Source organism: Ranitomeya variabilis, chromosome 1 (genome assembly GCF_051348905.1).
Source record: "Ranitomeya variabilis isolate aRanVar5 chromosome 1, aRanVar5.hap1, whole genome shotgun sequence".
In the NCBI taxonomy this organism is placed as follows: Eukaryota; Metazoa; Chordata; class Amphibia; order Anura; family Dendrobatidae; genus Ranitomeya; species Ranitomeya variabilis.
In genome coordinates, this window is record NC_135232.1 from 523,240,509 (window position 1) to 523,312,597 (window position 72,089).

General features: G+C 46.6%; 1 protein-coding gene across 2 annotated transcripts; it reads left to right on the forward strand.

Moving 5' to 3' along the window:
• The first annotated feature begins 18,693 nt into the window (after positions 1-18,693).
• Positions 18,694-52,628, forward strand: CDC34 (cell division cycle 34, ubiquitin conjugating enzyme). Of its 2 annotated transcripts, none has more exons than XM_077254035.1 (5): positions 18,694-19,122; positions 29,730-29,816; positions 31,087-31,184; positions 44,420-44,554; positions 51,878-52,628. In XM_077254035.1, exons 1-5 carry the CDS (start codon positions 18,940-18,942, stop codon positions 52,086-52,088), a joined length of 714 nt encoding a protein of 237 aa, XP_077110150.1. In that variant the 5' UTR covers positions 18,694-18,939; the 3' UTR covers positions 52,089-52,628. The 2 variants fall into 2 exon arrangements, with proteins under 2 accessions (XP_077110150.1, XP_077110158.1); XM_077254043.1 differs by having other exon boundaries at positions 19,121-19,289.
• Positions 52,629-72,089: the final 19,461 nt, after the last annotated feature.

Sequence of the window (72,089 nt, forward strand, 5' to 3'; positions counted from 1 at the left end):
CTCCAATCTGTGTCTGTATCCATATCTATTTCTGGCTGCAGAAACAGACTGGGCTCTCTGGACTCCACTAGCAGCCATGTGAACTAAAGTGCAAGGTGATCCAAGCACCCAGAATGCACTGCTCTACAGTAATAAGAAGCCAGCGGAATTCTGAAGCTTTAAAGGGGTTGTCCACTTCCTGGACAAACCCTTTTTAAATAAAGTAGTCCCCCTTATAAAAACATTGCATACTCCCCTTTTGTACCAGCATTGCTGGGCCAAATGTGACAATGTTGTCCCATGTGAGCCCTGCAGCCAATCAGCGGCCAGTAATGGCCGCTCTCTCCTTTTGCCATTTGAGGTTGGGAAGTAGAGAGCGAGCAGCAGCTTAGTAGCGGCCCTGATTGGCTGCAGGGCACACGTGGCACAATGGTGTCATATAAGCCCCGGGGGACGCAGTTATGGCAGGTGAGTGTGAGCAGGGTCTACTTCACGTAAAAAGTGGTTGACCAGGTAGTAGAAAATCTCCTTGAATGTAATTGCAAAATAACCCCTTAAAACATTATGCGGTTAATTTGGTTACTGTTGTTTGAGCCTGGTTCAGACGGGTGTATGAAATATCGTCCCATTCTCGTCCCTAGTCCATCCATATGGCATCTGCATTTCTACATCAATGTTTTCAAGGCTAAATACAGTTCCCTATGCTAATAATTGCAAAGTGTCCATACAAGCTGGATGCCATACAGATGATCCATATGGGATCCGGAGTTTCTAGTCATAGACTTGTTCAGGCAAGTGTCATCCAGAAACTAGTGTCACTGGCTCGTCTGAGCCGCTGTGTGTGACAACCTTGGTCCTGGTGGGATCTCACTGTGACTGCACACCTACGCATTGTACACACGGCTGACCAAGTCTTCATGGTGACGGGGGATCCACGGGCAGCAGGGACGGACGCTGACTGCACTGTGCCAGCCGTATAAGCTTTACGTGGACACGCTGAGCCATTTCAAGAGCCATGAACTCAGATGACTAGTGTAAGAGTGGTCCCGGCAGCTTCTCCCCACCCCCGAGCTGCCAGGTCTGTTCCTGTGTGTATAGGAAGAACGTGCGGCAGGCAGACTATGGTGGCATCCCTCGTCAACATATTGCAGCCGCACATGGCAGGACTGGCAATGCTGATCAAAGATGCTTGTGTTCTTGAAGCATGTGTTTCTATTTTTTACGCATGTATATCTTTCGGCTGTTGATCAGGTAATTGCCAAACACTCCTTTCTTTTGTCAGGAAAATAGTATCACTATTGCTCCTGGCATAATCTGCTCTTAGGAAATGGCTTTGGCTATTAGTACTACTGTTGTCTGAGGACAAAGACTATCCTTCTGTGTGTGTGTTTTAAAGGGGTTGTCCGTAGTGATGAGCAAGCATGCCTGGGATAAGGTGTAGGCTGACCATGCTCGAGTGCTAATCACATATTTTGGTGTGTTTAAAACAAATATGCTTGAGTCCCAGAAGCTGCATGTCACCCGGCTGTACGACAACCACAACACATGCAGGGACTGTGTAACGAACGGGCCACCACTGCATGTGTTGTGGCTGTGGAACAGCGGCGGCCACTGGAGCATGCCGAAATGTGTAATTAGCACTCAAGCATTGTCAGATAACACCTTATCCTAGTGATTAGCACTCGAGCACGGTCAGATAACACCTTATCCTAGTGATTAGCACTCGAGCACGGTCAGATAACACCTTATCCTAGTGATTAGCACTCGAGCACGGTCAGATAAGACCTTATCCTAGTGATTAGCACTCGAGCACGGTCAGATAAGACCTTATCCTAGTGATTAGCACTCGAGCATGGTCAGATAAGGCCTTATCCTAGTGATTAGCACTCGAGCATGGTCAGATAAGACCTTATCCTAGTGATTAGCACTCGAGCATGGTCAGATAAGACCTTATCCTAGTGATTAGCACTCGAGCATGGTCAGATAAGGCCTTATCCTAGTGATTAGCACTCGAGCATGGTCAGATAAGACCTTATCCTAGTGATTAGCACTCGATGGTCAGATAAGACTTTATCCTAGTGATTAGCACTCGAGCATGGTCAGATAAGGCCTTATCCTAGTGATTAGCACTCGAGCATGGTCAGATAACACCTTATCCTAGTGATTAGCACTCGATGGTCAGATAAGACCTTATCCTAGTGATTAGCACTCGAGCACGGTCAGATAACACCTTATCCTAGTGATTAGCACTCGAGCACGGTCGGATAAGACCTTATCCTAGTGATTAGCACTCGAGCACGGTCAGATAAGACCTTATCCTAGTGATTAGCACTCGAGCACGGTCAGATAAGGCCTTATCCTAGTGATTAGCACTCGAGCATGGTCAGATAAGACCTTATCCTAGTGATTAGCACTCGAGCATGGTCAGATAAGGCCTTATCCTAGTGATTAGCGCTCGAGCATGGTCAGATAACACCTTATCCTAGTGATTAGCACTCGAGCACGGTCAGATAAGGCCTTATCCTAGTGATTAGCACTCGAGCATGGTCAGATAAGACCTTATCCTAGTGATTAGCACTCGAGCATGGTCAGATAAGGCCTTATCCTAGTGATTAGCGCTCGAGCATGGTCAGATAACACCTTATCCTAGTGATTAGCACTCGAGCACGGTCAGATAAGGCCTTATCCTAGTGATTAGCACTCGAGCATGGTCAGATAAGACCTTATCCTAGTGATTAGCACTCGAGCATGGTCAGATAAGGCCTTATCCTAGTGATTAGCGCTCGAGCATGGTCAGATAACACCTTATCCTAGTGATTAGCACTCGAGCACGGTCAGATAACACCTTATCCTAGCTTGCTCGCTCATCACTAGAACTTGTCCACTGCACAGACAACCCCTTCTGAATCCCTATGTTTCCCCCAGTAAAATAACACTTAAACTCGCCTCCGGGGCTGGCACTGACTCTCTTAGGCCAGCGTCACACTCGGCGTAAGACAATACGGTCGTAATACGGAGAAATGTTCCCAAAATAGTGATCCGTAGGCAGGGTGTGTCAGCTTATTTTGCGCATGGCATCCTCCGTATGTAATCCGTATGGCATCCGTACTGCGATATTTTCTCGCAGGCTTGCAAAACCGACATCTAATGGATTTATGTGCTCAAATGTTCGGGAAAACATATATACAGTATATATATATATATATATATAGTCTGTATTTATATTTACTACAGCGCGATATCTGTGAAAAGCCGGTAATTCAATTGCCGGCTTTTCATTTCTCCTTCCCAAACCCGACAGGATATGAGACATGGTTTACATACAGTAAACCATCTCATATCCCCATTTTTTTTGCATATTCCACACTACTAATGTTAGTAGTGTGTATGCAAAATTTGGGCGCTGTAGCTTGTAAAATAAAGGGTTAAATGGTGGAAAAAATTGGCGTGGGCTCCCACGCAATTTTCTCCGCCAGAGTGGTAAAGCCAGTGACTGAGGGCAGATATTAATAGCCTAGAGAGGGTCCATGGTTATTGGCCCCCCCTGGCTACAAACATCTGCCCCCAGCCACCCCAGAAAAGGCACATCTGGAAGATGCGCCTATTCTGGCACTTGGCCACTCTCTTCCCATTCCCGTGTAGCGGTGGGATATGGGGTAATGAAGGGTTAATGCCACCTTGCTATTGTAAGGTGACATTAAGCCAGATTAATAATCGAGAGGCGTCAATTATGACACCTATCCATTATTAATCCAATTGTTTGAAAGGGTTAAAAAACACACACACACACACACACATGATTTAAAAGTATTTTAATGAAATAAACAGCGGTTGTTTTAATATTTTATTGCTCTCTCAATCCATTTGCAGACCCTCGCTTGGCAAAACAATAAACCCACAATATACATACCTTCTGCTGACCCGTCACGTCCCACGAGGTAATCCATCTGAAGGGGTTAAAATAATTTACAAGCAGGAGCCCTGCAAATGCAGCTGTGCTCGTGCTTGTAATTCCCCGGCGAATGAAGGAAATGTAGGTCATTGACCTACATTTCCTTCAGTCGCGGTGATGCGCCCCCTGGTGGATGTCCTCATATGACCTGGAGCGTGGGAAAAAGTTCCCAGGCTGCAGTTCATGAGACAATCCAGCAGGGGTGCATCACCGCGACTGAAGGAAATGTAGGTCAATGACCTACATTTCCTTCATTCGCCGGGGAATTACAAGCACGAGCACAGCTGCATTTGCAGGGCTCCTGCTTGTAAATTATTTTAACCCCTTCAGATGGATTACCTCGTGGGACGTGACGGGTCAGCAGAAGGTATGTATATTGTGCGTTTATTATTTTGCCAAGCGAGGGTCTGCAAATGGATTGAGAGAGCAATAAAATATTAAAACAACCGCTGTGTTTATTTAATTAAAATACTTTTAAATCGTGTGTGTGTGTGTGTGTGTGTGTGTGTGTGTGTTTTTTAACCCTTTCAAACAATTGGATTAATAATGGATAGGTGTCATAATTGACGCCTCCCGATTATTAATCTGGCTTAATGTCACCTTACAATAGCAAGGTGGCATTAACCCTTCATTACCCCATATCCCACCGCTACACGGGAATGGGAAGAGAGTGGCCAAGTGCCAGAATAGGCGCATCTTCCAGATGTGCCTTTTCTGGGGTGGCTGGGGGCAGATGTTTTTAGCCACGGGGGGGTCCAATAACCATGGACCCTCTCCTGGCTATTAATATCTGCCCTCAGTCACTGGCTTTACCACTCTGGCGGAGAAAATTGCGCGGGAGCCCACGCCAATTTTTTCCGCCATTTAACCCTTTATTTTAGCAGCTACAGCGCTGAAATTTTGCACATACACACTACTAACATTAGTAGTGTGGAATATGCAAAAAAAAGGGGATATGAGATGGTTTACTGTATGTAAACCATGTCTCATATCCTGTCGGGTTTAGGCAGGAGAAATGAAAAGCCGGCAATTGAATTACCGACTTTTCACTAACACCGCTGCGTATTTCTCGCAAGTCACACTGCAGGTCCGTGTGGAATCCGTATTTTTCTCGCCCCCATAGACTTTCATTGGCGATTTTTTTGCGCAATACGGTGACAAACGCAGCATGCTGCGATTTTGTACGGCCGTAGAAAGCCGTATAATACTGAACCGTAATATACGGCTGATAGGAGCAGCCCCATTGAGAATAATTGTGCCGTTTATTTTGCGAGTTTTACGGACGTATTTTCTGCGCTCTTACGTCCGTAAAACTCGCCAGTGTGACGCCGGCCTTAGGGCTACTTGACATAACAATGTCACTGGCTTCACGCTCCCCTCCTTCAGACATAAGGATGAAATGAGAGAACAGCCACAACACTTCCTCTGACCTCCTTATGACCATAGGAGAGGAGAGAAAGTCAGCACTGATTGGCCACAGGCATCACATGACATAACAATGTCATACAAGCCCCAGGAGAACCAGTGCCGACACCGCTGGGATGGTGCTAGCACCAGAGGGGAGTATAAATGTTATTTTACTGGGGGAGAAACATAGTGATCCAATATGGGGTGTCCAAGTATTGGACAACCCCTTTCAGTGTGTACTTATTGGTTTGTTGTAACACATTTATCTAGTTATATTTTCTGCAGGATTGTACTGCATGTTGTAAAAAAAATAAATAAACTCACAACTAAAATAAATCTGAATCAAATGTTTTGAATTTTGCTGTATTTATTAAATGTGGTGCTTTTTATCTCCAGTCTTCTAAAGTCCATTCCTTAGTAGGCTCCTAAGTATTGTTAGCACTAATGCATGATTACAGAAAGTGAAGGTATGTGTGTTTGGCCTTCCCTGGACTTGTCTCTGTAGCTCCAACGGTCATCTCATCCCCAGGACACAATTCGGAGGGTGCGTTGTCAGAGCAGCAGTGCATTCTCTGAACTACATTAAGTAAAATTGCCACACAGCAATGTCTCCATACCATAAAGGGAATCTGTCACCAGGTTTTTGCCACCTGATCTGAGAGGAGTGTGATGTACGGGCTGAGACCCTGATTCCAGCAATGTCACTTAATGGGCTGCTTGCTGTAGTTTTGATACACATTTTTATCAGCAGGAGATTATCACTAGAAGACCAGTAACCCTGCTGCCAGATAGTCCAAGGGTATGTGCACACGTTGCAGATTTGGCTGCGGATCCACAGCAGTTTTCCATGCGTTGTACAGTACCATATAAACCTATGGAAAATCAAATCCGCAGTGCACATGCTGCAGAAAATACAGGGCGGAAACGCTGCGGATTATTTTCCGCAGCATGTCAATTCTTTGCGCGGATTTTGCTGCATTTTACACCTATTCCATAATTTGAATCTGCAGGTGTAAAAACACAGGTAAAATCCGCAGGTAAAACGCCGGGCGTTTTACCTGTGGATTTTTCAGAATCTGCGCAGAAAAATCCGCAATGGAATCCGCAATGTGTGCACATACCCCAAGAGTTCTCAGTTATTAACTGAGGTATTAAATAAAACAGAGCAAACGTTCCTGGTCTAAGCTTCACTTGGTAGCGGCTTTCTCAGATTCACTCCTCTTAATAAGAAGAAAAAGAAACATCAGAGGCCCATGATCAAACAGCTTGGAGATCAGGGGTAGGGGGTACTTATTTTTTACCGTGATTTGGTTAAGGCCCCTGTAGTCAATCCAGAGTCGCAGAGAGCAGTCCTTCTACTTCACAAATAAAAACTCAGCTCCGGCGGAGATGAGGATTTCCGGATAAATCCCCTAGCAAGGTTCTCTTCTATATACTCGGACATAGCGCAAGTCTCGGCCTGGGACAGGGGGTAGATTCGGCCTCGTGGTGGTGAGGTACCCAGCAGGAGTTCAATCGAGCGGTCATATGGCCTATGAGGTGGCAAGGTCTCAGCCTCCTTCTTGTCGAAGGCCTCCACATACGTCAATATGCCGCAGACAGACCAGGCAAATTAGCAGGAAAAGTAGGGGACTGGACAGGACGAACGGGAGCAAGGCACATTTCGTGACATCCTGAGCCCAACGGAGTACTTCTCCAGACCTCCAGTCCAGAACAGGTTCGTGTTTTTGCAGCCACGGGAGACCTAGAACTAGAAGATAAGAGAGACCAGACAGCACATGAAGAGAAATCTCCGAATGCAGCGCCCCCACCCGAAGATCCACAGGCTTCATGATGAACTGGATTGTCTCGGGAAGAGGCTTTCCATCTACTGAAGTAATCACCAACGGATCCAGAAGACGTAGGACTGGAATCTTTTACCGCTCGACTACAGCGTGTTGAACAAAGTTACCCGCAGTGTCGGAGTCCAGGGGGGCAATTCAACAAAAGTTTCTTTGCCGCAGAAGACAGATACAGTCAGGGTTAACGATGGAGAGAGAGAAGTCTTGCTCAGGGTAGCCTCTCCTACTGACCCTAGGCACTGGCGTTTCCTGGTTTCTCGGGGCAGGATCAAATAAGGTCTTCGGAGCTGCCGCAGTAGAAGCATGTCTCTTCAGCCCGATGAACCTCTTGGCGGCACTTGGATACCTCTTTTCGCCTGTGAGTGGCGCTATGCTGGCGGCTGAGTCCGGGTCATGTGATGCCCAGGCTGCAGCCGCCGCAAATTTCCGCCGACGTCATGTCAATTTCCAGACTCTGGAAATTGACGTGACGTCATGAGCAGGCGTGACCCAGCCTCCACAGACAGCGGTCACTCATCAAGAGTGACTGGGCTGTGGGCGGGGATGGGGGCTGCGGGGCTAGGTAGTAGGCAGGATTGTGAACGCTGTGCTGGGATGGGCGGGCGTGGGGGAGTCTGCGGGATGTGCCGTGGTGCTGCGCCGGGATGTGCCGTGGTGCTGCGCCGGGATGTGCCGTGGGGCTGCACCGGGCGGTGCGGTGGGTCCGCTGGCCGTGCTGGGGTCTGCGGCGGGCGGGCGTCATTGCTGTGTGTCTCTGTGTGCAGGCATTGTCCGATGGGACTACAAGTCCTATCGGGCTCTGCCTGCTACAGTGACAGTGAGTGACACATTAGCCAATGATGGGACAGTAGTAGTCCCATCAGCCGGCTAATGTGTTGAATGTAAAAAAAAAAACAAAACACATACACATATACAGTACATACAGACATACCACATACACCATGTGACAACCTGCGACATGCAGCATGTGACATCATGCAACATGTGACAGCATGCGACATGCAACATGTGACATGTGGCATCTCGACATGTGACAACATGCGACATGTGAAAACATGCAGCATGCGACATGTGACAACATGCAGCATGCGACATGTGGCGGCATGCATGTAGAATAGCTGCGGAGACACCATCACGTGTTTCTCAACGCAAGCAGTGAATAGCCAGGCCTTTCCCCGGGAAGGAGCAACCACGGGAAGGGCAGCATCCAATAAAGGAAAACATCCAATACAGGAAAACCACCTATTCCAAGCATGGTATCCATCCACAGACAGCTGTTTCGGGGTGTTTGCCCCTCATCAGTGTGGAATAGGAATCTGGCTATTAGGAGCAGTGCCTAGTAAAAAGGCTGTAAAGGCACAGATGATTGGCCTCGGGGAGACCAAAACATCCAACACCGCGGAGACACCATCACGTGTTTCTCAAAGCAGTGATCCAGAACACTGCCCCCATCCCTTATGGGAAATATGCACTGCATTGAGAAACACGTGATGGTGGATGGATACCATGCTTGGCATAGGTGGTTTTCCTGTATTGGATGTTTTCCTTTATTGGATGCTGCCCTTCCCGTGGTTGTTCCTTCCCGGGGAAAGGCCTGGCTATTCATTGCTTGCGTTGAGAAACACGTGATGGTGTCTCCGCAGCTATTCTACATGCATTTGCATATTTCCCATAAGGGATGGGGGCAGTGTTCTGGATCACTACGTTGAGAAACACGTGATGGTGTCTCCGCGGTGTTGGATGTTTTGGTCTCCCCGAGGCCAATCATCTGTGCCTTTACATGTGGCGGCATGCCGCATGCGACGGCATGCCGCATGCGACATGTGAAAACATGCAGCATGCAGCGACATGTGACATGTGAGTGACAACATGCGGCATGGGACAACATGCGACATGCAACATGGGACAACATGCGACACGCAACGTGACAACATGCGACATGCAACATGGGACATGCGACAACATGCTGCATGCGACTACATGCGACATGCGATGACGTGACAACATACAGCATGCAACATGTGACAACATGCGGCATGTGACATGCAACATGACAACATGTGACATGCAAAATGTGCGGCATGTGACAACATGCAACATACGACATGTGACATGCGACAACATGTAACATGCGACGTGGCAACATGCGACATGTGACAACATGCGACATGCAACGACATGTGACATGCAAGGACATGTGACAACATGCGACATGCAACGACATGTGACATGCAAGGACATGTGACAACATGCGACATGCAACGACATGTGACATGCAAGGACATGTGACAACATGCGACATGCAACGACATGTGACATGCAAGGACATGTGACAACATGCGACATGCAACGACATGTGACATGCAAGGACATGTGACAACATGCAACAAGCAACATGCGGCAACATGCGACGACATGTGACATACGACGGCATGCACCATGCGATATGCACCATGCTGTGTGTGGCATGCAACATGCGATATGCGACATGCACCATGCGGCATGCACCATGCGGCGTGCAACATGCACCATGTGACATATAACATTCCACATACAGTACATACATACAGTACATACATACAACATACATATAGACATACAGAACATATAACAGAGTACATACTCACCATCACTTGTCACCTTGATCCCCGAAGCCAGTGTCACCTGTAACAAAATATTAAAATACACAAACAATATACTCCCTGATCCGCAGAAATCCTAATAAAACGAGTGTCCCTCGACGATCTCCCGTGGAGAGCAACAGCATCAGCTGATGCGACCACTCTCCAGGGGCTCCAGGAATACAATGATGGAAGGTATCCTTCCACAATGTATTCCTCACAATGTATTCCTATGCCCCTGTGAGAAAATAGTCCCTAGTTTCACTTTTGGCATTGCTGTGTGAGAAAGTTCCCACGAAGCAAATGCCATAAAGTGAGACCAGTGAACTCTAGTAACCTCTCAGTGATGCACTGCAGGAGCCATTGTCTCCTGTCAGTGTGTCACTGAAGGTCCTATAGAGCAGTGACATCACCCGATGTCACTGTTCTATAGGGGAGATCGTCGTGGGACACTCGTTATTAATTGGACTATGGTGGACAGGTAGTATACGGTTTATTATTTTACATTTTTTGCAGGCGCTGAAGTATGGTTAAATGAAGAATATTAAAGTACTTTTTTCCTAATGTGTGTGTGTGTGTGTGTTTTATTAACCCCTTACTAGTATTGGATTAATAATGGATAGGCGTCTTATTGACCTGGCTTAATGTCACCTTACAATAGCAAGGTGACATTAACCCCTTATTACCCCATATCCCACTGCTACTCGGGAGTGGGAAGAGAGGGGTTAAGTGCTGGAATCGGCGCATCTCATAGATGCACCATTTCTGGGGCGGCTGCGGGCTGGTATTTGTAGCGGGGGGGGGGGGGACAATATCCATGGCCCCTCTCTAGGCTATGAATATCAGCCAGCTGTCTGCGTAGCCTTTCTGGCTATAAAATCATCATTTTTTGGGGGGTCCCCCTATTTTAATAGCCAGAAAAGGCTACGCAGACAGCTGCGGGCTGATATTCATAGCCTGGGAGGGGCCATGGGTATTAACCCCTTCCCAGGCTACAAATATTGGCCCCCGGCCGTCTGCTTTCCCCTCTGGTGCAAAAAATTGCGCGGGAGACCACGCCATTTTTTATTTTCATTTTTATTTGTAACTAAAACAGATTGTTCATTAACCCCTTTCGCCAGCTGACGTACTATTCCGTCAGCTGGCAGAATCCCCCGCTTTGAGGTGGGCTTCGGCGGTGAGCCCACTTCAAAGCCGCAACATGTCAGCTGTTTTCAATTAAAAAAAGAAATGTACATGATCACTAAACGGCGTAGCGAGAAAAAAAAAATCAAAAGCCAAAATTATGTTTTTTTGGTCGCCGCAACATTGCATTAAAATGCAATAACGGGCGATCAAAAGAACGTATCTGCACAAAAGTGGTATCATTAAAAACATCAGCTCGGCGCACAAAAAATTAGCCCCCACCCAACCCGATATCTCAGAAAATATAGACGCTATGGGTATCGGAAAATGGCGCAATTAATTTAATTCTTTTAAGCAAAGTTTGGAATTTTTTTTCACCACTTAGATAAAAAATAACCTAGACGTGTTTGGTGTCTGAACTCGTAATGACCTGGAGAATTATAATTGCAGGTCAGTTTTATGCTGTGTGCACATTTGCAGATTTGGGTGCACGGATTTGATGCAGGTTTTTTGTGCGGGTTTTGATGCAGTTCTTGGTGCGGTTTTCATGCAGTTTTCATGCGTTTTTTTTGGTATGTGCACACGATGCAGATTTTTGTGCAGATTTCTTCCTTTTTTTTACCCCTGCAGATTTCTATTATGGAATGGGTGCAGAAACGCAGATCTGCACAAAAGAATTGACATGGTCCTTTTTTGAATCCGCTGCGTTTTTCGTGCAGATTTTTCCGCACCATCAGTACAGCATTTTTTTTTGCCATTGATTTACATTGTACTGTAAATCACTTGCAGATCTGCAGCATTTCTGCGCGGAAAAAAAGCTGCAGATCTGCAGGAAATCCACAACGTATGCACATACCCAGTTTTGGTGAAGTTTTGATGGTTTTTGATGCAGTTTTTGCTGCTGTTTTTGGTGCGGTTTTGATGCAGTTTTGATGCAGTTTTTGGTGCGGTTTTAATGATTTTTTGATGCAGTTTTTGGTGCAATTTTGATGGTTTTGATGCAGTTTTTGGTGCAGTTTTTGGTGTGGTTTTGATGCAGTTTTCATGCGTTTTTTTATGCAGTTTTTGCTGCGGTTTTGATGCAGTTTTTGGTGCAGCTTTGATGCATTTTTGGTGCCTTTTTTGCGCGGTTTTGATGGTTTTTTTTAATTTTTTGGGTGCGGTTTTTGCATGCGTTTTTGAAAGCTAAATAAAAATGTATTATTGAACAAAAAAAAATTGTGATGTCATTATTGTCCAACCTCCTCTTTTACATTTGTCCAACCCACACTCAATTACACAAAGATAGACAGATAGATAATAGATAGATCTATAGATGCAAACATCTATCTATTCATATATCTATAGATATATCTGGATAGATATATCTATTGATACATGTATGGATAGTGTAGGGGTGTAGGGTGCGTGTCCACTGTCCGGATTACATCTGAATTAGCTGCAGATTGGATGCTGCGTACTTGTAGTCCCATCGGATGACCCCCCCCCCCCCCGCACAGCCCCACACACACCCGAACAGCCCGAAGACCCCGCCCGCGCACACATACACGCACACAGTTACCGCCCACACACTTCCCTCCTCCCGAACTGCAGCGTTTCTCGGACCCACATCTGCAGCAAAACTGCAGATCTTTTTTACATCTGCGGTTTTGCTGCGGATGTGCCAGACTCAATGCACGTCTATGGGTGCAGAAACGCTGCAGTTCGGCACAAAAGAAGTGACATGCTGCGGGAAAAAAAGCTGTGTTTCGGTGCAAATTTTTCCGCAGCATGTGCACAAGTCTGTGGCTCCCATAGACTTACATTGGTTGTGCACTACACTGCGGATTTGATGCAATTCCGTGCGGCAAAAAACCCTGCGGATCTGCAATCAAATCAGCAACGTGTGCACACAGCCTTAGCATTCAGTGAATCTAGAAAAAAAGCCAAGCAAAAAACAAGTGTGGGATGGCACTTTTTTTGCAATTTCATCGCATTTTGAATTTTTTTCACATTTTCTCTTAAACGACATCGTAAAACCAATGGTGTCGTTCAAAAGTAGAACTTATCCCACAAAAGACAAGCCCTCACATGGCCATATTGACAGAAAAATAAAAAAGTTATGGCTCTGGAAAGAAGGGGAGCGATAAATGAAAAAAGCTCCAGGGGTGAAGGGGTTATGAAACATGGATATGGACATATCTATGGACAGAGACAAAGATATATAGATACATATCTATCTATCTGTGTGTAATGGAGTGTGGGTTGGTCAAATGTGAAAGAGAGGGTTGGACAGAAATGACATCACAAATCTTTTTGGAGGCAGAGGAGGGAGGGGTTACTTTGGGTGTGTTTTGTAGCGGTTGTGGTAGTTTCGGGCTTAGATGCCAGTGCAATGCATCATGGAACTTGTATTATTAGAGCACAATAACTCAGGAGAAAGGAAGTTGTCGATTAACCCCATGAGAGCTGGATCCAGCACTGAAAATGTGGTGCTACAGCATGATAAAAGGTAATATTGCTAAAATAAACACAGTGGATGTTTTCAGTGGCACATAATAGCAAGATTTATGAAAAAAAAAAAATTATTGTACTGGACAACTTCTTTAATGATCGGTAGTTGGAAGGTGGGAGCCGCAAACGTTGGGTTGTCGGAATGTCAATCGTCTCTCGTAGTTCACCTCTTCGTTCCATTCATGAACCCTAATGTCAATTCTGTTTGTGAGAGACACCAGGTCATCCAGAGTGGTAGGTATTTCCCTGCCTGCCAGTTCGTCCTTGATTGGCCCGGAGATAGCTTCCCAGAAAGTTGCCACCAGAGCCTCATTGCTCCAAGCCAGTTCTGAAGACAAGGTATGGAAACGGACTGCATACTGGCCCACGGAGAAGTTACCTTGGCGTTAGTGGAGCAGAGAAGAGGCTGCAGAAGAAATGCGACCGGGCTCGTTGAAGACCATACGAAAGGCTTCCATTTTTTTTAGGGTACCCCATTTTAATAGCCAGTAAAGGCTAATTATGCAGCTGTGAGCTGATATTAACAGTCTGGGAAGCTCCATGGGTATTACCGGCTCCCAACCGTCGACTTTCCCTCTGCAGGTTACAAAAATTGTGCGGGAGCTCATGACATTTTTTTCTGAAAAATAATATTATATACCGTATATACTCGAGTATAAGCCGACCCGAGTATAAGCCGACCCCCCTAATTTTGCCACAAAAAACTGGGAAAACTTATTGACTCGAGTATAAGCCTAGGGTGGAAAATGCAACAGCTACCGGTGAATTTCAAAAATAAAAATAGATGCTCCATACTGTTCATTATGGCCCCATAGCTGTGCCATATAGTGCTCTGCACCATTATTGCCCCATAGCTGTGCCATATAGTGCTCTGCACCATTATTGCCCCATAGCTGTGCCATATAGTGCTCTGCACCATTACTGCCCCATAGCTGTGCCATATAGTGCTCTGGACCATTATTGCCCCATAGCTGTGCCATACAGTGCTCTGCACCATTACTGCCCCATAGCTGTGCCATATAGTGCTCTGCACCATTACTGCCCCATAGCTGTGCCATACAGTGCTCTGCACCATTACTGCCCCATAGCTGTGCCATACAGTGCTCTGCACCATTACTGCCCCATAGCTGTGCCATACAGTGCTCTGCACCATTACTGCCCCATAGCTGTGCCATACAGTGCTCTGCACCATTACTGCCCCATAGCTGTGCCATACAGTGCTCTGCACCATTACTGCCCCATAGCTGTGCCATATAGTGCTCTGCACCATTACTGCCCCATAGCTGTGCCATATAGTGCTCTGCACCATTACTGCCCCATAGCTGTGCCATACAGTGCTCTGCACCATTACTGCCCCATAGCTGTGCCATATAGTGCTCTGCACCATTACTGCCCCATAGCTGTGCCATATAGTGCTCTGCACCATTACTGCCCCATAGCTGTGCCATACAGTGCTCTGCACCATTACTGCCCCATAGCTGTGCCATACAGTGCTCTGCACCATTACTGCCCCATAGCTGTGCCATACAGTGCTCTGCACCATTATTGCCCCATAGCTCTGCCATATAGTGCTCTGCACCGTCCATTATTGCCCCATAGCTGTGCTGCTGCTGCTGCTGCAATAAAAATAATAAAACACATACTCACCTGTCTTGCTTGCAGCTTCTCGGCGCCATCTTCCCGGCGTCTCCCTGCACTGACTGATCAGGCAGAGGGCGGCGCGCACACTATATGCGTCATCGCGCCCTCTGCCTGCAGTCAGTGAGGAGAGAGAGACGCCGGGAAGATGGAGACAGCGCCCGGCGTGTGGAACCAGGACAGGTGAATATGCGATACTTACCTGCTCCCGGCGTCCCGCTCCTTCCCCCTGCCTGTGTTCGGTGCCGCAGCCTCTTCCTCTGTCAGCGGTCACCGGCACCGCTTCATTAGAGAAATGAATAGGCGGCTCCGCCCCTATGGGAGGTGGAGCAGCCTATTCATTTCTCTAATGAGCGGTCCCACGTGACCGCTCAGGGGAAGAGGCTGCTGCACCCGGAGACCGTGGGACGGGCAGGGGGAGTGACAGGATCGCCGGGACTAGGTAAGTATGCCTCAGCGCCCTCTCCCCCTCACCCGCCGACCCTGCCACAGACCGTGACTCGAGTATAAGCCGAGGGGGCACTTTCAGCCCAAAAATTTGGGCTGAAAATCTCGGCTTATACTCGAGTATATACGGTATATATATATATATATATATTATGGAAGCAACACTGATTGACAATCAATTTCACATGCTGTTGTGCAAATGGAATAGACAACAGATGGAAATTATTGGCAATTATCAAGACACAATAAAGGAGTGGTTCTGCAGGAACGACAGACCACATCCCAGTACCAATGCTTTCTGGCTGATGTTTTGGTCACTTTTGAATGTTGGTTGTGCTTTCACACTCGTGGTAGCATGAGACGGACTCTACAACCCACACAAGTGGCTCAGGTAGTGCAGCTCATCCAGGATGGCACATCAATGTGAGCTGTGGCAAGGTTTGCTGTGTCTGTCAGCGTAGTGTGCAGAGGCTGGAGGCTCTACCAGGAGACAGGCCAGTACACCAGGAGACGTGGAGGTGGCTGTAGGAGGGCAGCAACCCAGCAGCAGGACTGCTATCTCAGCCTTTGTGCAAGGAGGAACAGGAGGAGCACTGCCAGAGCCCTGCAAAATGACCTCTAGCAGGCCACAAATGTGCATGTGTCTGCACAAACGGTTAGAAACCGACTACATGAGGATGGTCTGAGTGCCCGACATCCACAGATGGGGGTTGTGCTCACAGCCCAACACCGTGCAGGACGCTTGGCATTTGCCACCAAACACCAGGATTGTTAAATTTAACACTGGCGCCCTGTGCTCTTCACAGATGAAAGCAGGGTCACACTGAGCACATGTGACAGACGTGACAGAGTCTGGAGACGCCATGGAGAGCGATCTGCTGCCTGCAACATCCTTCAGCATGATCGGTTTGGCAGTGGGTCAGTAATGGTGTGGGTTAGGTACCGAGATGAGATCCTCGGACCCCTTGTAAGACCATATGCTGGTGCAGTTGGCCCTGGGTTCTTCCTAATGCAGGACAATGCCAGACCTCATGTGGCTGGAGTGTGTCAGCCGTTCCTGCAAGATGAAAGCATTGAAGCTATAGACTGGCCCGCCCGTTCCCCAGACCTGAATCCGATTGAACACATCTGGGACATCATGTCTCGCACCATCCACCAACGTCACATTGCACCACAGACTGTCCAGGAGTTGGCGGATGCTTTAGTCCAGGTCTGGGAGTTCCCTCAGGATACCATCTGCCGCCCCATCTGCTTCAGCAGGAGCATGCCCAGGCATTGTAGGGAGGTCCTACAGGCACATGGAGGCCACACACATTACTGAGCATCATTTCCTTGTCTTGAGGCATTTCTGGTGAAGTTGGAGCAGCCTGTAACTTCATTTTCTACTTTGATTTTGAGCATCATTCCAACTCCAGACCTCTGTGGGATATTAGTTGTGATTTACATCGATCATTTTTATGTTTTATTGCTCTCAACACATTACACTATGCAATGAATAAAGATTTACAACTGGAATATTTCAGTGATATCTAGGATGTTGGATTTTAGTGTTCGCTTTATTTTTTTGAGCAGTGATATACATACATATATATATATATATTTGTGTATATATGTCATTGATATCTACATATCCTATATGTATATATCTATTCTAACCTGTCAGCATGATTTTACTGTATGTGGTGCATGAATTGCCGGCTTTTCAGAGAATCTAGAGGTATGGTTCTACGGGAAGTTTTTTTTTTTCCTTTGGGGGCACTCAACTTAATTAGCATGCACAAAGACACAAATTTGCCCCAAAAATGTATGAAAAAAATGCACCAAAACCACTAAGAACAACGCACCAATACATGTGTTTTTACCACAGCTTCTTTCCTGCCAAATCAGGTTTTGCTGCAGAAAAAAAACTCCGCAAAAACACCCAGTGTGAACTTTAATAGTCCCATCAGTCACCACCTGCTCTTAGGGTATGTGCAGACGCTGCGGATTTGCAGCAGTTTCCTATGGAAAACAAAATCCACAGTGCACATGCTGCAGAAAAAAATGCGCGGGAACGTTGCGTTGTTTATTCCACAGCATGTCAATTCTTTGTGCGGATTCCGCAGCGGTTAACACCTGCTCTAGAATAGGAATCTGCAGCTGTAAAACCGCAGGAGGAATCCGCACAAAATCCACAGTGCGGATTTATCAAAATCAGTGCGGAAAAATCAGCATACCTTTCTGCAACGTGTGCACATACCCTCACTGTTCTCACTTGAATATCATTCTCCCCGGTCGCGCTGACCACCAGCAGAGCAGAGAAGGAGTGGTCTTCAGCAGCCAGGGCCGTGTACCAGCTCTAAGGCTATGTGCACACGTAGGAAATGTGGTGCAGAATTTTCTGCACTAAATCCGCATCTGCAGATGCTATGCAGTTTCTGCGCAGATTCTATGCAGTTTCTGCGCAGATTCTATGCAGTTTCTGCGCAGATTCTATGCAGTTTCTGCGCAGATTCTATGCAGTTTCTGCGCAGATTCTATGCAGTTTCTGCGCAGATTCTGTGCAGTACAATGTAAATCAATGGGGAAAAAAAAAAAGCTGTGCACATGGTGCAGAAAAATCTGCAGCAGAAACGCTGCAGAACTGCACAAAAGAAGCGACGTGCACTTCTTTGAAATCTGCAGCATTTCTGCGCAGATTTTTCTGCACCATGTGCACAGCTTTTTTTTTTTCCCCATTGATTTACATTGTACTGTAAATCACAGTGCAGTTCTGCACCAAATCTGCATCGTGTGCACATCCCCTTACTGTACCGCTGCCGCTCAGGCACCACTGCATGTGCCATGGATGACTCCCCTGGGCGTCATCTGTGTGAACAGGTGCAGCGTGTTTTGCAGTCTGTGCTGCTGTAAAAAACGGACACGTCAGCAGGTTGTGCCCTCTGTCACACGGTCCGTGGAAACACTGCCATATGCACAGCCCCATTCACCACACACCAGACACACGGCCGTCTGATCCTTGGCCCCCACCGTGATGTGACTAATGAGTGTCGGTGCGTGAGGTAGGTGACACTGGGCAGGGACACTGCAGCCGGCCCACTAGCAGCAGGCTAGGTGACGAGGTCGCTGGCCCCTTCAGCAGTGTGTGGACCCCGGCGCCATTACTAGGTATGTGCTTATGCTTAACAGCTGCAGGGGCAGACGTCACCTCACAGCTCCGCCCGGCAGCCCCCTACTGGACACACCCCCTCCGTGACGTCACAGCGCCGCCTCCTGAGTGCTGGGAGTTGTAGTCCGCACCCCCGAGAGCCCCCTCACCCGCTCTGCAGCTCCTCACTCAGTGACATGTCCTGACCGAGCCCCCTCACACTCACCCAATCAGAACGAGCGATCCCAGCGTGCAGTGCGCGGAGGACACCGGAGGCCCCAAGAAGGAAGCTCGGGGAGCAAAGTCACTATGGCCCGGCCAACACTGCCGGTGCCCAGCTCCCAGAAGGCGCTGCTGTTGGAGCTGAAGGGGCTGCAGGAGGAGCCAGTGGAGGGGTTCCGGGTCACCCTGGTGGATGAGGCGGATTTGTACAACTGGGAGGTGGCGATATTCGGCCCCCCCAACACCTTCTATGAAGGGGGGTACTTCAAGGTGAGGAAGGGGGGATGGGGCAGGAGCCACAGGGCAGACCTGCTCCAGTTATTGGGGGCACACAGGGTGACATGGAGGGAGCTGACAACAAAGGAAGCACCATGTGTGGTACAGGGGCTCCGCTCTATTGTCTGCGCCCACAACCAAACCCCAGGGCCGTGGAAGGGGTCAGTATCACAGGGGTCCGTGATAGTAAGGCCGGCCTTCTATCCCTGCAGATCCCAAAGTTCAGACCCCAAATTCCAGATCCCTGTGTCCCTGGCATCAGTAGTCCAGGGACAGTCTGAGGCTCCGCAAACGTTGGGTTGTCGGAATGTCACAATCGTCTTCTGCCCATAAGGGACACGTATACATGCGTACATCGGGGGAACTTGTGTACGTCTACAGGGGACACGTATACATGCGTACATCGGGGGAACTTGTGTACGTCTACAGGGGACACGTATACATGCGTACATCGGGGGAACTTGTGTACGTCTACAGGGGACACGTATATGTGCGTACATCGGGGGAACTTGTGTACGTCTACAGGGGACACGTATATGTGCGTACATCAGGGGGATCTTGTGTACGTCTACAAGGGAGACGTATATGTGCGTACATCGGGGGAACTTGTGCACATGTACACTCTACAGGGGACACGTATATGTGCGTACATCAGGGGGAACTTGTGTACGTCTACAGGGGAGACGTATATGTGCGTACATCGGGGGAACTTGTGCACATCTACACTCTACAGGGGACACGTATATGTGCGTACATCAGGGGGAACTTGTGTACGTCTACAGGGGACACGTATATGTGCGTACATCGGGGGAACTTGTGTACGTCTACAGGGGAGACGTATATGTGCGTACATCGGGGGAACTTGTGCACATCTACACTCTACAGGGGACACGTATATGTGCGTACATCAGGGGGAACTTGTGTACGTCTACAGGGGACACGTATATGTGCGTACATCGGGGGAACTTGTGTACGTCTACAGGGGACACGTATATGTGCGTACATCAGGGGGATCTTGTGTACGTCTACAAGGGAGACGTATATGTGCGTACATCGGGGGAACTTGTGCACATGTACACTCTACAGGGGACACGTATATGTGCGTACATCAGGGGGAACTTGTGTACGTCTACAGGGGAGACGTATATGTGCGTACATCGGGGGAACTTGTGCACATCTACACTCTACAGGGGACACGTATATGTGCGTACATCAGGGGGAACTTGTGTACGTCTACAGGGGACACGTATATGTGCGTACATCAGGGGGAACTTGTGTACGTCTACAGGGGACACGTATATGTGCGTACATCGGGGGAACTTGTGCACATCTACACTCTACAGGGGACACGTATATGTGCGTACATCGGGGGAACTTGTGCACGTCTACAGGGGAGACGTTTATGTGCGTACATCAGGGGGAACTTGTGTACGTCTACAGGGGACACGTATATGTGCGTACATCGGGGGAACTTGTGTACGTCTACAGGGGACACGTATATGTGCGTACATCGGGGGAACTTGTGCACATCTACACTCTACAGGGGACACGTATATGTGCGTACATCAGGGGGAACTTGTGTACGTCTACAGGGGACACGTATATGTGCGTACATAGGGGGAACTTGTGTACGTCTACAGGGGAGACGTATATGTGCGTACATCAGGGGGAACTTGTGTACGTCTACAGGGGACACGTATATGTGCGTACATCGGGGGAACTTGTGCACATCTACACTCTACAGGGGACACGTATATGTGCGTACATCGGGGGAACTTGTGCACGTCTACAGGGGAGACGTATATGTGCGTACATCGGGGGAACTTGTGTACGTCTACAGGGGACACGTATATGTGCGTACATCGGGGGAACTTGTGCACATCTACACTCTACAGGGGACACGTATATGTGCGTACATCAGGGGGAACTTGTGTACGTCTACAGGGGACACGTATATGTGCGTACATCGGGGGAACTTGTGCACATCTACACTCTACAGGGGACACGTATATGTGCGTACATCGGGGGAACTTGTGCATGTCTACAGGGGAGACGTATATGCGTACATCAGGGGGAACTTGTGTACGTCTACAGGGGACACGTATATGTGCGTACATCGGGGGAACTTGTGTACGTCTACAGGGGAGACGTATATGTGCGTACATCGGGGGAACTTGTGCACATCTACACTCTACAGGGGACACGTATATGTGCGTACATCAGGGGGAACTTGTGTACGTCTACAGGGGACACGTATATGTGCGTACATCAGGGGGAACTTGTGTACGTCTACAGGGGACACGTATATGTGCGTACATCGGGGGAACTTGTGCACATCTACACTCTACAGGGGACACGTATATGTGCGTACATCGGGGGAACTTGTGCACGTCTACAGGGGAGACGTTTATGTGCGTACATCAGGGGGAACTTGTGTACGTCTACAGGGGACACGTATATGTGCGTACATCGGGGGAACTTGTGTACGTCTACAGGGGACACGTATATGTGCGTACATCGGGGGAACTTGTGCACATCTACACTCTACAGGGGACACGTATATGTGCGTACATCAGGGGGAACTTGTGTACGTCTACAGGGGACACGTATATGTGCGTACATAGGGGGAACTTGTGTACGTCTACAGGGGAGACGTATATGTGCGTACATCAGGGGGAACTTGTGTACGTCTACAGGGGACACGTATATGTGCGTACATCGGGGGAACTTGTGCACATCTACACTCTACAGGGGACACGTATATGTGCGTACATCGGGGGAACTTGTGCACGTCTACAGGGGAGACGTATATGTGCGTACATCGGGGGAACTTGTGTACGTCTACAGGGGACACGTATATGTGCGTACATCGGGGGAACTTGTGCACATCTACACTCTACAGGGGACACGTATATGTGCGTACATCAGGGGGAACTTGTGTACGTCTACAGGGGACACGTATATGTGCGTACATCGGGGGAACTTGTGCACATCTACACTCTACAGGGGACACGTATATGTGCGTACATCGGGGGAACTTGTGCATGTCTACAGGGGAGACGTATATGCGTACATCAGGGGGAACTTGTGTACGTCTACAGGGGACACGTATATGTGCGTACATCGGGGGAACTTGTGTACGTCTACAGGGGACACGTATATGTGCGTACATCGGGGGAACTTGTGCACATCTACACTCTACAGGGGACACGTATATGTGCGTACATCAGGGGGAACTTGTGTACGTCTACAGGGGACACGTATATGTGCGTACATCGGGGGAACTTGTGTACGTCTACAGGGGAGACGTATATGTGTACATCAGGGGGAACTTGTGTACGTCTACAGGGGACACGTATATGTGCGTACATCGGGGGAACTTGTGCACATCTACACTCTACAGGGGACACGTATATGTGCGTACATCAGGGGGAACTTGTGTACGTCTACAGGGGACACGTATATGTGCGTACATCGGGGGAACTTGTGCACATCTACACTCTACAGGGGACACGTATATGTGCGTACATCAGGGGGAACTTGTGTACGTCTACAGGGGACACGTATATGTGCGTACATCGGGGGAACTTGTGTACGTCTGCAGGGGACACGTATATGTGCGTACATCGGGGGAACTTGTGTACGTCTACAGGGGAGACGTATATGTGCGTACATCAGGGGGAACTTGTGTACGTCTACAGGGGACACGTATATGTGCGTACATCGGGGGAACTTGTGCACATCTACACTCTACAGGGGACACGTATATGTGCGTACATCGGGGGAACTTGTGTACGTCTACAGGGGACACGTATATGTGCGTACATCGGGGGAACTTGTGCACATCTACACTCTACAGGGGACACGTATATGTGCGTACATCGGGGGAACTTGTGTACGTCTACAGGGGACACGTATATGTGCGTACATCGGGGGAACTTGTGCACATCTACACTCTACAGGGGACATGTATATGTGCGTACATCAGGGGGAACTTGTGTACGTCTACAGGGGACACGTATATGTGCGTACATCGGGGGAACTTGTGCACATCTACACTCTACAGGGGACACGTATACATGCGTACATCGGGGGAACTTGTGTACGTCTACAGGGGAGACGTATATGTACATCAGGGGAACTTGTGTATGTCTACAGGGGAGAAGTATATGTGTGTACATCAGGGGGAACTTGTGTACATCTACACTCAACAGGGGACACACATACGTGCGTACATCAGGGGGAACTTGTGCACGTCTACACTCTACAGGCGACACGTATACGTGCATACATCAGGGGGAACTTGTGCAGGTGTACACATCCACAGGGGACAGGTATGCGTGCGTACATCAGGGGGAACTTGTGCAGGTGTACACATCCACAGGGGACACGTATACGTGCTTACATCAGGGGGAACTTGTGTACGTCTACACTCTACAGGGGACACGTATACGTGCGTACATCAGGGGGAACTTGTGCACGTCTACACTCTACAGGCGACACGTATACGTGCGTACATCAGGGGGAACTTGTGCAGGTGTACACATCCACAGGGGACAGGTATGCGTGCGTACATCAGGGGGAACTTGTGCAGGTGTACACATCCACAGGGGACACGTATACGTGCGTACATCAGGGGGAACTTGTGTACGTCTACACTCTACAGGGGACACGTATACGTGCGTACATCAGGGGGAACTTGTGCAGGTGTACACTCTACAGGGGACACGTATACGTGCGTACATCAGGGGGAACTTTTGCAGGTGTACACATCCACAGGGGACACGTATACGTGCGTACATCGGGGGAAGTGCACGTCTACACTCCAAAGGGGACACGTATTCATGCTTGCATCAGGAGGGAACTTGTGCACGTATATACATCCACAGGGGACACGTATACATGCGTACGTCGGGGGGGGTACTTGTGCACGTGTACACATCCACAGGGGACTCGTACCCTTGCGAGGAACTTGCACACAAATACATCCAAAGGGGACACGTATATGTATACACGTCCACAGAGGAAATGTCTACATACATGCGCGAGGAACCTGTACACATGCATACATCTACAGGGGACACATATACATATTTGAGTGGGGACTTGTACACGTACTACATATGTGTCCCCTGTGGACATATTATAAGTACATACATCCGCTTGGGATTTGGACACATAAAGACGGCCACAGGAGACACGTACATACATTCATCAGCGGGGGGAACTTATACACATACATCCGCAGGACACATGTACAGGGTGGGCCATTTATATGGCTGCACCTAAATAAAATGGGAATGGTTAGTGATATCAACTTTCTGTTTGTGGCACATTAGTATATGGGAGGGGAAAAACTTTTCAAGATGGGTGGTGACCATGGCGGCCATTTTGAAGTCAGCCATTTTGGATCCAACTTTTTTTTTTCCAATGTGAAGAGGGTCATGTGACATGTCAAACTTACTGAGAATTTCACAAGAAAAACAATGGTGTGCTTGGTTTTAACGTATCTTTATTCTTTCATGAGTTTTTTACAAGTTTATGACCACTTATAAAATGTGTTCATAGTGCTGCCCATTGTGTTGGATTGTCAATGCAACCCTCTTCTCCCACTCTTGACACACTGATAGCAACACCGCAGAATAAATGCTAGCACAGGCTTCCAGTATCCGATGTTTCAGATGCTGCACATCACCAACTATTCCCATTTTAATAAGGTGTATCCATATAAATGGCTCACCCTGTATACATATATGCACTGGGAAAATACATATGTACATGCATGGATGAGGACTTGTACATATGTCCACAGGAAATGCAAATGCATACGTACATCCACGGGGGACACAAATACGTACATACTGTCATGAAGGAATTGTACACTTAGATAAATCCACTGGGACTTGTACATGTAAATACATCCAGAAGGGATATGGATGCCATTGCCAAAAGTGTTGGCACCCTTGCAATTGTTCCAGGGTATTAGGCACAACATAATCAAGAAGTTTACAACCCATGGCACTGTAGCTTATCTCCCTGGACGTAGATGGCAGAGAAAATTTGATTAAAGGTTGCAACGCAGGATAGTTCGGATGATTGATAAGCAGCCCCAATCAAATTCTAAAGAAATAAAGCTAGACTGCAGTTTGCCAAAATGTATAAGCTAAAATCCTTGTGGTAAAGCGTTTTGTGGAAAGATGAGACCAAGATATAGCTTTTTGGTAAAGCACATCATTTATTTTTAATTTACTAAAAACAGAATGAGGCCCACAAAGAAAAGAACACAATACCTACAGTCAAATATGGTGGAGGTTCAAATATGTTTTGGGGTTGTTTCACTGCCTCTGTCACTTTGTACAGTTATATGAAAAAGTTTGGGCACCCCTATTAATCTTAAGCATAATGTTTTATACAAATTGTTTTTTTTGCAACAGCTATTTCAGTTTCATATATCTAATAACTGTTGGACACAGTAATGTTTCTGCCTTGAAATGAGGTTTATTGTACTAACAGAAAATGTGCAATCTGCATTCAAACAAAATTTGACAGGTGCATAAGTATGGGCACCCTTATCATTTTCTTGTTTTAAATTCTCCTACCTACTTTTTACTGACTTACTAAAGCACTTTTTTTGGTTTTGTAACCTCATTGAGCTTTGAACTTCATAGCCAGGTGTATGCAATCATGAGAAAAGCTACTTAAAGTGTCCACTTGCAAGTTGTTCTCCTGTTTGAATCTCCTCTGACGAATGGCATCATGGGCTCCTCAAAACAACTGTCAAATGATCTGAAAACAAAGATTATTCAACACAGTTGTTCAGGGGAAAGATACAAAAAGCTGTCTCAGAGATTTAACCTGTCAATTTCCACTGTGAGGAACATAGTAAGGAAATGGAAGAACACAGGTACAGTCCTTGTTATGGCCAGAAGTGGCAGGCCAAGAAAAACATCAGGAAGTCAGAGAAGAAGAATGGTGAGATCAGTCAAGGACAATCCTCAGACCACCTCCAGAGAGCTGCAGCATCAACTTGCTGCAGATGATGTCACTGTGCATCGGTCAACTATACAACGCACTGTGTTTTTTTGCCGCCATGCATAACGCCTTAACAAGAACTGTACCTGTGTTCTTCCATTTCCTTACTATGTTCCTCACAGTGGAAATTGACAGGTTAAATCTCTGAGACAGCTTTTTGTATCCTTCCCCTGAACAACTGTGCCAACACTTTCGGCCATGACTGTATATGTACATCAGTGGGGGACTTGTACTCATTCATACGTCCACAGGGAACACGTACATGTAAGTACATACATGCACAGGTGACGTGTATACAGTCATATCTGCTGGATAATGATACACGCGTACATCCACAGGGGACTTGCGCGCACGCGTACACCCACAGTGTACTTGTGCACGCACATACACCCACAGTGTACTTGTGCACGCGCGTACACCCACGCGATTTGAACAGCAAAGAGTCCTGGTTAGGAGGCCTACTTTGCAAGCAGCTGATACTGGGAGATGGTGGTTTTACAAGATTACAACAGCACATAAGAGGCTGAGGGGAGGGAGGTGAGCCATTAACTGTTGTGTCGATATCAATGGACTGGAGAGAGATGGCTGCGATATTAGGCGCTAACCCCTCTTCTGAAATGTAACTACCACGCAGTCTATGCTATGCTTTTGGTAGAATCTTGAGGCCAAGCTCCATGGAAACCAGCTGTACACTATGAAACATAAGTGTTCTCACAGCAGGAGAATGACAGCACTTAGAAACATTTGAATTGTCATGCTGTCTAGTTAAAGCTGTTTAATAATTTGAGAATACACCTTTAACCCCTTCATCCCCCAAGGCTGTTTTCATCTTCATGACCAGGGCAAATTTTACAGTTCTGACCAGTGTCCCTTTATGTGGAACACTTCATCGGATCCTACCCATTCTGAGATTGTTTTTTAGTTGCATATTGTACTTCATGCTAGTGGTAACATTTCTTCAATATGACTTGCGATTTATATCTATGAAAAAAACAGAAATTTAGAAAATTTAGCAATTTTCAAAAGCTTCATTTTATGCACTTACCGTATTTTTCGGATTATAAGATGTACTTCCCCCCCCCCCTCCCCCCCAAAATTTGGGGGTGCCTCTTATAATGCGAATGTACTTTACCAGTACCGTTGCTGCAGGCTGGTATGAAGGGGTGTCCGGCGGTGCTACCCAGTGCTCTGCGGGTGTCTCCGGTGCCCGGCGGCGCTGCTGGGGTGTCTGGCGCTGCTGCCCGGTGCTCTGCTGGTGTCTTCGGTGCTGCGGGTGCGCGGCCCGGTGCAGACCGATGCTGCTGCGGCGGTCTCTGGTGCTACATGAGCCCACCCTGGCAGTCCCATGGTCTCTTGTGCGGTAGACTCTGAGAAAATGGCCGCCTGGCGGGGACGGCGCATGAGCAGATGGATATCTTGGCACCGAGATCTCGGGAGATGAGATTTCAGAGCTGAAATTACTGGGTATGATCTAATTATGTTGCTACTGCCTGGTGACCCGGATGTCATCAAGTCAAGTATCGGGTCCCACAATGATGTTGCAGGGGCGCCGATCCGAGGGCAGTGGGACTTTCTTCCTCATGCCTGCTCGGTAAATTCTGCCATCGCAGCATTTAGGAGGTTAGAGTGCCAGGCCTGGTACTGAGTGCCGGGAGTCAGCTGTCTGAATCGGCTACATAAAAGAAAGGCTGACAGCACTCACTAAGTATGGACGCCCGCTCTCGATCCAAGGAACACACTTGGAAAAGTAGCAGCAGTCAGGGTAAATGAGAACAGCGTCCAATCCAGGTGTAGAAATTCAAAGGAACTTTATTCTGCCATATAGAGCATACAACATTTCGACCTCCAGCAAGTACTGGACAAAGACACCCTGGAGATCGAAGCATTGTATGCTCTATATGGCAGAACAAAGTTCCTTTTCTACACCTGGATTGGATGCTGTTGTCATTTACCCTGACTGTCTGAATCAGCTGACAACACAGGTTGTGAATAAGTTAATGACACTGGCTGCATCTTTTAGGTTGTTGTCCTGCTACAGAATACATTTTGAGCCAATTAGATGACTGTTGACGATATTGTATGATGGATACGTATCTGTCTATATTTCTTAGCACTGAGGACCCCATTAATCTTGACCAAATCCCCAACTCAATTTGCTGAAATGCAGCCCCAAACTTACAAGGAACCTCCACCATTCTTCACTGTTTCCTACAGTCATTATTGTACCGCCCTCCAGCAAAGTGTTACAAACATTCATTTTAGGTTACTTTCACACTAGCGTCGTTTGGAGAAAAAACGCATCCTGCAAAAGTGCTTGCAGGATGCGTTTTTTCTCCATTGACTTGCATTAACGACGGATTGCCACACGTCGCATCCGTCGTGCAACGGATGCGTCGTGTTTTGGCGGACCGTCGGCACAAAAAACGCTACATGTAACATTTTTTTGTGCGTCGTGTCCGCCATTTCCGACCGCGCATGCGCGGCCGGAACTCCACCCCCTCCTCCCCGGACCTTACAATGGGGCAGCGGATGCGTTGAAAAACTGCATCTGCTGCCCCCGTTGTGTGGTGCTTTCAACGCTAGCGTTGTTGCGTCGGCAGTGCACGACGCTAGTGTGAAAGTAGCCTTAGGCCTCTTTCACACTTCCGTCTTTTTCCTCCAGTCGAAATCCGTCGAGATTTGAAAAAACAGGATCCTGCAAATTTTTCTGCAGGAACCTGTTTTTTCCCATAGACTTGCATTAGCGACAGATTGTGAAGGATGGCCATCCGTTTCATCCGTCATGCACTGGATCCATCGGAAAATAGCTGTCTGTTGTCTGAAAAAAATGTTCAATGAAACGTTTTTTGTAAGCGTTGGAAAAACGTGCAACGACGCATCCTGCGGCATACGTCGTTGCCTGTAATTGCAGCCTATGGACGCAGGATGCGTCGTTGCCTGTGAAAAGCAGGAATGTGTTGCGTTTTTCTATTCTGAGCATGCCTGGAAGGATTTTCTGGTCTGGGGAATTTGCTGCATTATGACGCACACCGACCGACGGAAGTGTAGCACCTTACCTACCAGAGTGCCTTATGCCATTTTTCTGCACCCCAGTTCCAATAATTTTTGCAAATAGTTGAGTCGCTTGGCCTTATTTCCATGATGAAGGTAGAACTGTCCTGCCGAGTTTCCTCAAAAACAATGTATAATTGTACCTAGAAGAATTGATGCTGTTTTGAAGACAAAGGGTGGTCCCACCAGATAATAATATGGCCCCATCAGAGCCCTGATCTCAACATCATCAAGTCTGTGTGGGATAAAGAGACAGAAGGATTTGCACAAGCCTACATCGACAGAAGATTTGTGATTAGCTCTTCAAGATGTTTGGAACAACCTCCCTGCCAAGTTCCTTCAAAACGGTGTACCATTGTGCCTAGAAGAACTGGTGTTTGGCTGCAGGTTTGGGTAGTTACACCAAATAGTGACTTGATTTGCTCATTCACTTTGCATTTTGTTAATTAATAAAACTATCACTTCTTGGTAAGAAATATCGCTTTTTGATGTACTAATTTCTGTTATGCATTTTTCAGGCTCGGCTAAAGTTTCCTATTGATTATCCATATTCTCCCCCGGCATTTCGGTTTCTAACAAAAATGTGGCACCCAAACATCTATGAGGTAAGTATATGTAGATATAGCAGCTAAGGGATATACTGTATCTTACATATTTTAATTTACTGCATGTAAGGAAACAGAAATGATCCGAACATCAGATGTGTAGTTTTATGAGCAACACTTTCCAGATAGTAAAGTACGGTTTTTACATGCAGATTTTTTTGCTATAATGGAGAAAGGGGAGTAAAAGTTTCCATCGTACTCTTCTTCAGCCCAATCCACACATCAGTATTTGTAAGCCAAAAGCAGGAGAGGAACCTACTTAGATAAAGACTATAATTAAACTTTGTTTTATGTTGATGCCTCTCAAGTGCACTGTTCACGGTGATGGCTATAGGCTGATTTATGTGCAGCCAAATTCTTTGGGAAGAGGCTTTCTTTAGTTTTTAAAGGGTTATTCCTCTCACACAATCGGAGTATATCACTAGGGTGTACAACCACTTGGAGTGGGGTCAGATTGCTGGATCCGGAGACTGAGTTTCCACTGTTTCTCCTCACTGTTCCCTTTTTCTCACTGTCCATCCTATGCTGCTACCGCTCCGTACTGTCTTTTCACACTATACTCCACTCACTTTGCCCCCTTTCCATATTGTGCCATATCTCCGTACTGTGCCTTCACTCTGCCCCTTCTATATACTGTGCTCCCTCACACTGTTTCCTTCTATATACTGTTGTCGCCATACTGTGCCATTACTCGAACACCCTCTCCCCACAGAGCACTTGCCTTGCCATTGTCTCGCTTCCTCTGTGGCGCAGCAGTGATGGCTCTGGAATCAGTTGGCCATATCCTGCTGCATGTTGCCTGTGGTTCTGTAGTGCGGACACTCGCATTCCCAATTGTATTTGCATCTGAAAAAGCAAGGAACCGGCATTATGCATGTTCTCAGAGATGGCAGTCTGTGTAACAGCTGGTGTGGAGAGCCAGCTAAATCCCATTCCTGGGAGGACCCCAAAATATCACCCTCTGGAAAAACACTGGGATCTCTGCCGTAGGCAACATGCACATATCCCCTTATGGCGGAAACAGCCCTGTAGATAACACAGGTTAAACCATTCACTATAGATCACAGGCTGATAGATGCTTCAATGCAAAAAATAGGGTCAGTCGGTCCACCTACTGAAAGCAAAAGGAATCTAGAATAACCCAGTGACCACTGAAAATCACTGATAAAATCGTAACAAAACAACAAAAGGTGCCCTTCATTATATGTCGCAATGTTTTATGACTGCAGGAGTATTGCACTTTCAGTCTTATTTTTTGGGTTTCTTCCAGAATGGAGATGTATGCATTTCCATCTTGCATCCCCCAGTAGATGACCCACAGAGTGGAGAACTTCCTTCTGAAAGGTGGAACCCAACCCAGAATGTGCGGTAAGCTTTTCTTTCCAGGCATAAAGTGTAGCAATATCCCGACATGTCTGCTTTCTTTTATTCTCCATGAAAATATGATCTGAGAACATGTGTGCTTAGGTGTTGTCGTATAATGAGTCATTTATTTGGGCTTCCAACATCCAGCAAGTGGCCAGGAATTGTAGGTAGGACAAATTTCCCAGGGGCCTACATTTCTTTTTCCAATGATTTTAAGATGAGCACCACCATGAAGATTACAGTCATTAGGTATATCTCCAACCAAAGTGACACTTTAATATGTGGCAGAAGAGGTGACTGACTGCTGTGTTCATTAACCTTACAACCGAAGACCCACGCGCCAGTCTCCTTCTTCAAGACTTAAAGGGGGGGCCGCTACCTAAAATTTCCTTTCTAAATGTCTATCTTTGCTCCCTAACAACTTTTGTAACGTAATTGTCTTTATTATAAAATGCCCTACACTTCGACCTATTTATCTAATTTCTATGTTTTCTATTTTTTTTTTTTTTTACTTCTCTTCCTGTGATGTTTCATTTGCAAGGAGTCTTGCACGGGACATCATAGGAGGCTGGAGCTGCACTTCCTTAACTGCAGCACTTAACACCCCTCCTGGGACATCATCAGGGGTCTGTCCTGGATCCATGGTGATAAACGATGAGGGAGATGTGAATGCAGTGCCGGCACTCTGCTTCTAGGTCTTGGAAAATAATAATGTTATCAATTTTCGGTATATAGGGCTGTGTGAGGGCTTTTCTTTGGTGCTCTGAGCTGACATTTTTACTGATACCATTTTGGGGTGCATGCAGTGTTTTGATCGCCTCTTATTGCAGTTTATTGAAATGTTGCAGTGGCCAAAAACACATAATTGGCTGTGTTCTCCCCTCCTGCTGCTTTATGTGAGAGAAGAAAGAGCAGACACAGAGGAGCAGTGTGCTGTCCAATCTGTGAGATGGGCTGCAGCTATGTGAATATGTTGTACAGACTCTAAAGCAGGGGTGGGGAACCTCAGGGCCATTTACGGGCCCTCCATGACCTTTTATCAGGCCCCCGAGCAGATTCTCGGGGACCGCATTCTTGGGCAGGGAGGTGTATTTTGATCACAACCAGCTCATTAATTTCTTCTTGCTCTGTTAGCACACACACGCTGTGTTCACTGCTGAACATTGAAGGGCAGGCAATGAAAGATTACGTCCTGACACCAGTGCCAGAGTCAGGATGTACTCTGTGGGCGGAGTTTGTACAGCCCCCGAAGGATGGTATAAGTATCCAAAGGGCCCTTCGCAAAAAAAGATTCCCTACCCCTGCTCTAAAGCAACAAAATGGTAGGAAATTTCTGAGAAAGGCTATTTAGAAGTAATATCTTTTGCCCAAAGGCTTGCCTTGATCAGTCACTGAAAAAGGCTAGGATGTTTTCTATTGATGCTGATAACGTTCTTGTGTTTGTGTATCTATACACAGGCATTATCAGTTTCCTAAATTCTACAGTGTTCTTTACATTTTTGTTTTATACGCATTGTCATGTTGTATCCATACCAACGCATGACATAGTAGCCAGGTGGGACTCATTTAACTCCTTTTTACCAATGCGTCTTTTTCCTGACCTTCTAAATAAGAGACTAGCACCCCCTATGGGTGACAATCCAGCAGCTCTCGGCTGTGCACTATAGCTGCCAACTTGCTGCATCAGCCACGATCACTGTTGGCACCGACTATAGTCGATTAACCCCTTAAATGCTGCTGTCAATAATGTCTACAGCATCTAGGTTGTTAACATAGTGTGGGGGCTCCCTCTTAAACCCCATCAGCACCCTGAGATCTTGATTATGTGGTCTTAATATTTGCCCTGGCAATTCCTGGCCTAATAATGACCTTTAAAGTCTTCCAGCTATAGCAGCATGTTCAGAAGTTATCAACATTTTGATGGTAAAAAAAACTTTCTTTATTCCTGTTATGCTGAAAAGCACCTGAAAGCAATTTTGAATATGTTCAGGGGTGCTGTTTTTAAAATAGTATAACTTATTACTGCTACATTTTAAACCCCTTTAAGGTGGGCTCCCCCTGCTTGCTGCGGGCTCTGGCGATGAGCCCGAAACTTTTCCGGCACATGTCAGCTGGTTTGAACAGCTGTAAGTGCCCCTAACTTCCGCGGGTGGAATCGCGATCCACCCACGGCTGTTAACATGTTAAATGCTGCTGTCAATCACTGATAGCAGAAATTAACACACTCAAGCCGGGAAAGCATCACTAGTCCCTCCCAACGGCACCCATATCACATGACCACGGCTCGCTGATGGGTTGCAGCAGACCCCTGTGGTTGTCATTGCCGGATTGCTATGAGCGCCACCGAAAGGTCAGCGCTCATAGCAAGTGATCATTTTAGCTATCATTCTTAGCCCCACCGATTGGATGGATCGCAGTTTCTAGTCTCCCATTGAGACTATTGAAGCAATTTAAAAAAAAAATAAAAGTTTTTAACCCCTTTACCCCCAAGGGTGGTTTGCACGTTAAGGACCGGGCCAATTTTTACAATTCTGACCACTGTCCCTTTATGAGGTTATAACTCTAAAACACTTCAATGGATCCCGGTGATTCTGACATTGTTTTCTCATGACATATTGTACTTCATGACAGTGGTAAAATTTCTTTGATGTGACTTGCGTTTATTTGTGATAAAAATGGAAAATTGGCAAAAATTTTGAAAATTTCGCAATTTTCCAACTTTGAACTTTCATGCCCTTACATACATATGTCACACAAAATACATAATAAGTAACATTTCCCACATGTCTACTTTACATCAGCACAATTTTGGAACCAATTTTTTTTTTTTTTGTGTTAGAGAGTTACACGGGTTAAATGTTGACCAGCGATTTTTCATTTTTACACCACCATTTTTGTTTTAGGGACCACATTACATTTGAAGTCACTTAGAGGGGTCTATATGATAGAAAATACCCAAATGTGACACCATTCTAAAAACTGCACCCCTCAGGGTGCTGAAAACCACATTCAAGAAGTTTATTAACCCTTCAGGTGCTTCACAGGAATTTTAGAAATGTTTAAAAAAAAAAATGAACATTTAACTTTTTTATTCACAAAAAATGTACTTCAGATGCAATTTGTTTTATTTTACCATGGATAACATTAGAAATCGAACCCCAAAAGTTGTTTTGCAATTTGTCCTGAGTACGCTGATACCCCTTATGTGGGGGTAAACGGAAGGGAAGGAGTGCCGTTTTATGCGTTTGGAGAGCCCCTAATGTACCTAAACAGTGGAAACCCCCCACAAGTGACACCATTTTGGAAAGTAGACCCCCTAAAGAACTTATCTAGATGTGTTGTGAGAACTGTGAACCCGCAAGTGTTTCACTAAAGTTTATAACGCAGAGCCGTGAAAATAAAACATCATTTTTTTTCCACAAAAATGATTTTTTAGCCCCCAATTTTGTATTTTTCCAAGGGTAACAGGCGACATTGGACCCCAAAAGTTGTTGTCCAATTTGTCCTGAGTACGCTGATACCCCATATGTGGGGGGGAACCACCGTTTGGGCGCATGGCAGAGCTCGGAAGGGAAGGAGCGCCGTTTTGGAATGCAGACTTTGATAGAATGGTCTGCGGGCTTAACGTTGCGTTTGTAGAGCCCCTGATGTACCTAAACAGTAGAACCCCCCCACAAGTGACCCCATATTGGAAACTAGACCCCCCAAGGAACTTATTTCAAAGTTCTCACAACACATCTAGATAAGTGTTTCACTAAAGTTTCTAACGCAGAGCCGTGAAAATAAAAAATAATTTCTCTATCCCCATGATGGCACCACGGAGAGAGGGGTCCGCCCCCAGGGACAGGAAACCTACAGGTGAAAAAGGGCGTACCTCTCTCCCACATCAGTTGGTTTCCTGTCCCTGACGGGGAACCTGCAGCACGTACCTGAAGGATTCTTCGTGGAGTTCCAGGGGCTGATGCAGTCGACTTTCTAACAGGGGGCGCCCTGTTACGGCTGGATCAATCGGTTTTTTCCCTCTTTTTTCTCCCTTTCCTGAAGCACCACCACAGGGGTCGGCGGGCCTCATGGGTGAGTGGAGGAAGGCAGTGAAAGGATCCAGTCTGCCTTCCACAGAAAAAAAAAAAAAAAAAAAGAGGGGGATAAGGAGCGGGCGTCGGTAATGGAGCGCTAGTGCGCTCACCGGCGCCATCACCGCAAAAACGCAGCGCTAGTGCGCGCGCGCCGGCGTCCCACCACATTCATTCCCTCATATGAAGCTGACAGAGACCGGAAGTTGTGCGGGCGCATGCGCAAACCGTCACTTCCGGTTTCGCCGGCAAATGCATAAAAGAACGCCAGCATAGGGAAAAGGGTGGCAAATTCAAACTCCAAAGTGCACCAGACAGTGCGGAGGCCACCATGAGCGAAAGCGAGCAGCAGGTTATGCAGGAAGCTGTCCAGCGATCTCCTGAGCAGGCACAAGTGCAGCGGCGTCTGCACCCACAGCAGCAGCGCAAAGGAAACTCGTCCTCTGTACAGCGCAGCAGCAGCGGACGATCAGAGTCTCAACGCAGTCGGGGGTCTGCAAAAACCACACGGCCGGCGACGATTCCAGCGGATACAGTCCCCAGGCCCGAGACGGTATCTCTGATCCACAGGGGGTGAGTGATCTACGTGAAAGTGCTGAGTTTAATATAGGGCTCTTTTTTGTTCTAGGGGAGAAAAAGTACAGCCAAAACTAAGCACAAAGAATGTGCCATATGTTCAGACGAGCTGCCTTCCTCCTGGGAAAAGAGACTATGCAGCGTCTGTATAAAAAAGACGATTCAGGAGGAAACTCCATCATTTGCATCCGAATTAAAGTCGTTAATAAAAATCCAGGTGGAAAGTGCCATTAAAGGCATTAAAGCCACAAAGAAAAAACATAAGAAAACACCCGAGTCCCCCGTATCTAGTGCGGACGAGTCAGAGAGTGAATTATCTGACTCAAATAATTCGTCAGCCTCTGACACTTCTTCAGTATCCTCTGAGGGGGGGCGCAGTTGCTTCCCTATCGAGGAAACAGACGCTTTAGTGAAAGCAGTCAGAGCAACAATGGGGATAGTGGAGGAGAGACCTAAAAGAACAGCGCAGGACATAATGTTCAGCGGTCTGGAACAAAAAAGGAAAAGAGCATTCCCAGTAAATGAGAAAATTCACTCTCTAATTAAAAGAGAGTGGAAAAAGCCAGACAAAAAAGCTCTCCTCACCCCCAAAAGAAAATACCCATTTGATGACCCAGCATGCTCGTCCTGGAGTAAAGCACCAAAATTAGACGTGGCCATAGCAAAGGCCTCAAAAAAGTTTGCCCTACCTTTTGAGGACATGGGTACCTTAAAAGATCCGATGGACAAAAAAGCCGAGGTTTTCCTAAAAAACTCTTGGGAAGCGGCAGGAGGCGGGCTTAAACCAGCTGTCGCGGCCACCTGCACAGCTCGCGCGCTAATGGTGTGGCTTGAGCACTTGGATTCCCAATTAAAGGGAAGAGTCTCAAGAGACACAATTCAAAAATCAGTGTCTATAATGAAAGGTGCAGCAGCCTTTTTGGCGGATGCATCGGTAGACTCGGCCAGACTAGCAGCCAGGGCTGCCGCCTTCTCAAACGCCGCAAGACGTGCCCTGTGGCTAAAATGTTGGCCAGGGGACCTTCAGACAAAGACAAAACTCTGCTCAATACCCTGTGAGGGTGAATTCTTGTTCGGCGCAACGCTAGATGACATCCTCGAGAAAGCCGAGGACAAGAAAAAGTCTTTCCCTGGTTTCCCCAACCAATCATACAGACGTTCCTTTCGGAATAAAAAATTTATGCGGAGAAAACCTCCGAAAGGGAACAAAGAAACATGGGAGGAAAAAAGAAATAAAACCAGAGGGTTCCTATTCAACAAACCCACTCCCGACAACAAAAAAACTCAATGAAGGTGTCCCCCAGGTTGGCGGGAGACTGACAAAGTTTCTCCCAGCCTGGGAAAAAATTTCAAGCAGTCCCTGGATACTAGGCATAGTACGAGAAGGACTCAAGCTAAAGTTCCGCATTCCCCCCAACAACCTCTTCATGGTGACACCACAGAGACAGTCTCAAGAACAGTCGGCTCTTCAGGAAGAAATTCTAGGCCTAGTCCAGAAGGAGGTCCTACAGGAAGTCCCTCACCAGGAAAGAGGCATGGGCTTCTATTCTCCCCTCTTCCTCCGAAAGAAGCCAGATGGGTCATACAGGACAATAATAAATCTCAAAAAGTTAAACAGTTTTCTCGAGATCCCACACTTCAAAATGGAAACAATAAAATCTTGCGTAAAAATACTCTTTCCCAGATGTTTCATGACTGTTCTAGACCTACGGGATGCATACTATCATGTACCGATCCACAAGGATCATCAAAAGTACCTCCGGCTAGCAGTGAATATCCAGGGGGAGGTGAAACATTATCAGTTTCGGGCCCTCCCTTTTGGGTTAGCTATCGCACCCCGGGTTTTCACGAAACTAATGTCGGAAGTGATGGCGCATATACGAGAACAGAATATCCTGATAGTCCCCTACCTGGACGACCTCCTTGTAGCAGGGACATCATTCCATCACTGCAAACAGCAGTTGGATTTGGTTATGACTTCTCTGTCAAGCCTGGGTTGGCTATTGAACCTTACCAAATCCAAAGTAGTCCCATCACAGGTACAGGAGTACTTGGGGATAGTCCTCGACTCAACCACACAAACGTGTTATCTTCCTCAGGGGAAGATTCAGAAAATGACACAGGCAGCGGTACAGCTGTCAACATCCCCGGTCACCACACTCAGGAAAGCCATGTCCCTGCTGGGCTCCATGACATCCTGTATCCCGGCAGTGCAGTGGGCACAGTGCCATTCCCGGGACTTACAATGGGAGACTTTAAGTTCAAGCCTGTGTCTGGGAGGAAATTTAGACGGGCAGTTAAGCATATCTCCAACTACGATACACTCCCTACAGTGGTGGGCGGACCCGATAAATCTCACCAAGGGGGTCCCCTGGTCACTACCAACAGAAAAAATCCTAACGACGGATGCAAGCCCCTGGGGGTGGGGTGCTCATATAGACGGTCAGGTGACACAAGGGAACTGGGACAAAAATCAACAGCTGACCTCGTCCAATATGAAAGAACTGCTAGCGGTAAAACTCGCCTTAATGCACTTCCTAAAAATCATCCGCTCCCACCACGTAAAAGTCTTCTCGGACAATCAGGTAGTGGTAGCATACCTAAACCACCAAGGGGGCACCAGGTCACAAACACTGATGGAAGAAACCCGATCCATCTTCTACATTGCAGAACACAATCTGAAGTCCCTGACGGCCCTTTACATAAAGGGCTCAGAAAACCAGACCGCAGACTTCCTCATCAGAACACGCTTGAAACAGGGGGAGTGGGAGCTGAAACAGTCGGTATTCAACCAAATAGTGAAGCGTTGGGGAGAACCAGAAATAGACCTATTCGCGGACTATCAGAACCGGAAAGTGAGGAAGTTCTGCTCAATCGACCCCCGGGGAGGGCCAGTAGCTCTGGACGCTCTCACAGTCCCCTGGAACTATCGCCTCTCCTACGCGTTCCCTCCAATATCCCTCATTCCCCTAGTCTTGAGGAAAATTCGGGAGGAGGGGGCAACAGTGATAATCATAGCTCCATTCTGGCCTCGCAGAATATGGTTTTCCTGGCTGAGGAAGATGTCCTTAGACAGCCCGTGGGTTCTACCAGACACGCAAAATCTATTATCCCAGGGCCCAGTGTGTCACCCCAATGTAAAAAGCCTACATATGACAGCCTGGCTTTTGAAAGGAAGCTGTTAAGTAACAAAGGGTTTTCATCCAATCTGGTGTCCACATTACTACAGAGTAGGAAACCCGTAACCACCAAAATATATGGCAAAGTGTGGAAAAAATTCATGTCTGTATCAGGGGCTGACCCAGGGGGGGAAATCCCAATAGATAAAATTCTCGAATTCCTGCAAAAGGGTTTGGAAAAAGGGCTAGCTACAAGTACTCTAAAAATTCAGGTAGCAGCCTTGGGAGCGCTGTATAATTATGATCTAGCCAGAAACCGATGGATCGTGAGATTCATCAAAGCCTCGGGTAGATCAAGACCGGTTCCTTTGCATAATGCCCCTCCATGGGATTTAAACCTTGTTCTAAATGCACTAACCAAATCTCCTTTTGAGCCCTTGGCAGACGCACCCCTAAAGATTCTATCTTTAAAAACAACACTCTTAGTGGCCCTAACCTCAGCCCGTCGCGTTAGTGACATACAAGCATTGTCCGCGGGCCCTCCCTTCACTCAAATTCTCGAGGACAGAGTCATTCTAAAAACAGACCCGGCTTACCTCCCAAAAGTCGCGTCTCAATTTCACAGGACACAAGAGGTCTCCCTGCCCTCATTCTGTCCCAACCCCAAGAATGAGGGAGAAAAAACACTACATACCCTTGATGTTAGGAGGTGCCTACTCCAATACTTGTCAGCCACTAGGGAGTGCAGGAAGGATAGGGCTCTGTTTGTCTGCTTCCAGGGTCCGCGGAAGGGACAGAAAGCGTCAAAAGCTACGCTAGCGAGGTGGATAAGAGATGCCATCGCCCTATCCTACTCTTCCAGCGGGGCGGCCATCCCGGAGAATATAAAAGCGCACTCGACCAGAGCAGTGGCATCATCCTGGGCGGAAAGAGCGGGCGCTTCAATACAACAGATATGTAGAGCGGCCACTTGGTCTTCCCAGTCTACATTTTTCAAACACTACCGCTTAGACTTGACCTCCTCTGATCTCACCTTTGGTCGAAGGGTTCTAGAGGCAGTGGTCCCTCCCTAAAAAAAGTTACAATCTATGTAAATCTCTCCGTGGTGCCATCATGGGGATAGAGAAAATCGTAGTTACTTACCGATAACGGTATTTCTCTGATCCCATGATGGCACCCGTATATTCCCTCCCTTTTCACACACAGGTGTGCACATTATAATGTATAGTTAGTTAACCTTAGTCACGGTGCCTCTGTTAAGTAAAAATTGTTAAATTTAATTTGTGTAAACATTAAGTTGCAGCTGAAGTTCTGTATAAGGCTCTGTTAACCAACTGATGTGGGAGAGAGGTACGCCCTTTTTCACCTGTAGGTTTCCTGTCCCTGGGGGCGGACCCCTCTCTCCGTGGTGCCATCATGGGATCAGAGAAATACCGTTATCGGTAAGTAACTACGATTTTTTTTCCCACAAAAATGATTTTTTTTTTAGCCGACAAATTTTTATTTTCCCATGGGTAACAGGAGAAATAGGACCACAAAAGTTGTTGTGCAATTTGTCCTGAGTACACTGATACCCCATATGTGCGGGTAAACCACTGTATGGGAGCATGGCAGAGCTCAGAAGGGAAGGAGCACAGTTTTTTACTTTTTCAGCACAGAATTGGCTGGAATTGAGATCAGACACCATGTCGCTTTTGGAGAGCCACTGATGTGCCTAAAGAGTGGAAACCCCCCAATTCTAACTCCAACCCTAACCATAACCACACCCCTAACCCGAACACACCCCTAATCCCAACCCTAACCACAATCCTAACCATAACCACGCCCCTTACCCGAACACACCCCTAACCCTAATCCCAACCCTAACCCCAACACACCCTTAACACTAATCCCAACCATAACCCGAGCCACACCCCTAATCCTGACAACCCCCTAACCCTAATCCCAACCCTAATCCTAGCCGTAAACGTAATCCAAACCCTAACCCCAACTCTAGCCCTAACCCTAACTTTAGCCCCTACCCTAACCCTAATGGGAAAATGGAAATAAATAATTTTTTTTTTTTATTTTATTATTTTTCCCTAACTAAGGGGGTGAGAAAGGGGGGTTTGATTTACTATTTATGGCGGGTTTTTATGTCTGGCAGCTGTCACACGCTAAGGCTAGGTTCACATTTGCGGTTGAGTCCGCAGCGTATCGTCTGCAAACGCATGCAAAAACTCATGTTAGCGCATGATAACGCAGCGTTTTTATCCGCATCAGCTTACGCATGACGGCAAAAAAAACGCAGCATTTGGATGCGTTTGCATGCGTTTTTGCATGCGTTTGCGCTTTTTATGCTCATGCATTTGATATTTCCAGGAGGGCGTGTCTCAATAGATGTGTCTAAATCAGTTCCTGGACATGCGCAGTCCGAAGTACGCAAGCGCATCGAACGCATGCGTACGCTTGCTTTCCCATAGACAGTAGTGCGTTTTTTTAACATCCGCATGCCTGCGCATATTTAACGGAAATTTGCCTCCTCAAAAATTCTAACATGGTGCTGCCCACACGCATTGCGTCTACACTGTTAAAGATAGGAAATCAAGACGCATGCGGATGTATGCGTCAGAAACGCTGCGGACACAACCGCAAATGTGAAACCGGCCTTAAAGATGCTATTTATTGCAAAAAAAGTTTTTGCATCCTCACATTTTGAGCGCTATAATTTTTCCATATTTTGGTCCACAGAGTCATGTGAGGTCTTGTTTTTTGCGGGACGAGTTGACGTTTTTGTTGGTAACATTTTTGGGCACGTGACATTTTTTGATCGCTTTTTATTACGATTTTCGTGAGGCAGAATGAACAAAAACCAGCTATTCATGAATTTCTTTTGGGGGGGGGGGGGCGTTTATACCGTTCCTCGTTTGGTAAAATGGATAAAGCAGTTTTATTCTTTCGGGTCAGTACGGTTACAGAGATACCTCATTTATATAATTTTTTTATGTTTTGGCACTTTTATACAATAAAAACTATTTTTCCATCGCTTTGTTCTGAGGACTGTAAATTTTTTGATTTTTCGCTGATGATGCTGTATGGCAGCTCATTTTTTGCGGGACAAGATGACGTTTTCAGCGGTACCATGGTTATTTATATCCGTCTTTTTAATCGCGTGTTATTCCTCTTTTTGTTCGGCGGTATGATGATAAAGCATTGTTTTTTGCTTCGTTTTTTATTTATTTTTTACGATGTTCACCGAAGGAGTTAACTAGTGGGACAGTTTTATAGGTTGGGTCGTTACGGACGCGACGATACTAAATATGTGTACTTTTATTGTTTGTTTTTATTTACATAACGAAATGTATTTATTGGAACAATAATTTTTTTTTTCTTTATTTAGGAATTTTAAAAAAAATATTTTTACACATGGTAATTTTTTTTTTTTTTTTTTTTACCTTGTTACTTTGTTCCAGTGTGAGACACTATATATTGTCAGATCGCTGACACTTTGCACAGCACTGTGTCAGATCAGCGATCTGACAGGCAGTGCACGAGGCTTGCCGGCGCCTGCTCTCAGCAGGCGCTGATAAGCCACCTTCCTGCAGGACCCGGAAGCACTCCCGCGGCCATCTTGGATCCGGGGCCTGCAGGGAGGTGGACGGAGGAGACGCTCGGAACAACGCGATCACATTGCGTTGTTCCGAGGATCTTAGGAAAGCCCACTCCCTGCGAGATGCGTCCCTATGCCGCCGGAATGCTACTATCTTGTTTGATTGCAGCGTTCCAGGGGTTACCTGGCACATAGTGCTGGATACAGAGTAAATATTGGAAAACTGACTGAACAGCAATCTAGTCTGAACTGGTGCATAACCAAAAAAAGTCATATATCAAATAGATCAATGGCTGCACTCAAAATTTACTGTGCTAAAGCAAGGAAATGTGAGATACATGAAATGTGAATAGCATAATGGCTTGTGAAATTTATGAAAAAACACATGAGATTCTTAGCACAAGATTTGGCCAAAAGTTGTGAGCCCATCCACCAACCGTCAAGGTAATCTCAGAACGGATGGGTACCTGAGCTGTCTGCCTAGTGTGAACACTTACCTATGGCTAATAACATGGTAAAGCCTGCTTTTATAGGAAGCTCAGAACCAACTGTGTTTGGATGTAATTAAAATCACAGCATGGTGAAGGGCGAGGCGTTCAAGTCAGAAAAAAATAGTACATAGTAAATATTATATTTATAATAATATATATTTACTATGTACTATTTTTTTCTGACTTGAACACCCCGCCCTTCACCATGCTGTGATTTTAATTACATCCAAACACAGTTGGTTCTGAGCTTCCTATAAAAGCAGGCTTTACCATGTTATTAGCCATAGGTAAGTGTTCACACTAGGCAGTCAGCTCAGGTACCCATCCGTTCTGAGATTACCTTGACGTTTGGTGGATGGGCTCACAACATTTGGCCAAATCTTGTGCTAAGAATCTCATGTGTTTTTTTTATAAATTTCACAAGCCATTATGCTATTCACATTTCATGTATCGCACATTTCCTTGCTTTAGCACAGTAAATTTTGAGTGCAGCCATTGATCTATTTGACATAGTGCTGGATGTCAGCTGTGATAATCAGCTGACACCAGGCCGCGATCGGCCGCACTCAACCCCCCCGTGAGCACGACTGATCGCATATGACGTACTATCCCATCGAGGGTCAGATAGGCCCAGGTCACCTCAACGGGATGGTACATCTAAGGTCAGACGGGTTAAAATATAAAAAAAGTAAAAGTTCAAATCGCCCCCCATTCGCCCCAAAATAAAACAATAAAGAAAAAAAATACACATACTTGGTATCGCTGTGTTCAGAATTGTCCAATCTATGAACATGTAAAAATAATTAATCTTATCGGTAAACAGTGTAACGAGAAAAAAGTCAAAACACCAGAATTACGTTTTTTTGGTTGCCAAAACATTGCAATAAAATGCAAAGAACGGGCGATCAAAAACATGGTATCTATAAAAACATCAGCTCGTCACACAAAAAATAAGCCCTCACCCATCCCCAGATCACGAAAAATAGAGACACTACGGGTATCGGAAAATGATTTTTTTATTTTTTTTACAAACTGGATTTTTTGAAAATAGCAATTTTTTTTACTTTTGTACAGTTTCTGATATTTTTATAAATAGATGCAGAAAATGTCAACAACAATTTACCACTATCATGAAGTACAGTGTGTCATAAAAAAAACATTCTCCGAATCAGTGGGATATGTTGAAGCGTTCCAGAGTTATTCCCACATACAGTGACACTGGTCAGGTTTCAACAAATTTTCCTGGTCACTAAGGGGACAAGTCTTGCCATATGATTTAGGATAAAAGCCATATCAGAATCTCAATGTGCAGACATGATGTTTTGTGGTATTGCCCCTCATCAGTGCAAAGTCAGAGTTACAGAAGGCAAATGTTTTTAATTCTGCATAGGACGATCCTCCTCAGTGTCATCTCTCTCCTGAATGAGCCAAACACCTTTTCCCCGGCTAACGTGGATGCATCTGTCATGTACCGAAAATGGAAGGAAAGCAAGGGTCGGGATCGAGAGTACACAGACATTATTCGGTAAGCTGGAGGTGGAGGCATTGCTGCCAAAGGACATAAATATAGCTGACTACTAAGCCATAATAATGGAGTTAATACTGCATAGCTATATTAACGCCACGCTTTTCTCCTGCAGTGGTATTAGGCTAGTTTCACATTTGCGTTTAAATCCGCAGCGTTTAAAACGCATCCACAAGTGGTGGAAAAAAAGCATATAAACGCGTACAAACTTGGCGTTTTTTTTTTACGCATGCGTTGACGCATGCTGTTAAAAAACGCCGCGTTTGTACACGTTTACATGCTTTTTTTTTCCTGCGTTTCGTTTGTGTTTATGGTGCGCATGACGAGAAATTTCACAAGAGAACAATCAAGCCGGTAATTCAGCGCGGTGTACAGTAAAATCACACTGACAGGTTAGAATAGAGTAGATATATACACATAGAATAGCTATATATACATATATATATACAGGTCCTTCTCAAAAAATTAGCATATAGTGTTAAATTTCATTATTTACCATAATGTAATGATTACAATTAAACTTTCATATATTATAGATTCATTATCCACCAACTGAAATTTGTCAGGTCTTTTATTGTTTTAATACTGATGATTTTGGCATACAACTCCTGATAACCCCAAAAACCTGTCTCAATAAATTAGCATATCAAGAAAAGGTTCTCTAAACGACCTATTACCCTAATCTTCTGAATCAACTAATTAACTCTAAACACATGCAAAAGATACCTGAGGCTTTTAAAAACTCCCTGCCTGGTTCATTACTCAAAACCCCCATCATGGGTAAGACTAGCGACCTGACAGATGTCAAGAAGGCCATCATTGACACCCTCAAGCAACAGGGTAAGACCCAAAAAGAAATTTCTCAACAAATAGGCTGTTCCCAGAGTGCTGTATCAAGGCACCTCAATGGTAAGTCTGTTGGAAGGAAACAATGTGGCAGAAAACGCTGTACAACGAGAAGAGGTGACCGGACCCTGAGGAAGATTGTGGAGAAGGACCGATTCCAGACCTTGGGGAACCTGAGGAAGCAGTGGACTGAGTCTGGTGTGGAAACATCCAGAGCCACCGTGCACAGGCGTGTGCAGGAAATGGGCTACAGGTGCCGCATTCCCCAGGTAAAGCCACTTTTGAACCATAAACAGCGGCACTGGACTGTTGCTAAGTGGTCCCAAGTACTTTTTTCTGATGAAAGCAAATTTTGCATGTCATTCGGAAATCAAGGTGCCAGAGTCTGGAGGAAGACTGGGGAGAAGGAAATGCCAAAATGCCTGAAGTCCAGTGTCAAGTACCCACAGTCAGTGATGGTGTGGGGTGCCATGTCAGCTGCTGGTGTTGGTCCACTGTGTTTCATCAAGGGCAGGGTCAATGCAGCTAGCTATCAGGAGATTTTGGAGCACTTCATGCTTCCATCGGCTGAAATGCTTTATGGAGATGAAGATTTCATTTTTCAGCACGACCTGGCACCTGCTCACAGTGCCAAAACCACTGGTAAATGGTTTACTGACCATGGTATTACTGTGCTCAATTGGCCTGCCAACTCTCCTGACCTGAACCCCATAGAGAATCTGTGGGATATTGTGAAGAGAAAGTTGAGAGACGCAAGACCCAACACTCTGGATGAGCTTAAGGCCGCTATTGAAGCATCCTGGGCCTCCATAACATCTCAGCAGTGTCACAGGCTGATTGCCTCCATGCCACGCCGCATTGAAGCAGTGATTTCTGCCAAAGGATTCCCGACCAAGTATTGAGTGCATAACTGAACATTATTATTTGATGTTTTTTTTGTTTGTTATTAAAAAACACTTTTATTTGATTGGCCGGGTGAAATATGCTAATTTATTGAGACAGGTTTTTTGGGTTATCAGGAGTTGTATGCCAAAATCATCAGTATTAAAACAATAAAAGACCTGACAAATTTCAGTTGGTGGATAATGAATCTATAATATATGAAAGTTTAATTGTAATCATTACATTATGGTAAATAATGAAATTTAACACTATATGCTAATTTTTTGAGAAGGACCTGTATATGTCAGTGAGACACCTATATACTGTATGTATATTTATATTTAATGCAGCGCTAGATAGCATAAAAGCCGCTAATTAAATTACCGGCTTCTGCTATCTCCTTCACAAACCCGACAGGATATGAGACATGGTTTACATACAGTAAACCATCTCATATCCCTTCTGTTATTACATATTCCTCTTCAGTAATGTAAGAAGTGTCTGTGTGTCAAATTTGGGGGCTCTAGCTATTAATTTAAAGGGTTAAATGGCGGAAAAAATTGGCGTGGGCTCCCGCGCAATTTTCTCCGCCAGAGTGGTAAAGCCAGTGACTGGGGGCAGATATTAATAGCCTAGAGAGGGTCCATGGTTATTGGCCCCCCCTGGCTGCAAACAACTGCCCCCAGCCACCCCAGAAAAGGCACATCTTGAAGATGCGCCTATTCTGGCACTTGGCCTCTCTCTTCCCACTCCCGAGTAGTGGTGGGATATGGGGTAATGAAGGGTTAATGTCACCTTGCTATTGTAAGGTGACATTAAGCCAGGTTAATAATGGAGAGGCGTCAATTGACACCTATCCATTATTAATCCAATAGTACAAAATGGTTAAGAAAACACACATTATTACAAAGTCCTTTAATGAAATAAAGACACAGGTTGTTGTAATATTTTATTATACTGGTAATCCACCTGAAGACCCTCGTTCTGTAACAAAGGAAAAATAAAAAAACAACAATATCTCATACCTTCCCTCGCTCAGGTCAAGTCCCACGAAGTAAGTCCCTTCATCTGAAGGGGTTAAATCATTTTACAGCCAGGAGCTGTGCTAATGCACTCGCTCCTGCCTGTAAAACCCCGGGTACTGAATGGAAAGCAGGGTGACCTGTAGTTACCTTGAGTCGCGGTGAGGCGCCCTCCGTTGGATGTCCTCATATGAACTGAAGCCTGGTAAAAGTTCCCACGCTCGAGTTCATATGAGGACATCCAGCAGAGGGCGCATCACTGCGACTCAAGGTAACTACAGGTCATTCCCCTCCAATCCATTCATTCCCTGGGTTTTTACAGGCAGGGGCGGCTGCATTAACAGGCTTCTGCTTGTAAAACTAGTTAACCCTTTCAGATGGATTTACAACGTGGGACAGAACGACGGAAGGTAAGGAATATTGTTGTTTGTTTTTTAAACTTTGTTTCAGGTGACAAAGGGTCTTCAGGTGGATTAAGAGTCTAATAAAATATTACAACAACATGTGTCTTTATTTCATTAAAATACTTTGAAATAATGTGTGTGTGTGTTTTATTAACCATTTCGTACGATTGGATTAATAATGGATAGGTGTCATAATTGACGCCTCTCCATTATTAACCTGGCTTAATGTCGCCTTACAATAGCAAGGTGACATTAACCCTTCATTACCCCATATCCCACCGCTACACGGGAATGGGAAGAGAGAGGCCAAGTGCCAGAATAGGCGCATCTTCCAGATGTGCCTTTTCTGGGGTGGCTGGGGGCAGATGTTTGTAGCCATGGGGGGCCAATAACCATGGACCCTCTCTAGGCTATTAATATCTGCCCCCAGTCACTGGCTTTACCACTCTGGCGGAGAAAATTGCGCGGGAGCCCACGCCAATTTTTTCCGCCATTTAACCCTTTAAATTAATAGAGCCCCCAAATTTGACACACAGACACTTCTTACATTACTGAAGAGGAATATGTAATAACAGAAGGGATATGAGATGGTTTACTGTATGTAAACCATGTCTCATATCCTGTCGGGTTTGTGAAGGAGATAGCAGAAGCCGGTAATTGAATTAGCGGCTTTTATGCTATCTAGCGCTGCATTAAATATAAATATACATATATAGGTGTCTCACTGACATAGAATAGGTATATATACATATATATATGTGTATACAATGCCTACAAGTAGTATTCAACCCCCTGCAGATTTAGCAGGTTTAATAAGATGCAAATAAGTTAGAGCCTTCAAACTTCAAACAAGAGCAGGATTTATTAACAGATGCATAAATCTTACAAACCAAAAAGTTTTGTTGCTCAGTTAAATTTTTATAAATTTTAAACATAAAAGTGTGGGTCAATTATTATTCAACCCCTAGGTTTAATATTTTGTGGAATAACCTTCGCAATTACAGCTAATAATCGTCTTTTATAAGACCTGATCAGGCCGGCACAGGTCTCTGGGGTTATCTTGGCCCACTCCTCCATGCAGATCTTCTCCAAGTTATCTAGGTTCTTTGGGTGTCTCATGTGGACTTTAATCTTGAGCTCCTTCCACAAGTTTTCAATTGGGTTAAGGTCAGGAGACTGACTAGGCCACTGCAACACCTTGATTTTTGCCTCTTGAACCAGGCTTTGGTTTTCTTGGCTGTGTGCTTTGGGTCGTTGTCTTGTTGGAAGATGAAATGATGACCCATCTTAAGATCCTTGATGGAGGAGCGGAGGTTCTTGGCCAAAATCTCCAGGTAGGCCGTGCTATCCATCTTCCCATTGATGTGGACCAGATGGCCAGGCCACTTGGCTGAGAAACAGCCCCACAGCATGATGCTGCCACCACCATGCTTGACTGTAGGGATGGTATTCTTGGGGTCGTATGCAGTGCCATCCAGTCTCCAAACGTCACGTGTGTGGTTGGCACCAAATATCTCGATCTTGGTCTCATCAGACCAGAGAACCTTGAACCAGTCAGTCTCAGAGTCCTCCAAGTGATCATGAGCAAACTGTAGACGAGCCTTGACATGACGCTTTGAAAGTAAAGGTACCTTACGGGCTCGTCTGGAACGGAGACCATTGCGGTGGAGTACGTTACTTATGGTATTGACTGAAACCAATGTCCCCACTGCCATGAGATCTTCCCGGAGCTCCTTCCTTGTTGTCCTTGGGTTAGCCTTGACTCTTCGGACAAGCCTGGCCTCGGCACGGGAGGAAACTTTCAAAGGCTGTCCAGGCCATGGAAGGCTAACAGTAGTTCCATAAGCCTTCCACTTCCGGATGATGCTCCCAACAGTGGAGACCGGTAGGCCCAACTCCTTGGAAAGGGTTTTGTACCCCTTGCCAGCCTTGTGACCCTCCACGATCTTGTCTCTGATGGCCTTGGAATGCTCCTTTGTCTTTCCCATGTTGACCATGTATGAGTGCTGTTCACAAGTTTGGGGAGGGTCTTAAATACCGTATTTTTCGGACTATAAGACGCACCGGACCATAAGACGCACCCCAAATTTGGGGTGAAAATTGCAGAAAAAAAGATTTTTTTATAAGATGGGGGTCCGTCTTATTGTCCGAATTTACAGTATCTTACCTGAGGACTGGTGGTGGCAGAGCAGGGTCACAGGAGGCATGGTGGCGGCAGAGGTGGGGTGATGCGGTACGGCGTGCACTTGAGCAGGGTCCCTTCCTGCTTAGGTGGGCGACGCCACGGCCTGGTGTCCATGGGAGGGTGGCAGGAGTGGTTACCGACAGAGGTGCTGGGATGAGGAAGCACAGTGAGAGGTATGGCGTGAGAGGGGTCCCTTTCCCCGGTGAGGTGATAGATGGATCTCATGGGCACATGGACTGGAGATGATGGAGGTAGTGGTGTACATTGTGAAGCGAGTATTCCACAGGAGCTCATATGTCTGAGTCCTTGCCGCTTCCCGGCGCTCCTCAGCGCAATCATTATTTCAGAAGCCGGTAATAAGTGAGGAGCTCCGCTACCGAGACACAGCCGCCATGACCGGACACTGCGGGAAAAGCGCCTCTGTACTGCTGCGAGCCCTGCTGGAGGCGGAGAGCCGGCCGTGCCATGCGGTGCTGAGGAGCGCCGGGAAGCGGCAAGGACTCAGACATCTGAGCGCCTGTGGAATACTCGCTTCACAATGTACACCACTACCTCCATCATCTCCAGTCCATGTGCCCACGAGATCCTTCCTGAACCTTGCTGCACCCATCCTGGGAAGCAAAAGGATGGAGTATACAGAGTCCAAAGTCCTGGTGAGGTGATGCAGCAGCCGGTAATGCAGCAGAGCCGGGTGAATCCTGCTGATATCGGTGGGCGCGGCCATCTTCCTGAGGCCGCGCGTTCGCAGATGGAGCTCTGCTGCCCGGGGCTTCAGGAAAATGGCCGCCGCGATCCCCATCTGCGCACGCATGGCATCCCGCGGCCATTTTCCTGAAGCCCCGGGCAGCAGAGCTCCATCTGCGAACGCGCGGCCTCAGGAAGATGGCCGCCACCACCGATAACATCAGGATTCACCCGGCTCTGCTGCCTTACCGGGCTGCTGCATCACCTCACGTGGAAAAGGGACCCCGCTCACTGTGCCTCCTCATCTCCGTACCTCTGCTGCCACACCTCTGCCGCCGGACCTCTGCCACCGCACCTCTGCCGCCACGGTAAGCCTGCATTGCGAATATAAGACGCACCACCCATTTCCCCCCCTTTTTTTGGGGGGAAAAAAGTGCGTCTTATATGCCAAAAAATACGGTAGTCAGAAAAGGCTGGAAAAAGAGATAATTAATCCAAACATGTGAAGCTCATTGTTCTTTGTGCCTGAACTACTTATTAATACACTAATAACTACTTCTTAAAACAGAATTCTGGTGGGTTGAGGGGTTGAATAATAAATGACCCTCTGAAAAGACTTTTCACAATTTAAAAAAAAAATAAACAAAGAAATAACATTCTTTTTTGCTGCAGTGCATTTCACACTTCCAGGCTGATCTACAGTCCAAATGTCACAATGCCAAGTTAATTCCAAATGTGTAAACCTGCTAAATCTGCAGGGGGTTGAATACTACTTGTAGGCACTGTATATCTACTCTATTGTAACCTGTCAGTGTGATTTTACTGTACATCGCATGCGTTCAAAAAAGCAACAAAACGCATGTGCTTAAAAACGCATGCGTTTACATTGACAGCAATGCGTTTTTTTGTCGCAATCCTTGCGCGATGAAACGCATGCGCTTCCTGGCGGCAAATAGACGCCTTTAGAAATTACTACATGTTGCATTTCCGCGCCAAGCCGCAAACGACGAGACGACGCATGCGTCGGCAAACGCGGCAAAACGCGAACAAAAAAAACCGCATGCGTTTATATGCGGTACAAACGCTGCGGCCACAAACGCAAATGTGAAACCAGCCTTAGATAGGAAAAGTAGGACCACATCTAGTAATGGTGTGCAAAGGCTTCCTACAAGTCACTTGCCATTTTGGCTGAGAACCAGACCTTCTGCAGTACTACAGCAGTCTGATGCCATGTGGCAGTTGACCACTCTGAGGCTGACAGAAACCATTATCATACCCTTACCTCTGTTTGCTTTCATAGGAAGCAAGTTCTCACCACAAAGGCAGATGCAGACAATGACGGAGTAAAGGTTCCCACCACACTGGCTGAATATTGTGTGAAAACTAAGGTTACAGCTCCAGACGAGGGATCTGACCTGTTCTACGATGACTACTATGAGGACGATGACATGGAAGATGAGGGTGACAGCTGCTATGAAGACAAGGATGATTCTGGCAATGAAGAATCTTGACGCCACTTGTTCTTCCAGTACTTGCCTCGATCCCTATGTTCTCCTCAATTAGACACTGATGGTTTTTCACTCTGCTGGCACATGTGGTACTAGAGAAATAGAGGAGAGTTTTGAGGCTTTGCCATACTGAAAGGCCAAGGATGGTCCATGAGCTCCAGTAGTGGATGGCTTAATGCTTGCAGTAAAAGCTTGTGCCACGGGATGGCAGTAGAGTGCTTTGCAAGTCCTGCTGCTACACTAACTCCAGACCCTATACCTTTGCTGTTTCAGACTGCAGTGCAGGGCTGAAATTAGGCTAAGGGTTGGTGCGAGGATTCTTTTCATTTGGTTGCTTTTTGTTTTTCATTCTGGGTGGAAGGTAAAGAGCTTGCTTTGGTTGTTGGGATCTTCTTTTATTGTCTCACACTGTTTACTGTATGGTTGGGGTGGGTTAGTGGGCAGCATTTTTGTCTGGTTTTGTTTTCTTTGTAGGTGGGATTTTCTGCTCTTTTTTTTTCTGGTTTGTTTTAAGAGAATTTAATAATTAAAGGTAAAATCTCGTATGCGTCTTTTATTGTACTCTGGAACACTCATATTCTGAAACCGGTCCTACTGGTGGAGTTTAGGTTACAAGACCAGTATGACCTAGGGTTGAGCGAAACGGGTCGGCCATTTTCAGAAGTCGCCGACTTTTGGCAAAGTCGGGTTTCATGAAACCCGACCCGATCCCTGTGTGGGGTCGGCCGTGAGGTCGGCGATCTTCTGAATCTGGTATCGGAATTCCGATACCGAGTTCCGATATGTTTGCGATATCGGAAATCCTAATCCTAGGAATTTAGGACCTGAGAATTACGTCACGGCTTGTGATTGGTCGCGTGGCGGTCATATGGGCGGCCGCGACCAATCAGAAGCCGTGACGTCATGGAAGGCCCTAAACGCGCTCATTTTAAGCAAAGAAGGCTGCCGGTTACCAGCGGCGATGTCCACGGGCCTCCGGAGAGGTGAGTATATCAATATTTTTTATTTTTATTCTTTATTTTACACATTAATATGGATCCCAGGGCCTGAAGGAGAGTTTCCTCTCCTTCAGACCCTGGGAACCATAGTATCCCATTGCACTGCATTGGGTTTCGTGTTTCGGCCGACCCCGACTTTTTTATAGGATCGGCCGATTTCACTCGACCCGACTTTTCAGAAAGTCGGGTTTCGTGAAACCCGACCCGATCCTATAAAAATAAAAGTCGCTCAACCCTAGTATGACCATCTCTTTATCTGGTTTAATTGCTACACGGAAACGTCTTGTTTGGAAATGTATGCCATAAACGATGAGCATGGTTAAACGTTTACACTGGAAAAGTACTCGCATCATTATCAGGTTTTACAGTCTTGTGCTCAGCAAACAGTGTAAAGGCAGGCTGGTAAGCAAACTTATCAGATTGTGTGCTAGCGCTGATTAGCGCTTATGTGGTGTCAGTGTCATCCAGGGTTTACTGGCCTGGAGAACATGTCACCTAGAGAAACAGAAATTATCCAGCTGGAGCAGATTCCACAAGTAAACGTGCTTTTACCTTATGTGATCAGTACAATTTGCAAGGTGGATTAATAGGCTGTTTACACAGGCACAATATGCGCACGATCAGTTAATCGCACTTAGGGTACTGTCACACAGTGGCATTTTTGTTGCTACGACGGCACGATCCGTGACGTTCCAGCGATATCCATACGATATCGCTGTGTCTGACACGCAGCGGCGATCAGGGACCCCGCTGAGAATCGTACGTCGTAGCAGATCGTTTGAAACTTTATTTCGTCGCTGGATCTCCCGCTGTCATCGCTGCATCGGTGTGTGTGACACCGATCCAACGATGCGTTCGCTTGTAACCAGGGTAAACATCGGGTTACTAAGCGCAGGGCTGCGCTTAGTAACCCGATGTTTACCCTGGTTACCATCGTAAATGTAAAAAAAACCAAACAGTACATACTCACATTCCGGTGTCCGTCAGGTCCCTTGCCGTCTGCTTCCTGCACTGACTGACTGCCAGCCGTAAAGTGAAAGCACAGCACAGCGGTGACGTCAGCGTTGCCACTGGGCCCCAAAGTCAGAAGGACCAGGAAGTATACTGCAAAACAAACTGCTGAGACCTTCTGCAGTCAGGTGCAGAGCGACGTTCTGCAGCTTCTGGCACACCTGTGACAATGGAGCTGCAGTCTGGCCTAGGCAGGGTTAACTAGTGGCCAGCCCAGTTTGGAAGGGGGAACTGATTGTTAGGCCGGGATCACACACAGCGAGATGCAGCCGAGTCTCGCAGGTTAAAACCAAGATCTGGCATCGGCACTCCAGAGCGGAGCGTGCGGCCCCACAGCAATACATGGATCTGCACGCTCCGCTCCGGAGTGCCGGTGCCAGAGCTTGGTTTTAACCTGCGAGACTCTGCCGTATCTCGCTGTAGTGTGACTCCGGCCTTAGTGTCAGGTTCATGAAGTGTCAGTTGAAGGACAGTAGTGTGAAGTGGCAGCAGCAGTCTCACGTATTGGGCTGCTAGGGACAACATGGGCCCAAAACTCTGGGCAGTGGATTGCCAAAAATACCCTTCCATGTGATTCCGCCTACCGGCCTGGGGCACCTCGAGATGGACGTCAGGGCCTTTGGGCTCACTCAGCCTGTGAAGCTACAGGGAAAGATGGACTCAAACTAAATAGGGCGGAAAGTGTTGCAATCCGGGTGCACTGCTAGTGGTGGAGAAGAATTCCTAGTGCCAGAGCAGATGGCAAGAGGAACACCCCACCCTTACCGCAAACCAGGGCGAAAGTTGTGTCCGGTACCTGTGGGAAATACGACAACCCGTTGGGCCTTATCCTGTGCATGCTTGTAAAGTCTGCCATTCATTAAGCAAAAGTTGGACTGTTTTTACAAATATTCTGTCCCCTGAATTGATTGCTGTTGAGGTTCCAAAAGAGGAAAACCTGGAGCCAATTGAGGCCTGTAGGCCTGAAGTAAGTGTGATGCACCCCACACACAGGAGCACACCGGGACAGCGACAAGAGTTGTCTGTAGAGTACCAGAGTGAGTGGGAGCACAGTTCGCCCACGACTACCTCACTTGATCACTTTACATATGCTACAAAAAAAAACAACAACCCTTTAACCCCTTCACGCCGCGGCCCTTTTTGTTTTTGCGTTTTCGTTTTTCGCTCCCCTCCTTCCCAGAGGCATAACTTTTTTATTTTTCCATCAATATGGCCATGTGAGGGCTTATTTTTTGCAGGACGAGTTGCACTTTTGAACAACACCATTGGTTTTACCATGTCTTGTACCAGAAAACAGGAAAAAAATTCCAAGTGTGGTGAAATTGCAAAAAAAGTGCAATCCCACACTTGTTTTTTGCTAGGTTCACTAAATGCTATAACTGACTGATCTTATGATTCTCCAGATCACTACGAGTTCATAGACACCAAACACGTCTAGGTTATTTTTTACCTAAGTGGTGAAAAAAAATTCAAAACTTTGCTAGAAAAAAACGCTATTTTCCGATATCCGTAGCGTCTCCATTTTTCGTGATCTGGGGTCGGATGAGGGCTTATTTTTTGCGTGCCGAGCTGGCATTTTTAATGATACCACGTTTGTGCAGATACGTTCTTTTGATCGCCCGTTATTGCATTTTAATGCAATGTCACGGCGACCAAAAAAACATAATTCTGGTGTTTCAAATTTTTTTCTCGCTACGCTGTTTACCGATCAGGGTAATGCTTTTTTTTATTGATTGGGCAATTCTGAACGCGGTGATACCAAATATGTGTAGGTTTGATTTTTTTTATTTTAGTTTGGATGGGGCGAAAGGGGAGGTGATTTAAACTTTTATATATATATATATATATATATATATATATATATATATATATATATATATATATATATATATATATATATTTTTTATTTTTTTTTCATATTTTTAAAAACATTTTTTTTAAAACTTTTGCCATGCTTCAATAGCCTCCATGGGAGGCTAGAAGCTGGCACCACTAGATCAGCTCAGCTACATAGCAGCGATCATCAGATCGCTGCTATGTAGCTAAATTACAGGCTTGCTATGAGCGCCAACCACAGGGTGGCGCTCACAGCAGGCCGGCATCCGTAACCATAGAGGTAACCATCCTGAGGCATCGCTGACCCCCGATCATGTGACGACGGTCGGCGATGCGCTCATTTCCGGCTGCGCGGCCGGAAGCGCCGGTTAAATGCCGCTGTCAGCGTTTGACAGCAGCATTTAACAGGTTAATAGCGGCAGGTGGATCGCGATTCCACCTGCCGCTATTGCGCGCACATGTCAGCTGTACAAAACAGCTGACATGTCGCGACTTTGATGTGGGCTCAGCGCCGGAGCCCACATCAAAGGGGGAGACACGACATGCACCGTACTAGTACGGGACATGTCGTGAAGGGGTTAAAGGGAATCTGTCACACAGGTGTTTGCAACCTCGTCTGAGAGCAGCATAATGTAGAGACAGAGACCCCGATTTTAGCTATGTGTCACTAAGTTTACTGGGTGCTGCAGTTGTGACATAATCAGAGCTTTCTGTGTATATTTTATATTAACAGTAAGCTGATAATCACTGCTGGTGGCGGAGTTGGACCATGATTCGCGCAGGCACCAATCTGGCAGTGATAATCTCCTGCTGATAAAACACCAATTGTATTGAAATAATAGTACATAGCCTAAGGGTATGTTTCCACGTTCAGTTTTGCTTCAGGCTTTGGTCAGGATTTTATGCCGGTAAAATCCTGACCAAAACTGCACCTGAGGTCACTGGCAGGTCACCTGCAGTGTACCTGCGTGTTTTGCTCATAGTAGCAACATGCTGCGTTTCGAAAAAACGCACCACGCATGCGTTTTCGCTGCAAAAACGCATGCGTTTTTTAACGCATAGTGGAGTCTGGATTTCATGATATCCCCTCCACTATGCTGTAACATCTGGACGCTGCGTTTTTGACGCTGCGGAAAAACGCAGCGTCAAAAACGCAGCGTTTCCTGAACGTGGAAACATACCCTAATAAGTGCCACATCCCTGAAATCTGTGCCTTAACTCCTATTTCATGCTGCCCTCAGATTACATAGCAAAAAAAAAACATGCTGATGGACTTTCTTTAACACATTTTTTTGGACATCCATGCTAGAAGTGTTCGATAAAACATACCTTCATGAAGAACTTAATGATTTTTCTTTTCAGCAGACATCTTGAGCTTCTGTCACTAAAATTGTGCTTGCAGGGAAGGTGAATAGCAGATTGGCAATTACAATTTTAGCAAACCATCTGGATTCCAGTCAGCACAATGTATGAACCCTCAGGAGGTCGGATAGCCATTATTCACACATTAGGTGGAAATTTAACTTCCTGTGCACTGATTAACCAGTGGAGATATATGTGCTTCATGTACAGTGGGTACGGAGAGTACTCACACATTTACATTTTTCACTCTTTGTTTCATTGCAGCCGTTTGGTAAATTCAAAAAAGTTCATTTTTTCACATTAATGTACACTCTGCACCCCATCTTGACTGAAAAAAAACAGATGTAGAAATTTTTGCAAATTTATTAAAAAAAGAAAAACTGAAATATCACATGGTCATAAGTATTCAGACCCTTTGCTCAGTATTGAGTAGAATCTTCCTTTTTGAGCTAGTACAGCCATGAGTCTACTTGGGAATGATGTAACAAGTTTTCCACACTTGGATTTGGGGATTCTCTGCCATTCGTCCTTGCAGATTCTCTCCAGTTCCGTCAGGTTGGATGGCGAACGTTGGTGGACAGCCATTTTCAGGTCTCTCCAGAGATACACAATTGGGTCTAGGTGAGGGCTCTGGCTGGGCCAGTCAAGAATGGTCACAGAGTTGTTCTGAAGCCACTCCTTTGTTATTTTAGCTGTGTCCTTAGGGTCATTGTCTTGTTGGAAGGTGAACCTTCGGCCAAGTCTGAGGTCGAGAGCACTCTGGAAGAGATTTTATCCAGGATATCTCTGTACTTGGCCGCATTCATGTTTCCTTCAATGGCAACCAGTCGTCCTGTCCCTGCAGCTGAAAAACACCCACATAGCATGATGCTGCCACCACCATGTTTCACTTTTTGGATTGTATTGGACAGGTGATAAGCAGTGCCTGGTTTTTTCCACGCATACCGCTTAGAATTATCACCAAAAAGGTCTATCTTCATCTCATCAGACCAGAGATTCTTATTTCTCATAGTCTGGGAGTCCTTCATGTGGTTTTTTTAGCAAACTCTATGCGGGCTTTCATATGTCTTGCACTGAGGAGAGGTTTCCGTCGGGTCACTCTGCCATTAAGGCCTGACTGGTGGAGGGCTGCAGTGTTAGTTGACTTTGTGGAACTTTCTACCATATCCCTACTGGAGCTCAGCCACAGTGATCTTGGGTTTCTTCTTTACCTCTCTCACCATGGCTCTTCTCCCACGATTGCTCAGTGTGGCTGGATGGCCAGGTCTAGGATGACTTCTGGTGGTCCCAAACTTCTTCCATATAGGGATTATAAAGGCCACTGTGCTCTTAGGAACCTTGAATACTGCAGAAATTTTGTTGTAGCCTTGGGCAGATCTGTGATTGCCACAATTTTGTCTCTGAGCTGCAAACGGCTGCAATGAAAGAAAGAGTGAAAAATTGAAAGGAGTCTGAATACTTTCCGTACCCACTATAAGCCCTTCATATGTATGACTATAGCTCTTTATGCATCAATGCATTATCTTGACCCCCTCAGTTTGGCAAAAGTGAAACCCAGAGGTTCTTTTTACTGGTTCTGATGTGTTTGTGGGTGAAAACAAGCAAGTAGTGTTGAGCATTCCGATACTGAAATATGGGGTATCGACCGATATTCGCGGTATCGGAGTTCCAATACTGAGTTCCGATACTTTCAGAATATCGAATACCGGAATCGGAAGTTCCCATAATGCAATGAGTCAGTTTGATTTTATTCAGCCAATGAGGATCCTAAGAAGTGTGGGCACATCCTGTTATGCATGTTAGGCATGTTAACTAATGACATGGCTGTGATTGGCTGCTGAAATGATGTCATGATGCACTATAAAAGCCGCCGCCATTTTGGCTTCACTCTGCTGTGAATTTACTTAGGAACAGGACGCTGCTGTTCTGACTCTGAGGGACAGTTTGAGCTAGCGATTTGCTTTATTGTGCTTTACCAAGGCTACTTTAGCAACCGCTGTGTGAGAAGCATTCTTTTGCCTTGCAGCGCTGTTCACGGCTGTCTGTGAGGTCTGTGTGTGTGAGTGCAGCTCACGCTGTAGTGTGATCTGCAGCCACCTCCGGTTGTAGTCCGCTCAGCGCGCGTCACTGCCTCATACATTGTCCTTTTTTGCATTAGTGCTGCTCATTTTTCCTGATTTCTCCTATTCAATAGCGTAGCTACCGGGGGGCGCAGAGGGTGCCTGGGCCCGGTGCTCTCAGGGGGCCCACCTGGAGCTACGCTACTGTAACTGCATGCATTTACATTCTGCGGCGGAGCAGGGAGAACTGATCTCCCTGCTCTGCCGCTATGGGCCCCCTAAGCAGGCGGGGGGGCCCGGTGCCAGCAGTGGGCCCCCCACCTGTCATCGCAAGGTGAGCTGTATCGGCAGCTAGCCCATACAGCTCACCACATTGATGGGAGAAGGAGCGCTGGGCTCCTCCCATCATCCCTCTGTCAGCGTCTGGCCTCCTGGCGTTGCCGACACTGACAGCGGGCGCCGGGCAGTGACGTCATCGTGCCTGCTAACAGTGTCGGAGATCAGCGGGAGCTCGTCGCAGCGCAGGAAGCAGGAGGAAGAGAGGTGAGTATTGTGGTTTTTTTATGGGGGCTGCCTTAAACTACAGGGTCTGCCTATGGGGGTACTGCATTATATAAAAGGGTCTGTCTATGGGGGTACTGCATTATATAAAAGGGTCTGCCTATGGGGGTACTGTATTATATAAAAGGGTCTGCCTATGGGGTACTGCATTATATAAAAGGGTCTGCCTATGGGGGTACTGCATTATATAAAAGGATCTGTCTATGGGGGTACTGCATTATATAAAAGGGTCTGCCTATGGGGGTACTGCATTATATAAAAGGGTCGGCCTATGGGGGTACTGCATTATATAAAAGGGTCTGTCTATGGGGGTACTGCATTATATAAAAGGGTCTGTCTATGGGGGTACTGCATTATATAAAAGGGTCTGCCTATGAGGGTACTGTATTATATAAAAGGGTCTGCCTATGGGGGTACTGTATTATATAAAAGGGTCTGCCTATGGGGGTACTGTATTATATAAAAGGGTCTGCCTATGGGGGTACTGTATTATATAAAAGGGTCTGCCTATGGGGGTACTGTATTATATAAAAGGGTCTGCCTATGGGGGTACTGTATTATATAAAAGGGTCTGCCTATGGGGGTACTGTATTATATAAAAGGGTCTGCCTATGGGGTACTGCATTATATAAAAGGGTCTGCCTATGGGGGTACTGCATTATATAAAAGGGTCTGTCTATGGGGGTACTGCATTATATAAAAGGGTCTGCCTATGGGGGTACTGCATTATATAAAAGGGTCGGCCTATGGGGGTACTGCATTATATAAAAGGGTCTGTCTATGGGGGTACTGCATTATATAAAAGGGTCTGTCTATGGGGGTACTGCATTATATAAAAGGGTCTGCCTATGAGGGTACTGTATTATATAAAAGGGTCTGCCTATGGGGGTACTGTATTATATAAAAGGGTCTGCCTATGGGGGTACTGTATTATATAAAAGGGTCTGCCTATGGGGGTACTGTATTATATAAAAGGGTCTGCCTATGGGGGTACTGTATTATATAAAAGGGTCTGCCTATGGGGGTACAGTCTTCTACAACAGGGTCTGCCTATGGGGGTACAGTCTTCTACAACAGGGTCTGCCTATGGGGGTACAGTCTTCTACTACAGGGTCTGCCTATGGGGGTACAGTCTTCTACTACAGGGTCTGCCTATGGGGGTACTGTCTTTTACTACAGTGTCTGCCTATGGGGGTACTGTCTTTTACTACAGGGTCTGCCTATAGGGGTACTGTCTTTTACTACAGGGTCTGCCTATAGGGGTACTGTCTTTTACTACAGGGTCTGCCTATAGGGGTACTGTCTTTTACTACAGGGTCTGCCTATAGGGGTACTGTCTATTACTACAGGGTCTGCCTATAGGGGTACTGTCTATTACTACAGGGTCTGCCTATAGGGGTACTGTCTATTACTACAGGGTCTGCCTATAGGGGTACTGTCTATTACTACAGGGTCTGCCTATAGGGGTACTGTCTATTACTACAGGGTCTGCCTATAGGGGTACTGTCTTTTACTACAGGGTCTGCCTATAGGGGTACTGTCTTTTACTACAGGGTCTGCCTATAGGGGTACTGTCTTTTACTACAGGGTCTGCCTATAGGGGTACTGTCTTTTACTACAGGGTCTGCCTATAGGGGTACTGTCTTTTACTACAGGGTCTGCCTATAGGGGTACTGTCTTTTACTACAGGGTCTGCCTATAGGGGTACTGTCTTTTACTACAGGGTCTGCCTATAGGGGTACTGTCTTTTACTACAGGGTCTGCCTATAGGGGTACTGCCTTTTACTACAGGGTCTGCCTATAGGGGTACTGCCTTTTACTACAGGGTCTGCCTATAGGGGTACTGCCTTTTACTACAGGGTCTGCCTATAGGGGTACTGCCTTTTACTACAGGGTCTGCCTATAGGGGTACTGCCTTTTACTACAGGGTCTGCCTATAGGGGTACTGCCTTTTACTACAGGGTCTGCCTATAGGGGTACTGCCTTTTACTACAGGGTCTGCCTATAGGGGTACTGTCTTTTACTACAGGGTCTGCCTATAGGGGTACTGTCTTTTACTACAGGGTCTGCCTATAGGGGTACTGCCTTTTACTACAGGGTCTGCCTATAGGGGTACTGCCTTTTACTACAGGGTCTGCCTATAGGGGTACTGCCTTTTACTACAGGGTCTGCCTATAGGGGTACTGCCTTTTACTACAGGGTCTGCCTATAGGGGTACTGCCTTTTACTACAGGGTCTGCCTATAGGGGTACTGCCTTTTACTACAGGGTCTGCCTATAGGGGTACTGCCTTTTACTACAGGGTCTGCCTATAGGGGTACTACCTTTTACTACAGGGTCTGCCTATAGGGGTGCTGGCTTGTGCTTTATTGAGGACGATCTGGCACATTATACTATATTGAGGTTATCTATGGGGCCATCATACATTGTTGGAGCCATCATACAGTTTGGGGGCTACTAAGGGGCCAGTTTACTGGGTGAGTGATACTATACAGTGAGGGGGCATTATACTGTGCATAAGAGAGCATCATACTGTGTATAGATGAGCTGTACGGGGGGGGCGACTTGGGACATTATTAAATGTAAAGTGGGCACTTATTGTTATAGGGGAACTCAGGTTACTGTGACTATCAAAGGGGCACACAGGGCATTATTACTTACTAGGGGGCACAATGTGGGCACTGTTTTCTAGGGCACTTGCGCCTGGCATTACTATATTATAGAGGGTTGCTTTAGAATTTAGAGGGCACAGAGAACCGCACAGCAGTTGCAGTAATAGGGACACATAGCAGAGGCTCAGTATTGGGGTATCAGGTGCAGTAATAGGGTCACATACGGCAGCAGAGGCTCAGTATTGGGATATCAGGTGCAGTAATAGGGTCACATACGGCAGCAGCAGCTCAGTATTGGGGTATCAGGGGCAGTAATAGGGTCACATACAGCAGCAGCGGCTCAGTATTGGGATATCAGGTGCAGTAATAGGGACACATACGGCAGCAGCAGCTCAGTATTGGGGTACAAGGTGCAGTAATAGGGACACATACGGCAGCAGCTGCTCAGTATTGGGGTATCAGGGGCAGTAATAGGGACACATACGGCAGCAGCGGCTCAGTATTGGGGTATCAGGTGCAGTAATAGGGATACATACGGCAGCAGCGGCTCAGTATTATGATATCAGGTGCAGTAATAGGGACACATACGACAGCAGCGGCTCAGTATTGGGGTATCAGTTGTAGTAATAAGGACACACACGGCATCAGCGGCTCAGTATTGGGATATCAGGTGCAGTAGTAAGGACACATACGGCAGCAGCGGCTCAGTATTGGGGTATCAGGTGCAGTAGTAAGGACACATACGGCAGCAGCGGATCTGTATTGGGGTATCAGGGGCAGTAATAGGGACACATACGGCAGCAGCGGATCTGTATTGGGGTATCAGCAGGATGAGGAGTTTGTGCAGGTTGGGAATAGATGTGATGGAGCTGGAATATGGGAAGTTAAATGTGTCTTTGTTGTATTCTCTGCAGCCGAGTCCTGGGTGGAAGAAGATGTCATGTCAGTCTGGGCCAGATGGAAAAGACGTGAAAAGTGAACAATTCCATAAGAAAGGATGTCAGCGGTAAGACATTATCTCTAACTGTGCTGTGATCTCTTATATGTTCTGTAGGGCTGGTATCTAACGCTGTCATCATATGGCGGTAATATCCATGTTGGTCTTTATATAGAGATTATCTTCAGTAATAGCACGGTCATCTGCTGAGGTTCTCCACTATTAGGGTGCGTCACCCAGTTGTAATCAAGGTTACCTGGTTAGGGGCCCACTCAGAAGCTTCGCCCCCTCTCCTGAACCAAAACCCTAGCTATGCCTTTGCTCCTATTAGTGTGGTTCCATCCGTATCTAGCTAGATTGCTTGCAAACACTATATAGGAGTAGATAGAGGAGCCTTTCTGCAGTCTTGCAGCACTAGTGCACAGTTCTCTGCACTGTTCATGGCTGTCTGCGAGGTCTGTGTGTGTGAGTGCAGCTCACGCTGTAGAGTGTTCTGCAGCCACCTCCGGTTGTAGTCCGCTCAGCGTGAGTCACTGCCTCATACATTGTCCTTTTTTGGCTTAGTGCTGCTCATTTTTCCTGATTTCTCCTATTAGTGTGGTTCCAACCGTATCCAGCTAGATTGCTTGCAAACACTATATAAGAGTAGATAGAGGAGCCTTTCTGTCGGCTTGTGCCCTGCAGCCCCAGCCAGATTAGTATTAGCCTATTTTTTGGAGCCTCATCTATTGCATTGTAATAGCTACAAAAAGTTTGTGATACTATCGGTTTTACATCTTTGGGCACATCCAGTATCTTTTTGTGAAAAAAAAAAAAGGAAATAAAGTTCACCAAACACTCCACTTTACAGTTGTGTAGGCCACATTAGCTCGTATTAAAGTCTAGTCCACACTTTATAAAATTAGTGTTTCTTATACCTGTTAGCAGCTGTTCAAGAATAAGCACACTAAGCCCTTAGTACTTTTCTGCCTATCTTTAGCAGTCTACCAAGATGAAGAAGGCAGGGAGTAAGTCACGTGGTCGTGGAGTTTCTGCAGGGAGAGGACGTGGAGACTCTGTGCCTGCTGCGGGCACCAGTGACTCAGTATCCCCCAGTTTTACCTGGGAACAGTCCTTTATGCGCAGCTTTGTAGGAGCTCGCCATAGCCCACTGCTGCGGGAGGACCAAATTGAAGCCATTGTCAGATGGATGGCAGCTAACGCATCGACTTCAATTAGTTCCACATCCTCTCAGGTCCTGAGCACCCATCTGTCTTTTCACCACCTGCCAAATTGCCCAGGCAGTCAGAGAGCCCTGCACAGGAGCCATCTCTACTTCTGTTTTCTGAATCTCTTGGCTTGGAAAGAGAAGGCCAGACAGGCAGCATTCTAGAATCTGAAGAAGAGGTAGTATGCAGCGATGCGCAACAGCTTTGTCTCTCTCAATCTGAAGAGGTGGGTGGGCCAGTGCCTATGGTCAGCACACCTCAGTACGCATATGATGATGAGACTCAGGCGCCACTTTCTGGTGCGTACTGTGCTGTTGAGACTACCCAGGAGAAGCAGTTATTGGAAGAGGGTAGTGTAGATGATGAGGTCCTTGACCCATCACGGCGTGAGGTACAGGAAGGTGGTGGGAGCAGCTCTGAGGAAGAGATTCCCCGAACCGTCAAAAAAGGAGGGAGAGGGGCAGACTCGGTTGCCTGTAGCCGCCACTTCGGCACCCATTAGGAGCATGCATCTTCCAAAATTCAAAACGGGCGCTCCCAAGACTTGCAGTGCCTGGTCCTTTTTTGACACAGTTGCAGATGACATTTGCTTTGTCAAATGCAAGCTGTGTAATCAGAAAGTGAAAAGAGGGAAAAGTGTCAGCAACCTCAATACCACAAATATGTGGAAACGTGCAGACCAAGCACGTGGTGGAGTTACAAAGACACACTGAAGACCTAGACCAACCTACAGCGCCACCTACCACCTCTTTAGCTCGTGTTGTAGCCTCTTCCTCCAGCTCACACACAGCTGGTTCGGTTTCCTCACAGGATCGCCATGGAAGAACCTCTGGCCCTGTTGTACAGAGACACAGTGTCATTCCACCCTCAGCACCACGTTCCCTGTCATCCTCACGCTCCCAGGCCAGTCTACAGCCATCGGTAGCACAGGCATGGGAGAAATGGCACCCATACTCGGCAAACCACCCCTGAGCACAGGCTCTGAATGCTGGCATTGCAAAACTGTCCCTTGAAATGCTATCATTCCGGCTGGTGGAGACTGACCCCTTCCGTAACTTTATGGCATTGGCAGTCCCACAATACAACGTGCCCAGCCACTTTTATTTCAGCAGGCAAGCCGTCCCTGCCCTGTAAAAGAATGTGGAGGGAAAAATTAAACATGCGCTACTAAACGCTGTCAGTAGCAAGGTCCACCTGACCACCGATGCGTGGACCAGTAAGCATGGACAGGGACAATACCTTTCCCTCACTGCCCATTGGGTAAATGTTGTGGAGCCGGGTACAGATCTTGAGAGTGGGGCTGTACGTGTTCTGCCAACTCCAAGGATTGCAGGAATCCAGTCTGTACACATTGACTCCTCCTCATACTCCAGTTCCTCTGATTCACCGCTGCAGGAGCTGTCACGGTCTACCTACACATGGACATGTGAACGCTTACCTGTTACGACCGATATGAGCACAGCCAAGGCCAAACGTCAACAGGCCGTATTGAAATTAATTTCTTTGGGGAATCGAAGCCACACAGCACAGGAGCTCTGGAATGCGATCAAGCAGGAGAGCGACGTGTGGTTTATGCCAGCGAATCTCCAGCCAGGCATGGTAGTGAGTGACAATGGCCGAAATCTGGTGGCAGCTCTGGGCCTAGGCAACCTCACTCACATCCCATGTCTGCCATATGTGTTCAACTTGGTCGTGCAGAGTTTTTTGAGGGACTATCCGGATCTTGATGCACTGCTGCACAAGGTCCGCATAGAGTGTGCTCACTTGCGGCGTTCCAGCATGGCAAGATCGGGCATTTCAGCTCTGCAGCACCGATTCCGCCTTCCGGAACATCGCATCATATGTGACCTACCCACCAGGTGGAATTCAACGTTACAAATGTTGGAGAGATTGTGTGAGCAGCAGGCAGCAGTAATGGAGTACCAGCTGCATCAGGCACAAACAAGTCACACTGCGTGCCGTTCACACTTCACCACCACTAAATGAGCCTCTATGAAGGACATCTGCCACGTTTTGCGTGCCTTCGATGATTCCACACGGATGGCGAGTGCAGATGATGCACTAGTCAGCGTGACTATCCCCTTTATCTGCCTGCTTGAAAAACACTGCAAGCACTAAGGGAGGAGGTTATGGAAGAGGTGGAGGATGAGGAGTCACAAATGCCATCTGCTTCTGGACAGTCTGCGCAATGTGGTTCCTCACAAAGGCCTAGGCAGGGGACACTTTGTGAGGAGGATGAGCAGGAGTCAATGGAGGAGGAAGACATCTGTCCAGAGGAGGGAGGTACACAATGCTCTAGTAGTCAGTATGTAGAGCAAGGGTGGGGTAATGCAGGGCAGGCAGAGATCACGCCTCAAGCAGGGGACAGCATTTCTTGGCCAGTTGGCAGTCTGCAGCACATGGTTGATTTCATGCTGCAGTGCCTGAGAAACGACCGCCGCATCGCCCACATTCTCAACACGTCTGATTATTGGGTGTCCACCCTCCTAGATCCTCACTACCGGGACAACTTACAAAGCCTCATAACACCATTGAACCGGGAGTGCAAAATGCGGGAATACCAAGACGCACTGGTGCATTCCATCATGTTCTCCATTGCACCCGAGAGCAGTGCTGCTAGTGCTTTACAAAGCAGCTCAGTGCGTCGAGGCAGTGGAGGAAGCTCTGCACAAAGAGGGAGCAGAAGCAGTGCCTCAGCACAAGGCAAGACCAGTATGGCCCAAATATGGCAAAGTTTTGTGTCCCCGCCACAAATGTCTACACCATCACAGACGGCTCCAGTCAGCAGGAGGCAACGTTTCCATCAGATGGTGACAGACTACATGTCTTGCCCTCTCAGTGTACTCCCAGACGGCTCTTCCCCCTTCAAGTTTTGGGTCTCTAAGCTGGATACATGGCCATAGCTTAGCCAGTATTATGCTGCTAGTGTATTATTGGAACGCGTCTTTAGTGCCGCAGGTGGTGTACTAACAGACCGTCGCATGTGACTATCCTCCGATAACGTTGACCAGCTTACTTATCTGAAAATGAACAAGGCCTGGATCTCGCAGGAATTTGCCAGTCCTCTTCCAGATTAAATAATTGGTTGGCAACAGTATCCAGGTCTCCTGTTGTGTTCATGTTTCTACCACCTGAACTGGAATCCCTGGGCTCCAACACTGCCAGTTGCTGCTCAGAAGTGCCGTCTGCACAGTCAACGCTTGCTTCTGTGTTACTGGGGTCCAGTAACGTCAGCTGATCCCCTGCTGTGTGTCCAGCAATTTCTCCTGCTCTGTCCACATTCACACTACTACTGATTTTAAACTTGCTCCAATTAGACCTCTGCCTCCACTCTGTTTCTAGTATTTACCCTGGGCTCCAACACCACCAGTTGCTGCTCAGAAGTGCCGTCTGCACAGTCAACATTTGCTCCTGTGTTATTTAGGTTCAGTAACGTCAGCTGATCCCCTGCTGTGTGTCCGGCAATTTCTCCTGCTCTGTCCACATTCACACTACAACAGATTTTAAACTTGCTCCAATTAGGCCTCTGCCTCCACTCTGTTTCTAGTATTTACTCTGGGTTCCAGCACCGCCAGCTGTTTCCCGGCAGTGTCTTTGGAACGGGTACTCCCTCCTGCTCAGCCTGGTTCCAGCATGCCATCTGTTTCCGGGTAGTGTCAACGTCACTTTCACAGGTACCTCCTGCTTAGTAACCGGGTTCCAGTACCATCAGCTGGTCCTCGGTAGATCCATTGGCTCTTGTACCTTCTGCTACCCATCCGGGTTCCAGCACCGCCAGCTGTTTCCCGGCAGTGTCTTTGGCATGGGTACTCCCTCCTACCCAGCCTGGTTCCAGCACGCCAGCTGTTTCCGGGTAGTGTCAACATCACTTTGCCTCCAATACGTTGTCCTGTTGTGTTCGGTCGGGTTAGCCGACTCTATGGTGCCTGCAGTTTAGGTGCTTCCTATGTGGGCTGCGGGATCTGGCAATGAAGGCTGGTTCCGTAGTGCCAATAGGACAAGTACCCCCTGTAGGACTGTGGGTTTCGGTAACTCTGGCAGGCTCGCGGCCTTGCAACTTTTTTTTTTCATGTGTACCTTCTGCTGCCTATCTGAGTTCCAGTACCATTAGCTGGTTCTTTGGAAGTCAATCTTGAATATGTCCCCCTGGGTTCCAGTAACATCAGCTGGTTCCGGGCAGTTCCTTTGGATTAGGTGCCTCCTTCTCGGTATCCGAGTTCCACCAACGTCTGCTGGTCCTTGGTAGTGCTTTCTGGCACAGGTACCTCTTGCTTAGTAACTGGGTTCCAGTACCATCAGCTGGCCCTCAGTAGTTCCATTGGCTCTTGTACCTTCTCCTACCCATCCGGGTTCCAGTACCGTCAGCTGGTTCTCGGCAGTTCCTCAGCCTTCTTGTTCTTCTTTCCAAATTCAAGCTTTTTGAAAAGGTTTTTGGCAATCACTCTGGTTCTTCCTGAGGACGACCCTAAAGACGACGACCCTGAAGACCACCCCGAAGAAGACGACGACCCCGAAAATGACGACCCTGGAGACGTCGACCATGAAGACCACCCCAAAGAAGACAACGACCCAGAAAACGACGACCCTGGAGACGACGACCCTGAAGACCACCCCGAAGAAGACCAAGAAGATGACCCTGAAGACCACCCCAAAGACCAAGAAGATGACCCTGAAAAAGATGACCAAGAGGACAAAGAATAAGAAGACAACCACCAAGATACAGAAGAACAAGAGACAGAAGACCAAGAAGCAGAAGAACAAGAAGCTGCAGAACAAAAAGCAGAAGAACATTAAGCATAAGACAAAAAACAGGGCAAAAGATATTATCTAAATTATAAGCAGAAGAAGACTAAGCAGTGTATGGGGATGAGTCCATTCCTCCTCGTGGTGCCCCTGGAAAATACCTGCTGCTGCAGGCCAAACTGAACTCGGACAAATCCTGTTGTAAATCTTTTGTGACAGGCAGAACGGAAAGTGTAATCTTCAAACTTTTATAGATAACAACTACAGGAATGCCTGTCACAAATAAGAATATGATGAAGGAGAAGAATATGAAGAAGATGAAGAAGTAGAATATGAAGAATAATAATAGTTGAATAAGAAGAATATGAAGAATGTAAAAAAAAGAATAATAGGAAGAAGGTGAAGAAGTTGATGAAAAAGATGCTGCTGCTGAGGATGAAGAAGGAGAAAGTGTGGGAGAAGTAAAAAACAAGGTGAAGAGCATGGAAGTAGTGAAAAATATCTGACAAAATATAAAAAAGCTTAACATAGTCAATATCTTTGTAACTCCAAACTTCTTAAAAAAAATGTAATTCCTGCTATTCCATTTGATTGGGCTAAACCTCTATGCCTTTAATGTCTCCTCCACCTCCCCCAATACATTCTACATTGTTATTAGTAGTTTTCCTTCATGTAGAATTAACCTACAAGGAAAGAAAGGGTTTATTTTCATTCCTATATTTGTGTCCCATTGACTTGCATTGGTTTCCGGTATCGGAATCGGCGATATCCGATATTTTTTGGGTATCGGTCCAATCCAATCCGATCCGATATTTCCCGATATCGGAAGGTATCGCTCAACACTACAAGCAAGTTATTAAAGTGTACCCACCATTTACAATGTTATAGATGATAAAACATTTTTCAGATTGCTGGGGTCTAGACTTGAGATGAACATTGATCGCTCAAAAGTCTGTTCAGAAGTGCACTACTCAGCAGGAAGAAGCTTTTTCCCACTTGTCTGCATTGGTCACGTAATTCCTTCTCTGGATGCTGATGCCCCAAGATCAGCGAATGTGGGGTAACGGCACCAATCTGCGAGTTGACTAAAGCGTCTTTTTGACATACATCACCCTGGTCCATAAGGATTGGGGCTGTTTTTTCACACGTTATTTTATTTTTGTCATACGTGAAAAATAGTCCTTATTTTTTTCATGACACATTTTTGGTTGATGTGTCAGTTTTTACAATCCTTTTTTGAAGTGTGCCTAAAGATGCTCATATCTATTTCCACCCATTAAACAGCAAAATATGGACAGCACAGATGACATCCATGAGCTATGTTGTTTTTCACAGGGCCATTTACTTGCATTGGCGAGTTTTATTCGCAGAGTAAATTAAAGTAGGACCTCTCCGTTTTCTTTTTTTTGTAGACTGTTGTCTCCTCACTAGTGTTGAGCGATACCTTCCGATATCCAAAAGTATCGGTATCGGATTGGATCGGCCGATATTCGAAAAATATCGGATATCGCCGATACCGATACCCGATACCAATGCAAGTCAATGGGACCAAAATATCGGAATTAAAATAAACCCTTTCTTTCCTTGTAGGTTAATTCTACATGAAGGAAAACAACTAAGAATAATGTAGAATGTATTGGGGGAGGTGGAGGAGACATTAAAGGCATAGAGGTTTAGCCCAATCAAATGGAATAGCAGGAATTAAAGGTTTTTTTTAAGACATTCGGAGTTACAAAGATATTGACTATGTTAAGATTTTTTATGTTTTGTCAGATATTGATGTTTCACTAATTCCATGCTCAATGTCATGCAGCTGCAGTGCAGTGCAGCGCAACCTTCACCAGGGGGAGCTTTATCGGGAAGCGAGACTGCACACACTGAGCAGCTGAACAGATGCCACCTAGTGGCAAGAGAGTAGTCAGAAAAAGCCGAGTTAGGGCACAAGATAACACGTCAGTACAAAAAGGAGTAAAACAGAAAGGATAGTCAGGACGTAGCAAGAGATCAGTAAACCGGGACGAGCAAAATACGGTACTAAAGCGAAAAAGCCAAGCCAGGAGATCAGAATCAGGGAATCAAGCAGAACAGACAAACGCAGGGAAAGGGCAGACAGAGGGAGATAACAAACACAGGACAAGTCAGGGTACACAGCAGGACAAACCAAGGGTTTCCAGAGTCAGGTTCACAAGCCGAAGACAGAACTATAGCTGACACCACCCTCAGGATACCTGGGAGCTAAATAGCAAACCCGAGCCCAGAATGAGGCAGAGCAAGTTAACCCTAGACATGATCCACCCAGAGAAAGAGCAGACAGGACTAAACTCCGGAATGGATCATGACAGTACCCTCCTCTCAAGGGGGGGGCCACCGGACCCCCAGGTTTTCCAGAATAACGTGCATGAAATGCCCGGACCAGTCGATTAGCATGGACAGATCGTGCCGGAACCCAAGATCGATCCTCAGGACCGTAACCCTTCCAATGGACCAAGTACTGAATAGAACTACGGACCATGCGAGAATCTACAATCTGTTCCACTTCATACTCGGTCTGACCATCCACAGAGACAGGAGGCGGAGGGGATGGAGGCCCAGCAGAGGATGGTAAAAATGACTTAAGAAGGGACTTATGGAACACATTGGGAATCCGAAGCGTTGGAGGAAGTCGTAAGCGAAAGGC

What these genes read in the sequence shown, in the direction of transcription:
- CDC34 (XM_077254035.1), top strand. Translation starts at nt 18,940, where the DNA reads ATGGCCCGGCCAACACTGCCGGTGCCCAGCTCCCAGAAGGCGCTGCTG. An exon ending in GGCACCCAAACATCTATGAG is followed by an intron (nt 29,817 to 31,086) that starts GTAAGTATATGT and finishes GGTTTCTTCCAG; the next exon opens with AATGGAGATGTATGCATTTC. An exon ending in AACCCAACCCAGAATGTGCG is followed by an intron (nt 31,185 to 44,419) that starts GTAAGCTTTTCT and finishes AATTCTGCATAG; the next exon opens with GACGATCCTCCTCAGTGTCA.